Below are 72,089 nucleotides of genomic sequence, written 5' to 3'. Positions count from 1 at the left end.
AAGTTAGAGTGTCCAATCCACCTACTGCATGTCTTTGGGAGAAAACCGGAGCAACCGGAGGAAACCCACGCGACCACAGGGAGGACATACAGACTCCGCACAGAAGGCACCCTAGCCGAGAATTGAACCAGAGAACCTCTTGCTGTGAGGCAGCAATGCTAACCGCAGCACCACCGTGGCCGCCCTAGACCCAAATTGGCGAATAGCACAAATTGCACTTGGTGGGCATGTTAAACAATTGACAGGGGTTATATATATATTCCTACACCCTCATCTATTACATTTTATTTATTTGCCATTTGTTAACTGGGTTAGTCCAACTGAGCCATTGGCCCATTCTCAGTGGAGACCCAAGGAGAAAAGCTCCAGAAATACATTTAAGATTAAAGCACATTAAGTATATAAGAACTTAACATTGTGCAAAAGAGGGAAAAGAAAAAAAATTGTAAAATTGAGATATATTAGCATATTATAATATACAGTATAGTATACAGTAAAGGTACAGATAAAACCAGGTGTATGCTAAAATGCAGTTTAACAGATTTGTTCAAGTATCCTGTGCAGTCATGAAATCTTGTACATAACCAAATATCAATCCTTGTTCTAAAACTCTTGGTTCACTATTGGTTATTGCATTAGTGGTGGCAGATAAATTCAGAGTGAATGTACAGTCGGGTTCAACAGCTACTTTGACTGACTTGTTTTTCTCAGAGATCATTGTTTATAGGTAAAATGTTGTGAGAAAACTTTAAGATTTTCACAGGATGAAAGACGGATTTGGTAGAAGTTGTGGCAGGAAGTACGTTTGAGTTCAAGGGGGATTATGGCAAGGACAGGTTTTGGAGTTTAGGAGGTGTTTTTTAACTTCAGATTTGAAACAAGTGTAACTTGTGATGTTGCCTGTATAAAAGGGTAGGCTATTCCAGATGTGGGAGACAGAGTGTTTATAGAGGAGTTTGCCAATATTTTTGTGAGGTTTGTATATGTGTAGTAGGTTCTGGTCTGAGCTACGAAGTGGGCGAATGGGTATATGGTGAGATACTAATGATGAGGGTGACGGGCAGGCTAAGGGTTTATTTAGCAGGGAGTGAGTAAGCTGTAGCTGTGTCGGGTATATGGTGAGATACTAATGATGAGGGTGATGGACAGGCTAAGGGTTTATTTAGCAGGGAGTGAGTAAGCTGTAGCTGTGTCGGGTATATGGTGAGATACTAATGATGAGGGTGACGGGCAGGCTAAGGGTTTATTTAGCAGGGAGTGAGTAAGCTGTAGCTGTGTCGGGTATATGGTGAGATACTAATGATGAGGGTGACGGGCAGGCTAAGGGTTTATTTAGCAGGGAGTGAGTAAGCTGTAGCTGTGATGGGTGTATAGTGAGATACTAATGATGAGGGTGATGGGCAGGCTAAGGGTTTATTTAGCAGGGAGTGAGTAAGCTGTAGCTGTGACGGGTGTATAGTGAGATACTAATGATGAGGGCGATGGGCGGGCTTAGGGTTTATTTAGCTGGGAGTGAGTAAGCTGTAGCTGTAACTGGTGTATAGTGAGATACTAATGATGAGAGCGACGGGCAGGCTACGGGTTTATTTAGCAGGGAGTGAGTAAGCTGTAGCAGTGATGGGTGTATAGTGAGATACTAATGATGAGGGTGATGGGCAGGCTAAGGGTTTATTTAGCAAGGAGTGAGTAAACTGTAGCTGTGATGGGTGTATAGTGAGATACTAATGATGAGAGTGATGGGCAGGCTAAGGGTTTATTTAGCAGGGAGTGAGTAAGCTGTAGCTGTGACGGGTGTATAGTGAGTAACTAATGATCAGGGTGATGGGCAGGCTAAGGGTTTATTTAGCAGGGAGTGAGTAAGCTGTGGCTGTGATGGGTGTATACTGAGATACTAATGATGAGAGTGATGGGCAGGCTAAGGGTTTATTTAGCAGGGAGTGAGTAAGCTGTAGCTGTGACGGGTGTATAGTGAGTAACTAATGATCAGGGTGATGGGCAGGCTAAGGGTTTATTTAGCAGGGAGTGAGTAAGCTGTAGCTGTGATGGGTGTATAGTGAGATACTAATGATGAAGGCGATGGGCAGGCTAAGGGCTTATTTAGCAGGGAGTGAGTAAGCTGTAGCTGTAACGGGTGTAAAGTGAGATACTAATGATGAGGGTGATGGGCAGGCTAAGGGTTTATTTAGCAGGGAGTGAGTAAGCTGTAGTTGTGATGGGTGTATAGTGAGATACTAAAGATGAGGGTGACGGGCAGGCTAAGGGTTTATTTAGCAGGGAGTGAGTAAGCTGTAGCTGTGATGGGTGTATAGGGAGATACTAATGATCAGGGTGACGGGCAGGCTAAGGTTTTATTTAGCAGGGAGTGAGTAAGCTGTAGCTGTGACGGGTGTATAGTGAGATACTAATGATGAACGTGATGGACAGGCTAAGGGTTTGTTTAGCATGGAGTGAGTAAGCTGTAGCTGTGATGGGTGTATAGTAAGATACTAATGATCAGGGCGATGGGCAGGCTAAGGGTTTATTTAGCAGGGAGTGAGTAAGCTGTAGCTGTGACGGGTGTATAGTGAGATACTAATAATGAGAGCGATGGGCAGGCTAAGGGTTTATTTAGCAGGGAGTGAGTAAGCTGTAGCTGTGATGGGTGTATAGTGAGATACTAACGATGAGGGCGACGGGCAGGCTAAGAGTTTATTTAGCAGGGAGTGAGTAAGCTGTAGCTGTGATGGGTGTATAGTGAGATACTAAAGATGAGGGCGACAGGCAGGCTAAGTGTTTATTTAGCAGGGAGTGAGTAAGCTGTAGCTGTGACAGGTGTATAGTGAGGTACTAATGATGAGGGTGATGGGCAGGCTAAGGATTTATTTAGCAGGGAGTGAGTAAGTTGTAGCTGTGATGGGTGTAGAGTGAGATACTAATGATGAGAACAATGGGCAGGTTAAGGGTTTATTTAGCAGGGAGTGAGTAAGCTGTAGCTGTGATGGGTGTATAGTGAGATACTAATGATGAGGGCGACGGGCGGGCTAAGGGTTTATTTAGCAGTGAGTGAGTAAGCTGTAGCTGCAACGGGTGTATAGTTATATACTAATGATGAGGGTGACGGGCAGGCTAAGGGTTTATTTAGCAGGGAGTGAGTAAGCTGTAGCTGTGATGGATGTATAGTGAGATACTAATGATGAGGGCGACAGACAGGCTAAGGTTTATTTAGCAGGGAGTGAGTAAGCTGTAGCTGTGACGGGTGTAAAGTGAGATACTAATGATGAGGGCGACGGGCGGGCTAAGGGTTTATTTAGCAGGGAGTGAGTAAGCTGTAGCTGTGGCGGGTGTATAGTGAGATACTAATGATGAGGGCGACAGGCAGGCTAAGGGTTTATTTAGCAGGGAGTGAGTAAGCTGTAGTTGTGATGGGTGTATAGTGAGATACTAATGATGAGGGCGATGGGCAGGCTAAGGGTTTATTTAGCAGGGAGTGAGTAATCTGTAGCTGTGACGGGTGTATATTGAGATACTAATGATCAGTGCGACGAGAAGGCTAAGGGTTTATTTAGCAGGGAGTGAGTAAGCTGTAGCTGTGACAGGTGTATAGTGAGATACTAATGATGAGGGTGATGGGCAGGCTAAGGGTTTATTTAGCAGGGAGTGAGTAAGTTGTAGCTGTGATGGGTGTATAGTGAGATACTAATGATGAGAGCGATGGGCAGGCTAAGGGTTTATTTAGCAGGGAGTGAGTAAGCTGTAGCTGTGACGGGTGCATAGTGAGATACTAATGATGAGAGCAACGGGCAGGCTAAGGGTTTATTTAGCAGGGAGTGAGTAAGCTGTAGCTGTAACGGGTGTATAGTGAGATACTAATGATGAGGGCGATGGGCAGGCTAAGGGTTTATTTAGCAGGGAGTGAGTAAGCTGTAGCTTTGAAGGGTGTATAGTGAGATACTAATGATGAGAGCGACGGGCAGGCTAAGGGTTTATTTAGCAGGGAGTGAGTAAGCTGTAGCTGTGATGGGTGTATAGTGAGATACTAATGATGAGGGTGATGGGCAGGCTAAGGGTTTATTTAGCAGGGAGTGAGTAAGCTGTAGCTGTGATGGGTGTATAGTGAGATACTAATGATGAGGGTGATGGGCAGGCTAAGGGTTTATTTAGCAGGGAGTGAGTAAGCTGTAACTGTGATGGGTGTATAGTGAGATACTAATGATGAGAGCGATGGGCAGGCTAAGGGTTCATTTAGCAGGGAGTGAGTAAGCTGTAGCTGTGACGGGTGTATAGTGAGATACTAATGATGAGGGTGATGGGCAGGCTAAGGGTTTATTTAGCAGGGAGTGAGTAAGCTGTAGTTGTAACGGGTGTATAGTGAGATACTAATGATGAGAACAATGGGCATGCTAAGGGTTTATTTAGCAGGGAGTGAGTAAGCTGTAGCTGTGATGGGTGTATAGTGAGATACTAATGATCAGGGCGACGGGCAGGCTAAGGATTTATTTAGCAGGGAGTGAGTAAGCTGTAGCTGTGATGGGTGTATAGTGAGATACTAATGATGAGGGCGATGGGCAGGCTAAGGTTTTATTTAGCAGGGAGTGAGTAAGCTGTAGCTGTGATGGGTGTATAGTGAGATACTAATGATGAGGGTGACGGGCAGGCTACGGGTTTATTTAGCAGGGAGTGAGTAAGCTGTAGCTGTGACGGGTGTATAGTGAGATACTAATGATGAGGGCGATGGGCAGGCTAAGGGCTTATTTAGCAGGGAGTGAGTAAGCTGTAGCTGTGACGGGTGTATAGTGAGATACTTATGATGAGAGCTATGGGCAGGCTAAGGGTTTATTTAGCAGGGAGTGAGTAAGCTGTAGCTGTGATGGGTGTATAGTGAGATACTAATGATGAGGGTGACGGGCAGGCTAAGGGTTTATTTAGCAGGGAATGAGTAAGCTATAGCTGTGATGGGTGTATAGTGAGATACTAATGATGAGGGTGACGGGCAGGCTACGGGTTTATTTAGCAGGGAGTGAGTAAGCTGTAGCTGTGATGGGTGTATAGTGAGATACTAATGATGAGGGCGATGGGCAGGCTAAGGGCTTATTTAGCAGGGAGTGAGTAAGCTGTAGCTGTGACGGGTGTATAGTGAGATACTTATGATGAGAGCTATGGGCAGGCTAAGGGTTTATTTAGCAGGGAGTGAGTAAGCTGTAGCTGTGATGGGTGTATAGTGAGATACTAATGATGAGGGTGACGGGCAGGCTAAGGGTTTATTTAGCAGGGAATGAGTAAGCTATAGCTGTGATGGGTGTATAGTGAGATACTAATGATGAAGGCGATGGGCAGGCTAAGGATTTATTTAGCAGGGAGTGAGTAAGCTGTAGCTGTGATGAGTGTATAGTGAGATACTAATGATCAGGGCGACAGGCAGGCTAAGGGTTTATTTAGCAGTGAGTGAGTAAGCTGTAGCTGTGACGGGTGTATAGTGAGATACTAATGATGACAGCGACGGGCAGGTTAAGGGTTTATTTAGCAGGGAGTGAGTAATCTGCAGCTGTGACTGGTGTATAGTGAGATACTAAGGATGAGGGTGACTGGCAGGCTAATGGTTTATTTAGCAGGGAGTGAGTAAGCTGTAGCTGTGATGGGTGTATAGTGAGATACTAATGATGAGGGAGACGTGTAGGCTAAGGGTTTATTTAGCAGGGAGTGAGTAAGCTGTAGCTGTGACGGATGTATAGTGAGATACTAATGATCAGGACAACAGGGGCTAAGGGTTTATTTAGCAGGGAGTGAGTAAGCTGTAGCTGTGATGGGTGTATAGTGAGATACTAATGATGAGGGCGATGGGCAGGCTAAGGGTTTATTTAGCAGGGAGTGCGTAAGCTGTAGCTGTAACGGGTGTAAAGTGAGATACTAATGATGAGGGCGATGGGCAGGCTAAGGGTTTATTTAGCAGGGAGTGAGTAAGCTGTAGCTGTGACGGGTGTATAGTGAGATACTAATGATGAGGGCAATGGGCAGGCTAAGGGTTTATTTAGCAGGGAGTGAGTAAGCTGTAGCTGTGATGGGTGTATAGTGAGATACTAATGATGAGAGCGATGGGCAGGCTTAGGGTTTATTTAGCAGGGAGTGAGTAAGCTGTAGCTGTGACGGGTGTATAGTGAGATACTAATGATGAAGGAGATGGGCAGGCTAAGGGTTTATTTAGCAGAGAGTGAGTAAGCTGTGGCTGTGACGGGTGTATAGTGAGATACTAATGATGAGAGTGACGGGCAGGCTAAGGGTTTATTTAGCAGGGAGTGAGTAAGCTGTTACTGTAACAGGTGTATAGTGAGATACTAATAATGAGGGCAATGGGCAGGCTAAGGGTTTATTTAGCAGGGAGTGAGTAAGCTGTAGCTGTGATGGGTGTATAGTGAGATACTAATAATGAGGGCGATGGGCAGGCTAAGGGTTTATTTAGCAGGGAGTGAGTAAGCTGTAGCTGTGACGGGTGTATAGTGAGATACTAATGATGAGGGCGATGGGCAGGCTAAGGGTTTATTTAGCAGGGAGTGAGTAAGCTGTAGCTGTGATGGGTGTATAGTGAGATACTAATGATGAGGGTGATGGGCAGGCTAAGGGTTTATTTAGCAGGGAGTGAGTAAGCTGTAGCTGTGATGGGTGTATAGTGAGATACTAATGATGAGGGTGACGGGCAGGCTAAGGGTTTATTTAGCAGGGAGTGAGTAAGCTGTAGCTGTGATGGGTGTATAGTGAGATACTAATGATCAGGGCGATGGGCAGGCTAAGGGTTTATTTAGCAGGGAGTGAGTAAGCTGTAGCTGTGACGGGTGTATAGTGAGATACTAATGATGAAGGCGATGGGCAGGCTAAGGGTTTATTTAGCAGGGAGTGAGTAAGCTGTAGCTGTGATGGGTGTATAGTGAGATACTAATGATGAAGGCGATGGGCAGGCTAAGGGTTTATTTAGCAGAGAGTGTGTAAGCTGTAGCTGTGATGGGTGTATAGTGAGATACTAATGATGAGAGTGACGGGCAGGCTAAGGGTTTATTTAGCAGGGAGTGAGTAAGCTGTTGCTGTAACAGGTGTATAGTGAGATACTAATAATGAGGGTGATGGGCAGGCTAAGGGTTTATTTAGCAGGGAGTGAGTAAGCTGTAGCTGTGACGGGTGTATAATGAGATACTAATAATGAGGGCGATGGGCAGGCTAAGGGTTTATTTAGCAGGGAGTGAGTAAGCTGTAGCTGTGATGGGTGTATAGTGAGATACTAATGATGAGGGCGATGGGCAGGCTAAGGGCTTATTTAGCAGGGAGTGAGTAAGCTGTATCTGTAACGGGTGTAAAGTGAGATACTAATGATGAGGGCGATGGGCAGGCTAAGGGTTTATTTAGCAGGGAGTGAGTAAGCTGTAGCTGTGATGGGTGTATAGGGAGATACTAATGATCAGGGTGACGGGCAGGCTAAGGTTTTATTTAGCAGGGAGTGAGTAAGCTGTAGCTGTGACGGGTGTATAGTGAGATACTAATGATGAACGTGATGGACAGGCTAAGGGTTTGTTTAGCAGGGAGTGAGTAAGCTGTAGCTGTGATGGGTGTATAGTAAGATACTAATGATCAGGGCGATGGGCAGGCTAAGGGTTTATTTAGCAGGGAGTGAGTAAGCTGTAGCTGTGATGGGTGTATAGTGAGATACTAATGATGAGGGTGACGGGCAGGCTAATGGTTTATTTAGCAGGGAGTGAGTAAGCTGTAGCTGTGACGGGTGTATAGTGCGATCCTAATGATGAGGGTGACGGGCAAGCTAAGGGTTTATTTAGCAGGGAGTGAGTAAGCTGTAGCTGTGACGGGTGTATAATGAGATACTAATGATGAGGGCAATGGGCAGGCTAAGGGTTTATTTAGCAGGGAGTGAGTAAGCTGTAGCTGTGACAGGTGTATAGTGAGATACTAGTGATGAGGGTGGCAGGCAGGCTAAGGTTTATTTAGCAGGGAGTGAGTAAGCTGTAGCTGTGACAGGTGTATAGTGAGATACTAATGATGAAGGTGATGGCCAGGCTAAGGTTTATTTAGCAGGGAGTGAGTAATCTGTAGCTGTGACGGGTGTATAGTGAGATACTAATGATGACAGCGATGGGCAGGCTAAGGGTTTATTTAGCAGGGAGTGAGTAAGCTGTAGCTGTGATGGGTGTATAGTGAGATACTAATGATCAGGGCGACGAGCAGGCTAAGGGTTTATTTAGCAGGGAGTGAGTAAGCTGTAGCTGTGATGGGTGTATATTGAGATACTAATGATGAGGGCGATGGGCAGGCTAAGGTTTTATTTAGCAGGGAGTGAGTAAGCTGTAGTTGTGATGGGTTTATAGTGAGATACTAACGATGAGGGCGATGGGCAGGCTAAGGGTTTATTTAGCAGGGAGTGAGTAAGCTGTAGTTGTGATGGGTGTATAGTGAGATACTAATGATGAGGGTGATGGGCAGGCTAAGGGTTTATTTAGCAGTGAGTGAGTAAGCTGTAGCTGTGACGGGTGTATAGTGAGATACTAATGATGAGGGCGACAGGCAGGCTAAGGGTTTATTTAGCAGGGAGTGAGTAAGCTGTAGCTGTGATGGGTGTATAGTGAGATACTAATGATCAGGGTGACGGGCAGGCTAAGGGTTTATTTAGCAGGGAGTGAGTAAGCTGTAGCTGTGATGGGTGTATAGTGAGATACTAATGATGAGGGTGACAGGCAGGCTAAGGGTTTATTTAGCAGGGAGTGAGTAAGCTGTAGCTGTGATGGGTGTATAGTGAGATACTAATGATGAAGGCGATGGGCAGGCTAAGGGTTTATTTAGCAGGGAGTGAGTGAGCTGTAGCTGTGATGGGTGTATAGTGAGATACTAATGATGAGGGCAACTGGCAGGCTAAGGGTTTATTTAGCAGGGAGTGAGTAAGCTGTAGCTGTGATGGGTGTATAGTGAGATACTAATGATGAAGGCGATGGGCAGGCTAAGGGTTTATTTAGCAGGGAGTGAGTAAGCTGTAGCTGTGACGGGTGTATAGTGAGATACTAATGATGAGGGTGACAGGCAGGCTAAGGGTTTATTTAGCAGGGAGTGAGTAAGCTGTAGCTGTGATGGGTGTATAGTGAGATACTAATGATCAGGGCAACGGGCAGGCTAAGGATTTATTTAGCAGGGAGTGAGTAAGCTGCAGCTATGATGGGTGTTTAGTGAGATACTAATGAGGGGAGATAATATACTAGACCTGATCATCACAAACATGGGGACAAAATGCTCCACACCGGAAGTATACCCCTCACTAGTGAGATCTGACCACAAACTAATCACCTTGGATATACATATCCCACCTCCACCCCCAGCACAAAAGACCACAGTGAAAAACTTCTCAAAAGCAGACTTCACTCTTCTTAAGACTGAGATGGTATCCTTTAAGCCCACTGGGCCAGTGGATACCACATCCCACAATGCCGAATCCTTCACAAATGCTTTCTATGGACATCTCCAAGAATGCATGGATCATGCAATCCCAAATAAATCCAAGTCCCTCTCCACCAAAGGCAAGTGTCCTAACTGGTGGACCTCAGCCATTAACAAATTGTATAACAAAAGAAGGAAGCTACTGCACGACAGAGCAAAATCCCATAAAGGGAAGACATCTCTGATCAACATTAGCAGAAAACTACATTCTCTCATAAAAACATCCAAGGCCAACGTTGAGAGAAAAATCGCTAAGGACACTAAAGATAACCACAAAGCCTTCTTCAGCTATGTTAGAAACCTGGGCGGAAACCCTTAGATATGCTCAGAGTTAGTTCACAACAACAAAAAATACACTGAACCCACAGATATTGCCAACATTCTGGCTGACAGGTTCAGTGCAAATTTCTCCCCTCCCTCACCCCCAAAAGAAGAAATACTTATCCCAGCTGAATGTAATCCCCCTGTCATCTCAGATGTCCAAGTGAGAACCGCCCTCAACAAAGCTAAAAACACAGCATCAATGGGACCTGACGGTATCCCAGGTTGCGTGCTACGTGAACTCCAAGAGGAGCTAAACCCGCACATAAAAATGCTTTTTAACCTTAGCCTTACTACAGGATATGTACCTGAACACTGGCATACAGCAACAGTGGTCCCACTCCATAAAGGGGGTACCTCTACAGACCCTGGGAACTACCGCCCCATAAGCTTAACCAGCCTGGTCTGCAAAGCTATGGAAAGAATCATTATGGAACTCATAAACAGAGACATAGGAGACCTACAGACACTTGACCCCACCCAGTTCGGCTTTGTTAAGGGCAGATCCTGCCTTTTGAACCTGGTTGACTTTTTCGAAACAGTCACTAGAGCCATTGATGAAGGCAAAGCAGTCGATACAGCCTACCTGGACTTGGCTAAGGCCTTTGACACAATACCCCACTCATGCATCATAGATAAGCTCAACAGCTTAAACGTAAACCCTTATGTCACTAGATGGGTTGCAAACTGGCTAAAGGACAGAACCCATAAAGTTAAAATTGCTGGAGCAATGTCAGACTCAAAGCCAGTCACAAGTGGTGTCCCACAGGGATCTGTCTTGGGACCCCTCTTGTTCGGCATTTATTTCTCAGATGTTAAAGCAAACATGGGAGGGTTGTGGCTGACAAAGTTCGCAGATGACTGCAAACTAGGCGCCATAGTCGATACACCAGCGGACACATATATCCTACAAAAAGGCCTCATAGAAACGGACAACTGGTGCCGGAGTCACGGCCTTAAACTAAATGCCAAAAAATGTATAGTCATCCCTTTTGGGAAAAACAAAGTACCCACAAATTATCACATAGACAGCAACCCACTGAGTACGGAAAAAGTAATCAGAGACCTAGGGACCCAAGTCGACAGCGACCTCTGATTTGACACCCACATTGCCAAAGTGGTTAGAAAAACATTCTACCTTGCACACCTCATCATGAAGGGATTCACATCCAGATCCAAGGATGTCATTGTACCCCTATACTCCTCCCTCATCAGACCCATGATTGAGTACAATGCCCCATTTGGTATGTACCTCACCTGGCATTTGCAACAGCTGGAGAGACCACAAAAGTACCTCACCAAGAGGATCATGGGTCTCCAACATATGTATTATTCTGCCAGACTAAAGAAACTTCTGCTCTACTCAGTAGCATACCACCTGCTCAGAGGTGATCTCTGCCTGATGTACAAGGCCATGTCCAATCAGGATCTGATGGACATGCTCCACCTCAAAAAATCCAAATCCATCAGGACCACGAGTGCTAAAGACTTAAACCTCGGCACAAGTATGAATAGGACATGCTGGAGGGATAGATTCATAACCCAGAGGCTTCCCATGCTTTGGAACAAGATCCCAGTTCATGTTAGGCAGAGCCCCTCACTGACGCTCTTCAAGAGAAATTTTGATGAGTGGATGGGAGATCGTAGGTTTACCCCAGGGGTCACATCTGTGTCACTGCTAGACAGGGGCACAGTAAAATAATTCTATTATATAAGGGGACCATCATTGTGTCACTACTAGACAGAGGCACAGTATTCTAAATCTATTCTGTGCATTTTTGTACCATTTCATGGGGTTGCGAAAGCCACATCACTATGGCTAGGCTTACAAATGCCCCAGGGCAGATAGCCTAGTACTAAACTATGAAACTATGAAACTATTAGGGCGACGGGCAGGCTAAGGGTTTATTCAGCAGGGAGTGAGTAAGCTGTAGCTGTAACGGGTGTATAGTGAGATACTAATGATGAGGGCGATGGGCAGGCTAAGGGTTTATTTAGCAGGGAGTGAGCAAGCTGTAGCTGTGACGGGTGTATATGTATAGTGAGATACCAATGATGAGAGCGACTGGCAGGCTAAGGGTTTATTTAGCAGGGAGTGAGTAAGCTGTAGCTGTGATGGGTGTATAGTGAGATACTAATGATGAGGGCGATGGGCAGGCTAATGGTTTATTTAGCAGGGAGTGAGTAAGCTGTAGCTGTGACGGGTGTATAGTGAGATACTAATGATGAGGGCGATGGGCAGGCTAATGGTTTATTTAGCAGGGAGTGAGTAAGCTGTAGCTGTGACGGGTGTATAGTGAGATACTAATGATAAGGGTGATGGACAGGCTAAGGGTTTATTTAGCAGGGAGTGAGTAAGCTGTAGCTGTGTCAGGTGTATAGTGAGATACTAATGATGAGGGTGACGGGCAGGCTAAGGGTTTATTTAGCAGGGAGTGAGTAAGCTGTAGCTGTAACGGGTGTAAAGTGAGATACTAATGATGAGGGCGATGGGCAGGCTAAGGGTTTATTTAGCAGGGAGTGAGTAAGCTGTAGCTGTGATGGGTGTATAGTGAGATACTAATGATGAAGGCAATGGGCAGGCTAAGGGTTTATTTAGCAGGGAGTGAGTAAGCTGTAGCTGTGACGGGTGTATAGTGAGATACTAATGATGAAGGAGATGGGTGGGCTAAGGGTTTATTTAGCAGGGAGTGAGTAAGCTGTAGCTGTGACGGGTGTATAGTGAGATACTAATGATGAGGGCGACGGGCAGGCTAAGGGTTTATTTAGCAGGGAGTGAGTAGGCTGCAGCTGTGATGGGTGTATAGTGAGATACTAATGATGAGGGTGACGGGCAGGCTAAGGGTTTATTTAGCAGGGAGTGAGTAAGCTGTAGCTGTAATGGGTGTATAGTGAGATACTAATGATGAGGGCGACGGGCAGACTAAGGGTTTATTTAGCAGGGAGTGAGTAAGCTGTAGCTGTGACGGGTGTATAGTGAGATACTTATGATGAGAGCGATGGGCAGGCTAAGGGTTTATTTAGCAGGGAGTGAGTAAGCTGTAGCTGCGACGGGTGTATAGTGAGATACTAATGATGACGGTGATGGGCAGGCTAAGGGTTTATTTAGCAGGGAGTGAGTAAGCTGTAGCTGTGTCGGGTGTATAGTGAGATACTAATGATGAGGGTGACGGGCAGGCTAAGGGTTTATTTAGCAGGGAGTGAGTAAGCTGTAGCTGTGATGGGTGTATAGTGAGATACTAATGATGAGGGTGATGGGCAGGCTAAGGGTTTATTTAGCAGAGAGTGAGTAAGCTATAGTTGTGATGGGTGTATAGTGAGATACTAATGATCAGGGCGATGAGTAGGCTAAGGGTTTATTTAGCAGGGAGTGAGTAATCTGTAGCTGTGACGGGTATATAGTGAGATACTAATGATGAGGGCGACGGGCAGGCTAAGGGTTTATTTAGCAGGGAATGAGTAAGCTGTAGCTGTGATGGGTGTATAGTGAGATACTAATGATGAGTGCAATGGGCGGGCAGGCTAAGGGTTTATTTAGCAGGGAGTGAGTAAGCTGTAGCTGTGACGGGTGTTTAGTGAGATACTAATGATGAGGGAAATGGGCAGGCTAAGGGTTTATTTAGCAGGGAGTGAGTAAGCTGTAGCTGTGACGGGTGTATAGTGAGATACTAATGATGAGTGCGATGGGCAGGCTAAGGGTTTATTTAGCAGGGAGTGAGTAAGTTGTAGCTGTGACGGGTGTAAAGTGAGATACTAATGATGAGGGCGATGGGCAGGCTAAGGGTTTATTTAGCAGGGAGTGAGTAAGCTGTAGCTGTGATGGGTGTATAGTGAGATAATAATGATGAACGTGATGGACAGGCTAAGGGTTTGTTTAGCATGGAGTGAGTAAGCTGTAGCTGTGAGGGGTGTATAGTGAGATACTAGTGATGAGGGTGACAGGCAGGCTAAGGTTTATTTAGCAGGGAGTGAGTAAGCTGTAGCTGTGATGGGTGTATAGTGAGATACTAATGATGAGGGCGGTGGGCAGGCTAAGGGTTTATTTAGCAGGGAGTGAGTAATCTGTAGCTGTGACAGGTGTATAGTGAGATACTAATGATGAGGGTGACGGGCAGGCTAAGGGTTTATTTAGCAGGGAGTGAGTAAGCTGTAGCTGTGACAGGCGTATAGTGAGATACTAATGATGAAGGCGATGGGCAGGCTAAGGGTTTATTTAGCATGGAGTGAGTAATCTGTAGCTGTGGCAGGTGTATAGTGAGATACTAATGATGAGGGTGACGGGCAGGCTAAGGGTTTATTTAACAGGGAGTGAGTAAGTGTAACTGTGACAGGTGTATAGTAAGATACTAGTGATGAGGGTGGCAGGCAGGCTAAGGTTTATTTAGCAGGGAGTGAGTAAGCTGTAGTTGTGATGGGTGTATAGTGAGATACTAATGATGAGGGTGATGGGCAGGCTAAGGGTTTATTTAGCAGGGAGTGAGTAAGCTGTAGCTGTGATGGGTGTATAGTGAGATACTAATGATGAGGGTGATGGGCAGGCTAAGGGTTTATTTAGCAGGGAGTGAGTAAGCTGTAGCTGTGACGGGTGTATAGTGAGATACTAATGATGAGGGGGGTGGGCAGGCTAAGGGTTTATTTAGCAGGGAGTGAGTAAGCGTAACTGTGACAGGTGTATAGTAAGATACTACTGATGAGGGTGGCAGGCAGGCTAAGGTTTATTTAGCAGGGAGTGAGTAAGCTGTAGCTGTGATGGGTGTATAGTGAGATACTAATGATGAGGGCGGTGGGCAGGCTAAGGGTTTATTTAGCAGGGAGTGAGTAAGCTGTAGCTGTAACGGGTGTATAGTTATATACTAATGATGAGGGTGACGGGCAGGCTAAAGGATTATTTAGCAGGGAGTGAGTAAGCTGTAGCTGTGAGAGGAGTAGGAACTGGGGGAATTCAAGCCATTGGAGTTGGTTCAGGGCAAGGCAATGATAAGATTTGTATGGCAGGTTACTTGCGAATCTGGCTATGCTGTTATAGGCCTGTTCGAGTTTGCACAGGAGTGATGACTGGGGGGTGGGTTAGGATTGGAGATGCATAGAGAGAGGAAGGGAGGAGAAAGGCTTGAGCAAGAGGTGGCCTGGATTTGGGATTTAGGAATGTTTTATTTCTGTAGAGGAGGCCTAGTTTTTGGTTTGTTTTTGCTGGAAACTACACTAAGGACAATCTTTCTGCACAGTAAGAAGAAACACTTGTTGGGAATCTTAACATTTACTGGCTTATCTCCTTTAAACCACATCTCAGCAGAATTTCCACATCACATAACGTCAAACAAATTGCATCTACTACAACCCTGATCACAAATGGACCACTGTTTTTTTATCTCTTCAGCATCTCCCGATCATACTCCCTAACACCTTGCACCTAGGATAGTAGCCCCCTTTGCCACACTCCAGGTACATGTCTCCTCTGAACTTCAAATTCACACTTTACAATGTCGTACTAACATTCATGACGTTGACCCATTACATGTTTTTCGTAACTCCTATACTAACCACTGTCCCATTTCTATTGTCTCATCCTTCAAAGTTAAGAATTTCCCACACATCATATCTTTCAAAGAAGAACTGTCCAGGCAACTCTGTAGAGACTCCTGTTGCTGAACTAAGTAACATTAACTGGTCTGAATTGTACAAATGACCCAATTTCTGCACTCTCTACACTCTGTAACTAACTTCTTATTCAAGAATGACTATGCCCCCTTAAAAACTTATAAGATGTTTCACTCTCCCTCTCTCATCCTAAATAACTAACCAAAACTTTGAAATGAATCCTGGTCAGACTGGAAAAGTAACTCCTCCAACTTGGATCAGTAAAATAATTACTTCAAACTCAGAAAAAGCATAGAAGACAAGCAACCTAACACGCCAAAGCAGATTACTATACACTGCATCAAAGTTAGCACCTCGGCTATGCAAAGAAATTCTGGAAAGAAAAAAAAATCTTATTTTCCCCACTAGCTTTCAGAGTTCAAATTCAATTTTTAATCCACCTTTATCACTCATCATAGACCTAAAACATAGTATCTACAATTCTCTTGTGTAAAAAAACAATTTACTAACACCCTTTATTCTCCTCTGTGATACCTGTGCACTGGCCCAGCAATCAAGGAGCCTCAAACCTCACCACTAACACCAGTGAGGGACGTCCATATAGGGAAAGGATAATAAATACACACACAGTGAAGTACAATTTCCCTTAAGAGCACACAGAGATCACAGTCAGTCTGGGGCTGGTTTCTCACTTTCTCTCCAGGTCCCCAATATGACTCCCCAATGGCACAGCTATAGGGTCCAGATCTCAGCTTAGTGGGAAAGCTAAAACCTCCAGCACCCTCCAGCCAGTGCTTTGTCCCCCTGCCCAAGTAGCTGACACACACACACACTCACGCACACATGCACACATACATGCACACAAACACACACACATATACACACACACACACACACACACACACACACACACACACACACACACACAATTTGAGATAAGAGTTATATACAACCACACAGACACTCCTGGGGAAGGCTGGCACAGGTTCTTCAACTGTGCCCCTTTTACCCAGACTATACGGTAGTGCCACAACCCACTAATATTTATCAGCTACCAAAATGCCCCTAAGAAAGGGTGTCCAATTACACAGTGCAATATTATTATCCAAATGGTAAGTGTGGCTAAACAGCAAGGCTATTGGAGTGGCTTTGTACAATATCACTAAATGCATGCAATGTACTCTTAGAGCTTAAATGATCTCTACACAAAACAGCCACGGTTGAAAAGTTTAAAAATATGTAATAATAAATAATAAAAACACAAGACAATACTTCTTACAGTGCTAGTCAAGAGTTCAAGATCACAGAGAAATACTTAAAATACTACAGTAGAAAGGTTCTGACATCAATACAGAAAAAAGACTCATCTAATCTTCCTATTTCCTAGCTATATCTAAGAGAAAACAGTTATAAAATAAACTTACATATCAAGCAAGACAGTGCTGCTGATGTTGGATGTTTTCAAAACAAATGCTAAAATGCCCTCATTCTTTCTGTCCTTAAATTGATAACACGGTACCACTGATTCATTTCAGATTACATCATTTCTTTCTGGTTCCCAGGCTAACAGAAACACGGAGGGTTATAGATCTTTTGATGTTGGAGCTGATCAGGAAGCCAGAGCAATAAAAGAAATTATACATGTAAAGTCTAGCCATCAACTCTGGCCTCAAAACAATAGGCAGAATGCCTCCATCTAGACATGTTGGGCCCGAGTTTTAGACCAAAGAATTTTCACAATGCTTAACTTAACAGCTTTCTTACAGCAGAGTGCACTGTTACATTTTTTTCAGTTCAATATCCAATACAGTCTTTTCACATTTCAGAGAACAAGCCTGTGGCTTACATTAATATTTACAATAAATATTGCATGACACCTACTTTGTTTGTTCGTAAGAATGTATATGTTTTAAGTATCTGTATATTGTATTTAAGTCCGACTAGGACATAGCCTATTTTCAACGGAGGCCTTGTGAGAAATCCTCCAGATACAGCTCTTTGGAATGTGGGAGGAAACCGATGCAAACACAGGGGAGACATGCAGACTCCACACAGAAAGCACCCCAGCCAAGATTTGAACTGGAGTACCTCTTGCTGTGAAGTGACAATGTTAGCCACTGCACCACTGTGCTGACCATGTTATGGCTGAAAAGGGTCCTTTGACCAGCTCACTTACCTGGTTAATGCATAGAAAATAAAGACAAAGCCACTGCATGAATATTTCTCAGCATTTACAAAGGAGAAGAACTGAAATTTATAAAATCCAGATAGCTTATTCAACTAGGAAACTAAATAAAGTTGGTCTGGTGATCTAATGGTTTTCGTTTGGAAGGGTTTGGCTGGACAGCAGATTGATGGGTTCATCGAACACACCTTAGAGTAGCTTAACTGATGTAATTCCATGCTGATATTTTTGTTTGTCATATACATGTTAGAATTATTCTGGACATAACACACATTTATTTATTTACATAGCTCTATTGTTGTCATAGGAGACCAAACTAGTCATACTGCAAAGGAACAAAGCCTGAAAGGACTGGTACAGAAAATGAACATAGCTTTTAGTTGTTGAGACATATCAAAAACTTCACTAAGGAATATGTCAGAACAGGCAAGAAAACTTATTACACCAGCCTCCAACAAAAGTAGCAAATTAAATTCTAAACTTTTCTAGGCATCGATTAAAGAGCTACTGACCCAGGTCATACTATCACTCCTTCCCCTTTCACCACTAGAATCCAATGCCACACATTTTAACTCACACTTCATCAAGACTGCTGTATGCCTGATTGATGGCCACCCACCTTTCTCCCTGCCTTGTCCCACCATACTTAAAAACCACTGATACATATTTACCCCTACTCCTGATATTAGTATAAGAAAATTACTGAGCACATTAAAACCAACAACTCCAGCTGCTGCCAACCTTCCCATCGATTGTCTAAACATTACTGCAGATGTATTAACCTCTCTCTCTCCATTCTGATCAACCAATCTAACTAAACACTATTTCCTTTCTATATGAAAAATGTCCTTTAAAATCCCACTTCATAAAGGCAGTACATCAAATGAGTTTACTAACTACAAATCCATCACAATCCTAAATCACCTCTGTTGATACTAGAGAAATGCATTACTGCTCAGTTCATGTAGTTTTTAACTAGCAGCAATCTCCTCTCCAAAACCCAGCAAGACTTCAGACACAACCACAACACTGCAACTACTTTTCTTAATTTCACTCACAGTAACTCAAAAAGAAATGAAAGCAACTTAGTTTCCTCACTTTTCCTTCACTTATCCAGTGTTTGACACAGTGGGCCATGAAAAACCTTTTCCTGAATTTGTCTCCCTCATCTTTTCTCTTTTCTGGTTCCACAGGTATCTTTCCAATCAGCAACAAGCAGTCACATGGCAACGAGATCTCTCACCATTCCAAAACGTCTCTATTTGCATTCCTCAAGGCTTTATAATCGGTCCCCTTCTATATAACATTTTTACAAATTTACTTCGCACCACCACCAGACTTGCCACTTATGTACAATATACTAACACAGTGAAACTTAAAAAATATTTCAGACTGTGTAAAAATATTCAGCAAAGCTTTCAAGACAAACTTTTTCAGTGCTTTTAAAGACTACAGGAAACACAATCACTTCTTAAACATCACAAATAAAAGTAAACTAATCAGAACATAGCTAAAATAAATCAACAAAACAATTAACTAATAAAATAATTCAATATGTAAAGATGTTTTCTTTAAAACAGTTTTAATATTAATAGTCTCATTTAACCCTGGATGAGCATCTGTATGGAAATAATGAATCCACTCCTATTCAACACACTCAGTGTCTAATACCACATCACCTACCCTATTATTTTTGTTAATAACATTAATAACTCTAAAAGAACATCTCTGGGACTCATGCATATCCATAATATACTTTGCTAAGATTACTCTCAATTTTCCTAAGTATATCTGAAAGATGTCCTGATATAAGTTCCTTTAACGTCGTATTAGTCTTACAACATTCACGAGTCAAGTTGCAGAACAACGAAAGTGAAAAACTTTTTTAGTAACTGGATGTTGAAATTCATTACTCTTATTAATATAACTACAGAATCGGCAATTATAACATGGAACAGTAGCCTTTATTAGAACATTAATATAAGATGGTGAACTAAAATCTTTAAAACAAAGTTGCGGTCTTAAATTTCTTTCTTTCTTGTATACAAAATTAGAATTTTGACCAATTTTTTTAATAGTAGTAGAGGAACATAAAACAGGCCGATCATCTTTAATAATATTCTTAATTTTTTTGATATGTATATTATATTTAATGTGATATCTAAGTTGGGGGTTAGAATTGGCATGTTGTCTAGATTGAATACTTCCCTGCTCTTAAGAAAAATAGGGTCTAGCTAAAGTATTTCTTTCATGCAATACCCTCTTCTTGATATCATCTAAAAGTTCTATCTTATAACCTCTGTTATGGAGCTCAGAATACATTTCGGTAAGCTGTAAAGAGCAGTCATCATTGCTATTAAGACTACTGGCTCTCATAAATTGACTATACACTATACCATTACAGATATGACTTGGATGCATACTATGAGTGTGCAAATAGCAACACATTTCCACATTTTTTTCTAAAGATTCTAGCACATATTTCACCATCCCACCAGCCCACTCCACTTATCTAGACTTACTTGACTCCATCGAGATTCAACCATCTTCCCTGATCCTGGGTGGCTAACTACCCAGCCATAGAGTGGAAGACCTATTCTTTATTTTATTTTATTTCATTTTTTTTTTTTACATTTGTTAACCGGGTTAGTCTGCCTGGGTTCTTAGAAGCCCTTTTTCAGCAGAGACCCGAGGAGAAAAGCTCCCAAAAAAAAAAAAGTTTAAGTAAACAAATAGTAAGAACAAAGATAAACACAGATCACATTTTAAGTATACATACTTCTGAAGTTATTACATAACATGCAATAAAGGAATATACAGAATGGATGGAAATACAATACAATACATATATGGAAATGTTCACATAGTATAGGAAGAAACTAAGCAGAAATATAGTAAGACTAAGGTCAATACATTGCTGAACCAAGGTACTAGGCATGAAGTAAGTAAATATACAGATAAAGTTGTGTGAACTTTGAAAGTTAATAAATAAATTACAGTAATAAGGGATTATGGGAATTCAGTGTAACATGAGCTACCTAGTATGGAATATGACGGAAAAAAATGTATAGGTAGTAGTAAGAAAGAGAGCTACAAGTGATACAGTTGATTAAGTTTTTAAGTAGTCCAAGGGCTAAAGGGAGTGTGTTCCAATTTTTTTTTGCAACTGAGTGACAATAGAGTATTTTCCCAAAGGTTTTGTTTGGCTTATGAACTTCAAGAAAGTATTGATTAATACTTCTTAGTGGGTGTTGAGGAGTATAAAGTGTCAGAGAATTTGCAAGGGATGGGCAGGATTTAGGATTGTTTAGTATACTGTGGGCTATAAGGAGTTGGGATTGAGGCAGTAAGTTTGAATATTCAGGCTAGTGTAAAGCCTTTAATGAGAGACAGTGATGGGATTTGTAAGGTTGATTTGCAGCAAATCTGGCTACTTTGTTCTATGTGGTTTCTAGTTTGGATATCAGGTTACTCTGTAGATGGTAAGAATAGGTGAAGCATAGAGTAGGGATGGTAGAAGCAGGGATTGGACAAGGGATGGCCTGGATGCACAGGGAAGAAAGTTTTTGTGACAGTAAAGCAGACCTAGTTTTTGGTGTTTTTTATTGAGCTATGAATGTGATGGTTGAATTTAAGTTCATCATCAATTATTGCTCCAAGGAGTTTTGTTTGGGTGTTAACAGAAATTTTAGTTCCATTAAGGAATGTTACAGAAAAGTTCTGTTTTGCATGTTCCAGATTTTTAGGTAGGAAAAGTAGTAGCTTAGTTTTGCTCGCATTTAGCAGGAGTTGGTTGGAGTGCAGCCAGTTTTCAACTGAGTGAAGTGAGTTTTGTGTAAGGGATTGAAGGTTTTCTATGTTGTCAGCAGAGTTGATGATGGTCGAGCCATCAGCATACTGAATAAGACTGGATTGGGGGCAGGATGAGAAAAGGTCATTGGTAAATACATTGAGGAGGAGAGGGCCCAGTACTGATCCTTGTGTGGGACCCTGTCCTAACTGCTAGAAAGGGGGAGTAGGAAGAGTTCCATCTAATGGCCTGGTGTCTATTAGTGAGGTAATCACAGAACCAGGAGGTGGTGGAGTTTGAGAAGCCTAGGTTGGAGAGTTTATGGTGAAGTATGGTATGAAATACAGTGTTGAATGTTTTTGACAGGTCCAGAAAGAGGGCTGATGCTATTTTGCTATTATCCCTGACTTGAGCAATGTTGTTAGTAAAGGATACAAGAGCAGTAGCTGTGCTACTTGTGGGGCAGAAGCCATGTTGAGCTGGTGTGAGTAGGTTTTCTTGTAGCAGATGATTAAATACTTGCTTATGGATACACTTTTCCAGTATTTTGGAGAGAGGAGACAGTATGGCAATTGGTCTGAAATTGGTTGGCTCAGTGGAGTTTCCTCCTTTATGAAGAGGTGCTACATAAAATTTCTTCCACATTTCAGGGACTTTGCCTTCTTTTATGGATCTATTAATCAGGATAGATACGGGGTAAGCTAGAGATGTAGTTGCATGTTTAAGGAGTAATGGAGGAAAATTATCAGCTGAGGGTGAACCAGGTTTTAGTTTAGTTAAGAGTCACTTGATATAAGAGGTGGGAACAGGTGATAGTGAGAATGAGAGTGAGGGTGAGACAGGTGAATCAGAGGTGAAAATATCCTGTACCTGGTACTAACCAACATGAGTAGCCACTGTAGTACCCCTGCAGTGACATCCTCCTTGGTAAGATCTGACCATAAAGTGATCACTTTCGAAATCTCAACCCCCCCCACCCCCCAATCAGGGTAAAACAAAAATACTTTTCCAAAGCTGACTAAAATCTGCTGAGAGCAAGTATAAGCAGCTACACAGCCATCATTCCTTCAGTTGGACCTAGCACTAATGTCCAATCCTACACCAAAAAACTATATGAGCACCTACACAGCTGTATGGACTCAGCAATACCTGACAGAACCAAATCATCTTCCTCAAAGAAGAGTAAACCTGTCTGGTGGACAGCAGCAATAAACAAACTCTATAATAAAAGGAAAAAAATGCTGTCCAGGACAAAGGAGGAGCAGGTGTCAAGTTAACACTTATTTTATTGAATCGATATCCAAACTATTTAGCACCAAACTCTCTAACACTAGTACTACTAACCTTCCTGAACCTTCTTCAACTACAAACTCTGAAAACTCCTTCAGTCTTAAGCCTGTTCCCACTCACTATATCAAAACTCTACTCTCTAAACTAAAACCATGCTCTGTATCTGTCAACGATATCCCTTCTTATTTTCTCCATATTGCAGCTCAATCCCTTGCGCTGCCTGTATCTATCCTAATAAATTGTTCTCTCTCTGAATCCAAAGTTCCATCAATCTGGAAACAATTCTACACTCTTCCCTTTCATAAAGGAGGTAACTCCTCAGAAATCTCTAATTTCAGACCCATTGCTATCCTCTTCCCTGTCTCCAAAGTTCTCGAGAAAATCTTATTCAGGAAAAACAGCTCACTCCCACTCAAAATGGCCTCCGACCCAAGCATAGTCCCACCACAGCTCTAGTTTCCTTTCTCAACACTATTTCCCTTGCCATAGATGATCACAAACTCATATCATGTCTATCCCTTGACCTGTCTAAGGCTTCTGATATGGTCTATCACCCTATGCTACTAAACAAACTAACAGACCTCAACTTCTCCCCTAATACAGTTGCATGGTTCTCTAGCTACCTCACTGACAGACTGCAGTCAGTGAGATGGCACTCTGCACTATCAACTCCCCTTCCAGTAAAAGTGGGTGTCCCCCAAGTATCCATTCTTGGGCCATTACTTTTTAATATCTTCACCAACTTACTCCACTCCTCCTGTCCTCTGTATGCAGATGACTCTATTGTCGTCACTATTGCCAACTCACCCTCAGAACTCCTGTCTTCTACCCAGTCATCCTTTAACTCTGTAGAGACGTGACTCACAAATAACCAGCTCATCCTGAACCCAAAACAACAAAACTCCAACTCTTCTTAAAACCGTTAACCACGTCGAATCCTCCTTCTCCATAACATCACTAAACAATACTCCCATTGAAGTCGAATCGAGCACCAAACTACTTGGTATCACCATCAATGAGCAACTAAAATTTGATCTATATATAAATAACTGCATCAGAAAGAAACTTCAGAATCTAGGACTCCTGTACAGAAATAAAAAATTCCTCACCACTGAAGCTAGAGGCATTCTTACGCATGCTTACCTTCTACCTTGCTTAACATACTGTTCCCACATATTCACAAATTTTAACTCCTCCCGATTTACCAAGCTAGAGACAACCTATCATAAGATAGCTAGATTCGCAGCTCAACAAACCTATAAATCACACCACTGTCTCTCCCTAAAATACCGAACTGGCTAGAGCTACCTCATCTGCTTCTCCAATCTCAGCTCCAAATCATACACTCCATTCTATATCTGCTATCTTTCTGTCCAACTCTATCATCCCTCATCTCCTATTACTCCCCTACAAGACATCTCCGAAGCTCATCCTAAGATCTACTAAATGTTTACAAACCCAAGTCAAAGACTGGCTGTAACTTGTATAGTTACCACCACTCTATTGTATGGAACAATCTCCCACTACAAATTAGGACCCTCACACACACCAAACAATTTAAGTCACCCACCAAAGAATACTTTAATCAGCATAAAACATGCCTCTGTACTCACCCTCCCTGACCACAGCCATCTTACATAACAACCATCTCCCTTCATTCCTCCTTACTATCCTTCCCACAATCATCCTGTCTCTGCAGACCTAACTACACTATTGCTTTTCCCCTAACTACCTCTAATTTAATTTCTTATTTCCATATCCATAAATATCACTGAAGTTACTCTAATTTACTTTCTTATTTCCATACCTATAAATACCTCTGATGTTACTGTAACACTTATGTAATGTATAATATATAGTATATACAGATTACTCCCTATGCTCTTGATGCAAGTTAATAAGCCTTTGTTACCAGCTAATTTCTCTTAGATTTGTAAAATCATTTTATTACCTCACGTTACTTGCTATGCTTAGTTGTTATCTGTCTTTCGTTTTTATATTTCTAAATTTTTGTAACTGTAAGTGATTTTAAATTACCATGAGATTTCTATGCTATTTTAAACTGGTTTGTACTACTTGGAGCTTTTCTCCCTGGGCCTCCGGTGAAAAAGGGCATTAGCTCAGTCGGACATTCCCGGTCAACAAAATGTAAAATAAAATAAAATAAAGTTGGAAGCAATCTCTCCTTTGTCTGAACAAGCAAATAAGGTCACTGGTGAAATCCTCTAAGGCTAACTTAAAGTCCAAATTTGCCACATCCACGAAAGACAGTCACAAGGCCTTCTTCACATACATCTGCAGTCTGAAAGGTAACACCTAAATATGCTCTGAACTGGTGGTCAAGAACACCACATGCACAAATGTCATAGATATAGCCAACCTGCTGGCAGCCAGATTCAGTGAAAACTTCACCCCTCTGCCCCCCCCCATCAGTAAACCATGATATCCCAGCACCTGCCCCCTCCCCTCATCACCAGGAAGCAGGTCTTTAATGCCCTCTCAAAGGAAAAAAATACTGTGACCTGACAACATCCCTGGTTGCATCCTACATGAATTCAGGCATGAGCTCTCAGCAACATTAGGCACCCTATTCACCAAAGCCTGAGCACCGGCTTCATCCCAGCTGAATGGAGGACAGACACGGTCATCCCGCTACACACAGGTGGAGCATCCACTGACCTAGGCAATTATAGGCCCATCAGCCTAACTAGCCTGATCTGCAAGGTCATGGAACACATTACCATGGACCTTATAAAGTAGGACATTGGCAACCTCCAAATGCTTGACCCCACACAATTTTGTTTTGTCAAAGGGAGATCATGCCCGATAAACTTGGTTAACGTCTTTGAAACAGTCACCAAAGCCATGCACAAGGGGAAGATGGTACACACCACCTACCTTGACCTAGCCAAAGCCTTCGACACTATTCCCCATGCAGGTATAATAGATAAAAACTCCCAGCTAGGCATCAACCCGTATGTCACCAGATGTGTAGCTAACTGGCTCACTGATAGAACCTATTCAGTCAAAATAGGGGAATCCACTTCTATTAGTAGATCTGTAATGAGCGGTGTACCCTAAGGATCAGTCTTGGAGCTCTCTACTGTTTGGGGTATAGTTTTCTGGGATGCAAGCCAAAACCAGTGATCTGTGGTGGACCAAGTTTGCAGATGACTGCAAGCTGGGTGCTGTCTTAAATTCTCCTAGTGATGTGAACATCCTCCAAGAGGGCCTTACCCAAACTAATGACTGGTGCCAGAAGCCATCACCTCAAAATGAATGCCAAAAAGTAATCATTATCCCCTTTGGGGAAAATGGCACTCCCACTAATTATCACATTAATAACATATTAAGCCCACAATCAGTCGTGATGGACTTGGGCACCCAGAATGATAGCAACATGACTTTTGACCACCATGTTGCCTCCATTGTACGGAAGGCTTTCTACATGGCCCACCTCATAAGTAAGGGTATTTCATCCAGGAACAAAGAGGTCATAATACCCCTGTTACTCCTTCCTTATCAAACCCATTATCGAGCACAATTCCCCCTTCAGTATGTACCTTGTCAAGCACATACAGCAGCTGGAGAGACCACAGAGGTTCCTGACCAGAAAAATCCAGGGTCTCAAACACCTATCCCATACGGATAGGCTAAAAACTCTGCCCCTCTACTGAGTCTCATACAGACTGCTCAGCGGTGACCTGTGTCTGGCATACAAGGCCATCTCAGACCCAACCTTGTTGGAGTTGCTGCATATCCGTAAGTCAAACTCCACTCATGCAACCCACACGCAAGGCCTCAACCTGGACTGTGACATTAACAGGACTTGTTGTCGGGATAGATTTGTGTCCCAAAGACTCCATCTGTGGGATAAACTCCCTCTCCATGTCAAGCAGAGTACCTCACTAGCCCTCTAAGAGGAACCTCAATGACCAGATGGGAAACAGAAAATACACACCTGGGATCCCACCTGTGTCCCTGCTGGGCAGGGGAAACAGGTACTGACTTTGGGGGAACATGGGCAGAATTCTTGGCTAGGTTTACAAGGGCCTCCTGGCCAATAGCCTAGTATCATTGTATGAACCTATGAACCTATCCTGTATAGATATAGTGCATAGATTTAATGATGTCAGCACAGGTAAAGCATTAGCCACATAACTGATTACTCAAAGATGCAGCAGGACAAATAATGCAAAGATTCCGACCAGCACTGCTACACAACATATAGCAGAGCTCTGTGTCTCTACATCATAAACAGGAAACCAGAATATCAAATGTTGGGGGTTGACATAATGGTTAAGGTGTTTGTTCCTGGGACACAAGGTATAGGGTTTGATTCCTATTATTGATTACTGTCTTCTTCTTAACTAGGTGTGCTCTTTCCCTAACCCAATTCAAGTGTAATTTGGATAAATGGATGAGAAACAGAACATTCATCCTTGGTTTGGCACATATGTCTCTAATGGATACAGACAGACTATAAATGGTTCATCTCCCAAGCCCCTGCTTACCCTAACAAGGGTACCACTACTTGTCAGAGATTTGGGATGCATAGCTATGCTTAAAAAGGCCCCAGTGGTCATTAGCCTAGTACATATCTATTAAGCCTTTAAAAAACAAGAGAACACCTTATGCATAAAATAATCTATAGATGCTATGTAATTAATAAGCTAGGACATTGCAACTTTAGGAAAGTGGCAATGAAGCATACCCTTACAATACAATTGTATGAGAGAAACTCATGTCTCTTCTAGAAAAAAAAGGAGGTCATTGTTCCTCTCTACTCATCCCTCATCAGACCCATTATAGAGTACAATGTCCCATTTGGCGTGTATCATACAAGATACCTACAACAACTGGAAAGGCCACAGAAATCCCTCACTAAAGAGGATTACCGGCCTCAGATGCCATATGCAGACAGTCTAAAAAAATTCCAGCTTTACTCCATCGCATATCGCCTACTTAGGGGCAATCTCTGCCTAACATACAAAGGCATGTCAAACCCAGAGCTGTTGGACCTGCTACACTTAAGGAAATCCCAATCTCTCTGAACCACATGCTCCAGGAACCTAAACCTTGTCACCACAATAAACAGAATATGCTGGAGGGATAGATTCCTGCCCCAGAGACTTCCCATACTCTGGAACAAGCTACCCATTCATGTCAAGCAAAGCTCTTTATTGGCCCTCTTTAAGAAAAATCTTGATGACTGGATGGGAAATAGAAAATTCACCCTGGGGATCACTTCTGCAACGCTGCTTGACAGGGGCACAGGAAAATAATTTTCTTGGGTGGCGAAAGCCAGGGAACCTTTTTGGCTAGGCTTATATAGGCCTCAGGGCCGATAGCCTAGTACCTACCTATGAACATACACCTAAACTATGTTATTATTCCCCAAGCTTTGTGATTCTAACTCAACAATTAGGAAGCTAAAGAAAACTGAACAAAAAAAAAGGAAGGGAATTACTAGAGTGAATGATCCAGCAAATAAATGCAAGCCTGATCACAGAGGGATTTAATCCATTCAAACTGCAGTAACTGTTCAAAACACTGAGGCTGAAGGGTCGAAAAATCAGACTTACATGGTACCAAGTCTGAGAGGGCCATTTCCCAGAATATTCCCTTTTCTCTGAGGTATGGTGATCTTGGATTTGGTGTATATAAACTCTATGGGGGAGGTTTGTACCTCAAATTGAGTGATGCAGGGGAGCTTGCCCTCTGCAAAAAAAAAAAGAAAAGAAAATTAAAGAAGAAGTCTAATATTAAAGGTTCACTGATTTCACGTTCTTTTTTTTTTTTTTTAGCTTGTCAGCACTTGACATTAAGCTTGCTGACAGGTCGATAGAGAGTTATTAGCTGCACTTCTATTATTTATTTTTATTACTAATTACTGTATTGTAACACCCTGACAAACTGCTGAAAATAAGAAAAGATGGGCTCTTGACATGAAATTCCCTGTGACCTCCAGAGTACAGCATCCATTTATCTCTTCCACACTATTGCTGTGCATTTTGTCTGCTCTTCTCCCAAAGAAATTAATGAGTCAAACCTCTGTTAGCTAAACCACCCTCACAACTAATCAGGATATTTTGCATTCATTCATTCAGGAGACTATTTATAGTTTTTTATTGTTAACTAATCAGGACACTTACTGAAACAAAAAGAGGTATTAGAAGGATTTAACACTACAGCAGACGCATAATACAGTTTTGAATAGAGCTGTTACATTATGAGGCCAAGGTGCCTCAGAAAATTGAAAGCTACTTTTATCACTTTGAATAGCAGCCAGCAACAGAGAGCATAAGAAACCTAAGAAAAGTAGGATTTTTTTTTAGTATTTTTGCTACCCCCTTCTCCTTCTTGTTATGTGTAAGCTATAGTGTACAAAGCAGATGTTTGCCAATGTCCTTACCCTTGGTAATCAGTCTGGCTAGATAAAATTAGTCCATAATGACAATAGAGACACAGTGGTCAAAGGATAGTTCATTTTCAATGAAAGTGCCCAGGTCTCTAATAACTGTGTTAGTTTTGAAAAGGCTGTCATCTATATGGCAAGCATACAGGCACCAATGTTTGCTAAAGAACACTATTTCTTGTCATTTTGCATAAGGCTACAATCCTGGCATGGCACCATTTATTTCTATGCCTTAGACTATCCTTGAGAATCTGGCAGTCAGATGGAGAGTTTATGATAGCTCCAAGTTTGAAATTATATGCAAACTGGTTCAGCCACAGATTCTTAACATTGGTCTTGATATGAGTGAAGTGAATACCAAAGAGAAGACCTATTTCTGAAGGACACCGCTGGAAAGAACTTGTTTTGATGACAGCATGCCCCTGTACTAATATAGTCAGTGCTGTCAGTGATTCAATTTACTATCCATTGGGCTACATAGGGGTTTACACTTAGTTTGATTAGCTTACCTGTAATGCCAGAATGTGGGATGTTGTCAAATGCCTTCGCTGGTTCAGGTAAGCAGTGTGAACCAATTTGCCTACATCCAATGCATCAGTGACTCATTGAAGGCAATCCTCTAAGTTTAGGATTCAGGATGTACCTTTACTGAACTCAGGTTGGTTTGAGTCAAGGGATTGTGGACTAATGATGTCTTTGTTAATAAGGTCTATAATGATGTTCTCCATTGCCTTACAGATGAGGCTGGTTAGGCAATAGAAGAGGCATGACTACAACAGTTCTCCACACCTCAGGCATGAATCCAGTGGAGATGGTGAAAGTGAATTGGTTTAGCAGTGTCTATAAGGCTACGCTTGATATTGACAAGAAAACAATGCGACACATTGTCGGGAGTCATGCAGCTAGTGTTTTTGGCCTTGTGGAATGTCCTCACTTGCTCTGAGGTGAGCTGGGGGAGTGAACATATTAATATGCAGGGTAAAGGTAAGGTGAGATAGAACTGTAGAGTCAGAGCTAAATGTATCAGCTAATATGACTCTTTGTATCTGTAACAACGTTTTTAACTAAGTTTAATGTAACAGTTTTTGTATGTATGTGTGGAGCTTTTCTCCCTGGGCCTCCGCTGAAAATGGACATGTATCCAGTCGGACTATCCCGGTCAACAAATGTAAAATAAATAAATAAAATACGTTGGCAATATCCTCTGGGGATGCATATGTGGTTTTATATATTCATTTTACAATTGGATAACCATGTAGGTGAGGTGAGCTACCCTATTTACCCTTTTTGAGTTGTTATGTATTATCTCAGTGCAGTGTTGGGTATTGCTTCTAATGTTTCTGACCCAGTTATAAAAGGATTTGTTGTTGTCCTTTACATAGATGATAATTTTCAGTTCATGTTTAACTTTAGAAGGCTTGATTTTGCTTCAGATAGACATGTGTCATCAGGATTGAGCCCAAAAACTCTATAAGGGAATGTCATGTCTTCTGCTAATTGCATCTGTGATCTCATCCTTCCGGTCGATACCTAAAACTTGTAACAGTACGTGAGGTGAGGATAGGGTCATAAAATCCGCAGCAAACTGACAGCTTGAGCCATTGACTCAGTTACTGCTTCACCATCAAAGTCCAGTATAACACCAGTATTGTTACCTACAGCCAACCGCAGGTTTGTCCTCATTATCCTCTCAACCTTCACTCATCAAGACCCCAAGATACTCAAACTCATGTGTCTGAGATGGTTGATCCCCCTCTTACCTGCTGAAAGTAATTCATTTTCTTCTGTGACAGAAAAATGACCCTAGCATTGAAGGGTATGAGTGTTAGGATTTTCATTACAGCCACTGAGCAGTAACCTGAACCAGTGCATTCCAGAGATCAGAGTCAGTTGAGGCCAAGAGGATATCGTCTGCAAACAGAGATGTGTTCTCCCATCTCCAGATGCCCATGCAAATCATGAACATGGCAGACGCTGACTAGACACACCCTTGGTGGAGTCCTATAACCCTCCAGGCCCCGCATGTATTTGATTTAGCACTGAGAATACAGGCACATCTCTTGCTACACAAATACAGGGGCTGAGTGTCAGAGTTGTGCTCGTAGGACCCTCTTTTATTGTATCACTCCTCTTAAGACATCCCAGGATATGTAGTGATATATTTTATCTGGACCCTCTTTTGCTGTATCACCCCCCTTAAGACATCCCAGGATATGCAGTGATATGTTTTTTCCAAGTCTGCAAACATATTCAGGCAGAACTAGCAAACTCTTACAATCCCTTCAATGCAACTACAAAGACAACTGCTGCTGTTCCATGACCAAGATGGAATCTGACTTGTTTTGGAATAAGACTATGAACTATCAGGCATCTCCTTTCCAGCACTGGCTTTCTCTGAAGGCCTGTGGAGGACAATCCCACTAATTGGGAGACACTCTCCTAACCCTGCTTTTGAAAATGGAAACACTACCCCTGTTTTGTTTAAATATGACACCCCAAAATATACACAGCCTTCAGCATTTTCACCCAGATCTCATCTGGTCACTGCCTTACCACTTTTTGACTGTTTAACTGCCACATGATTTTATCTCTAGAAAGGGACCCAGTCCAATCTTGTAGCCCAAGTCCCTTAAAGCATGGCATGCTTATTGGGTCCAGGAGTAACTCAAAATGTTCCTTTCACCTATCAGTAGTATTCCCATGCAAGGCAAGCACTTCTCTACCCTTGCTGAGAAAAGCCTTGAAAATGCAACCCCCTTGGTCCCCCCAACACACTAAAGAACAAGATGGTTTGCCAGAATCTCTTTGAAGCCATACAAAAGTCATTCTCACACACCGTGCCTTAATTTCAGTGAAAACTGCACTTGCTGTCTTCCTGCCCTAGGAGTAGCTATTGGACAAATGTGGTGTAGCCCCCCCCCCCAACTAACACTGCAAATAACCATTTTTTTAAACTGTAGCCTACATTGTGGTTGAAATGGTACATTATGGATCAATTCACTTATTCAGTAAGTAAATTAAATCAAATGAAATTTTTTTTTATTCATCAAGCCCTTTCTTTCTCCGTTATAGCCTGCACCTTGTAAAAAGCAATGAGAATCATTCTTCTTCTTCTTCTTTCGGCTTTTCCCAGATAGGGGTTGTCACAGTGGATCACCTGTCCACTCATGATTGGCAGTGGAGTTTTATGGTATCGAGTTGCCAGCCCAGCTCCCAACCTTCCACAGAAGGCACATACATGCACGCACTCACACCTAGGGCCAATTTAGAGTGTCCAATCCACCTACAGCATGTCTTTGGGATGTGGGAGGAAACCAAAGTACCCGGAGGAACCCCATGCGACCACAGGGAGGACATGTAGACTCCGCACAGAAGGCACCCCAGCCGAGGATCGAATCAGAGAACCTCCTGCTGTGAGGTGGCAACGCTAACCGCTGCACCACTGTGGCCACCCTGAATCCTACACAGTATAAATGAACAGAAAGCATACATGGTGCACTAATTAAATCCAGAGCATAATCTATGCAATTTTATTTACGTCTTATACCTCTCAACCTCTTAGTGCAAGAATTCTAGACCATGTCAGAAACAATATGGGGTGGGGGGCAAATGTCCAAAATCAGGGATATATTTTAAATATTGCTTTTAGAAAGTTGGTAGAGTAACAGGATTTGTATTGGCATGCCTTTTCTGATGGATATGAAATCTGAAGCTCAAAAATGTGTCATTATTTAGTGACTTCAATCCTCAATATGAGGCCACTCTGAAACATTATCAGCAGTTTTTTTAGAGTTATGCTTCTGACTGGACCATACCTCTCAACCTCTTAGCACAATAAATCTGGACAAAGCCAAAAACAATGAGGGGATAAAGCAACAAAAATAGGAACAACTTTCAAATATTGCTCTCATAAACCTAGACTAAAAGATCTAGTGTTACCATGCAATGTTCGAATGATATGAAGTCTGACACTCAAATACCTGTCATTACTTAGTGAATTCAGTCCTCGCTGACTTACCAAAAAATCCAGTAAATCACAAATTTTATAAGGAATCGACCAAAAATATGAGGCAAAAATCTGACAGTTGAGATGTATGGAATGGACTCGTACTGGACTGGATCATCAGTGAGCCCTTTTCTGACATGAACCTCCAATTTTTGCTGTGTCAAAATAGCAAAACAGGACCGTATTGCAATTAAGATGTAACTGCACAGAAGCAGCATCCCAAATGAGATTTAGTTGGGCAGTTAGCTCAATTTCCGAGGGCACAAGAAGTTATTACCCTCAGACCTTTGTAAGTGTGAGAGTGTGTGCATGCGTAGGGTAAAGTAATATGAAAATCAGTTAGTTCCCCAACTTTACTTCCCCCTTTTTACACTTCTGTTTGCTTCTTTGTTACTGCTTTAGTAAAGTTCATTATCCACCCTTGTTTGCATACCCTAAATTCAGGTAAACTGGACTACAGATTGCCTGTTACTCCTTGCATCACTTTTCTACAAAAAACAGTATGAACAGTATGCCTTTCTCTGCTTTTGCTATATTTGAAAGTGTTCCTTAGAGATGAGGTCACTTGTAATTACCAAGTAAAATAAATATTATGCAATAAGATATGATTAGTAACGTAATAAATGGTATTATTAAACCAAGCAACAGAATGTATGCATTTTTACACAACTAAGGCAAGTTACCTAGACAGCTGTTGAAAAGGGAGAATTTGTTTCTGCAATAAGTATATATTTATTTATTTGGCAACCAGTTGTAAGGACCAGTTTACTGCTATTTTCAGGCAGTCACTAAGGCCATTGATGAGGGTAAGGCAGTTCACACAGCCTACCTTGACCTAGCAAAAGCATTCGACACAATACCCCACTCGGGCATCATAGAAAAGCTCACCAGCTTAGATGTAAACCCATATGTCACAAGATGGGTTGCAAACTGGCTCAAGGACAGAACACACAGGGTTAGAGTTGCTGGTGCCATGTCAGACTCTAAGCCGGTCACGAGCAGTGTCCCACAGGGCTCAGTCCTGGGCCCCCTCTTGTTCGGCATTTATTTTTCTGAAGTGCAGGCAAACATAGGGGGATTGTGGCTGACAAAATTTGCAGATGACTGCAAATTGGGCACCATAATTGACACTCCATCAGACACAGACATCATCCAGAGAGGTCTCATAGAAATGGATAACTGGTGCCAGAGCCATGGCCTTAAGCTAAATGCCAAAAAATGTATAGTCATACCCTTTGGGAAAAACAAGGTAACCCCTAATTACCACATAGGTGGCAATCCATTAAACACGGAAGAAGTTATCAGGGACCTGGGGACCCAAGTTGACAGTAACCTCTCTTTTGACACTCACATTGCCAAAGTGGTTAGGAAGACCTTCTACATTGCCCACCTGATCATGAAGGGATTCACATCCAGATCAGGAGAGGTCATTGTACCCCTGTACTCTTCACTTATCAGACCAATGATTGAGTACAACGCCCCATTCGGAATGTACCTTACCCGACACCTGCAGCAGTTGGAAAGACCCCAAAAGTTCCTCACCAAAAGGATAAAGAGACTCAAACATATGTCATACGATGCCCGACTGAAGAAACTCCAGCTCTATTCAGTCTCATACCGTCTGCTCAGAGGTGATCTGTGCCTGACATACAAGGCCATGTCCAACCCGGAATTAATGGACATGCTCCACCTCAAAAAATCCAAATCCACCAGAGCCACAAGAGCAAGAGACTTAAACCTCAACACGGATATAAATAGGACGTGCTGGAGGGACAGATTCATCACCCAGAGACTCCCTACACTATGGAACAGAATCCTAGTCCATGTGAGGCAGAGCCCCTCACTGACTCTGTTCAAGAGAAATCTTGACGAGTGGATGGGAGATCGTAGGTTTACCCCGGGAATCATCTCTGTGTCACTGCTGGACAGAGGCACAACAACTAATGGGTATAGTATTCTCATCCTAAGGGGTGGTGAAAGCAACACACACTCTGGCTAGGCTTATAAATGCCCTAGGGCAGATAGCCTAGTATGAACCTATGAACCTAAGAGTTGGACCACCACACATGTACAACAAATAAACATATTTACACCTGTCAGAAATGCAGTGCAAGTGTGTTTACATAAATACAGGCCTGTTTATATGAAACTCATATAACAACGCATGTGCGATGCAGTTGTGCTGCTCTGTTCTTTTATTACATGTTAAGTAACTTTTAGTAAAGAGACTCGATGCTGTGGGCTGGATTTGCAGGCAGGAGTTGATTCATGTGGAATGGTTAAAGCATTTTCATTATATGGTGTTGAAGGGGCTACAATTTAGTGATGGTCTACAGTGGTGTATACGTCTAGGTAGATATTTAAATAAATGCCCACTGAGGTAGATGTACATACCTCTTAGTTTAAATAAATCCTTACTTTTTTTTCTAATCAGGCCATGCTTGTAGCTTCACTAGAAACTACAGTTTGAGTTTCTGCTGGCTTGGGGAGGGGAAAAATTACCCTAGGTTCTTTTGTTTCATTGAATGAGTTTCACCTGGAGGGGGTGGGGTGGGGGAAGTGATGTCAGGGACAATTTGATGATCACTATAAGTGCCCCAGAGTGAATTGTCCTAGCTAATAGTTAACCTAATCTGTAAGGGAAACACTTCTCTGATTATAGCCTGTGGTTTTTCCCTCCCTCCTTTCTTTGCTGGTGGAGTTTATTCTAGACTTGTCTTTTTTTCTTCAATTAAGCAGGTGAGTTTTTATTTAATTAGAAAGTGTACTATTTTTTGTATTTATTAAAATAATGTATGAAAGTCTAATATTGGCTCAGTGACTGAGACTAGTTTAAGCTTATGTATGCCTGTTGTTTTCAATAGAGTGGAAGCTGGCTCCAAGTTAAAGTTTTAGGAAGCTTTAGGCTCTTGTCTGTTTTCTGGGCTTGATCTTACAGATGTATGAAAGGTTTAATGTGATCTTGTAGATTCTAAATGTATTCTGTTTTTAACTTTGTATTGTTAGTAGCTCTGCAACAGCAGCTGCTAAGACCTAAAGAAGCCAGCATCTTCATGTTGCTGCCTAAATCCATTGGGTTGATTATGACTTGCTTTAATTTGGGGGTGTGTGGCTTGAGCAGTTTTGAATCGCACATGTTGATGGTCACCTAGTTCTGTATTCCTCCAACTTATTGTAGGTAGTTGGTTTTGAATATTGTAGCTTTACATCCCACTATCCCCTCCCAGCATGTGCTGACTAGTGATTCTTTACTGGTGTAATGTGAAGTTAATAAAATCCAAACTGCTCCCTGTGTAGTTTCCCTAGCTGTATAGTTTTTAGCTATTTAGTGGTGGCAGCATTTTGTAGATGCAATGCTTCCCCGGGGGTAGGGGGGGGGGCTACTATGGTGGGTGGGACCTCCTTTTATTTGGTCAGTATGGCTTCAGAAGTCTGATATGATTACATGGAATGTGCTGCAAATGAGGCCCACCTCCTACAGGAAGCTCTTTTGTTTGTAAGCCCTATTACCTTGGCTTTTGTTGTGTGGCATTAACATTTTAAATACCACTTGGTTACTGTCCTGGAACACCTGCTGAGTCACTGATCACCAAGTACAGGAATGCATACTCTCCACCCTCCCCCGCTACTTCATAAGGTTGTTAAATACAAAGAATAATGGGGGATTACAAACACTTTTTGCTGCTGTTGCAGACCCCCAGCATTTGCAAATATGTAATATTGTAAAAAGCTGTCCTTTAGCATGTTTGCATCTTAGCTTTGTGGTTAAGCTGAGGTAAGAAGGCTAATTCCACAGGAATAGTCTCTAGTTTTAAAAGCTACAGACAATGGAGTAAACCTGTGCACAGTTAGAACTGCTGTTTGTAAACTGTTGTAAATGGCCTCAAAGGCTGTCTCCAAGATGGGACTATCCCATTGGAGTTGGAAGTTGCCCTAAGAAGTATTTTAAAAACTACACAAATGAAATGGCAGATCCCATTGGAGTTGGAAGTTGCCCTAAAGTATTCTAAAAACTACACAAATGAAATGGCAGATTGTATGGAAATAAGTTTGGTAGCCACTTGTATCTCTTGCCAGATATAATGGTGGGGAGGGGGTGCACATGCAGGCTTCTTATCAGCACCACTTATCCAAGCTTCTTTCTCAAGTAGCCCCCCCACCACCACATGGCTCATGTATAATCTAAAGTGAGGGATGTCACCTCTCAAGTGCCTTTTGGAATAACCAGCCTTGTTTGTGTGGATGTGGGGTTTTGATCTGTATAATGTTGGGTCTCTTGTTGAAATGAGATGTACAGGGTCTGTGTACAAAATCTAGTTGCACAACGTTTAGTGACAATGTCCTTTTGGACCTGGCTCAACTGTTAATGCTGTTGCTGCTGCTGTATTCTATGGTCCAGGGTTTGATTCTATTCATGTCTGCTGTGATTCTATGCAAGCTGCTTAACTACTGCTAGTGTGTGGTGTATATGCATATTTTGGGAATTGTGCAACTAAGCATGTTGGATTGCAGGCATTTTGTCATGCATAGTAGTTGCCTTGTCTCCTGAGAAGCTGTTGTCCTAGTCTTGCATGTCGTATAACTAAGGAACAGTTGTGGCATCTTGTGCCCCTGTAAGCTGGCTGTTTGGTCACTTCATGCTGACTGGCCAGTTTTACTCAATATAGGCCATGGTAATTGCTGGATATAGAGCATAGTGATTGCTGAAGGGTGGTGTAGATGAGAATTTTGTACAAAAGCTCAGTGAACCCTGAACACCTTTATTGTATGTGGCAGACTTGGGACTTGACCACTCCATAGCATAACTGACATGATGAAACTAATGCTGTGAAATAGGGGGGTGTCATAAAAAGCTGTTTAAAAGCTCCTTGGCTCCCTTGCATCAACTCTGATCTCTTCCAAGAGTGGGGAGACAAACCACCTTGCAGCATAAGTGGTTCCCCTCTAGTGTGGGTGCCCTAAAGCTAAATAGAACCATTATGAAGTGGTGGCAAGAAATGAATTGTCTAAAGGGAATGTGCCCCAAACATTTTAGATGTTAAGCTCCTTAGTGTTGTAGACTTAGGGTGTATTGTAACTTGGTACCCCAAGCCATTGCCTCCCATTTGAGGCTTTTGGAAGACTGGGATACATTGGCATGGCAAATGGTCCCAAGTTTGGTGTGGCTGGGAATTAGGGGTGTTGGGGGGGGGGGGGGGTTGTATTAAGGTTTTTTGCACATATTCATTCCTCTGCAGTATTGCTAATTAAAAATTGTACTAATTGCAAGTCCCCTCTTGTGGGATAAGGTGGGTAATGCAAGTCAACCTATTTGTTGGCAAGGGAATGGCTGCCTTGACTGGATCTGCATGTGGCCACTGTATAGTTTCTGAAAGTAAATGGTATTTTGAATATGGCTGTTGAGAGTGAGACATTGTGCATGGTATTAAGGGAGTGAGACACTGCATGGTATGGGGAAAGGCTTGTCATTTGACTACTTTGTGCTACACAACACACTGGTGTAACTTCTTCTCGTAATGGTTTGCACTTTCCTGCCTTAATGGGCTTTACTCAATTGATGAATGCAAGTAGTGGTGTTTACATGTTGCCATAGCTGGAAGCATGAGCCATTGGCACCAGCAGTAAGTTGGTAGCACTGTTGTATTGGTACCTAGGTGAAATGATTGCCACTTCTGGCATGGAGGACTTGCACTGATTATTCGAGGTTACTTCTGCCATAGCTAATGTCTCTAAATCTTAGAGTAGTGTAAGTAAACATGCAGGAACTTCATGTTTTTTGTCTGCCTTGCATGCTTTATGCTGGGGGAAAGTGGGGTTAACCCAGCTCTCCTATTGGAATAAGCAAGCCTGCAGTACACATTAAACCTAGAGTACTTCTTGCTCACAAACACTGGCTAAATCTATTAATTACCTTTATTTTTAAATGTATTCTCTCCACTGTAACTGTGCTGCATACCACTGTAAGAACATGTCTATTATAATTTGTGTGTATTGACCATATCTATATGTATCTAACTTTTCTATGTGGATCTTTTCTCCCCAGACCTCTGAAAAAGGGCCTTTTCAGCTCTTGGTACCACTGGTTAACAAATGTAAAATCACAATCTGGGGTTGTGAATGAAACTTCCTCTGCATATCATAAGCACACAGTAGTCAGATCAGTGGCCTAGCACATATGAGGTGGTCAGTCACTATATAAAAATGAACAACTTTATACATTTGAATTTCATAATTTTGTGTTTGAGAAGGCCTAACAATGCCAGGCCTGTTCTAGCAAGGTTAGATGCAAACAAATGTGGCAGCAACTTTTTACATCTTTCATATGAATGTGTCCTTGCTTTCCTGTAGCTGACTTTTGTAAACCATGTGCCTACAACCACCCCAGAGAATTCTCTATCCCTGCTTGGTTAACATCCTCCCAATTATGTGCTACACAGTAGTGAAGTGTTGCAAGGGAGTGGTCTGCAAGCTGTTTGGTTTTTATTCCATGTTTTGATCTGTGTTTTCCCTCAAGGCCCTTGACTCCCACTCCCCCCTCTCTCCCAACCAAGTCTGCTTTACTCTTTTTTTTTTTTTTTTTTTTTTTTACATCTTTTCTATAATGCCTTGGCTTCTGTATGAATCTGCCTGCCACATGAGGTAATGCTTATTCTCACTTTTGTATTAACTACTGCTGTGTTTGTGTAGGTTACTGTATTAACTTTGTACTCCTTGCTGATATTTTTGTAGGTGTAGACTTTCTCCCTGCCCTTCCATTGAAAAAGGGCTCATCTTGGCCCAATTGACCAAAACTTCACCTTATTACCAATTACCCACTTCTCTAAACCAAATGTAGCAAGCCACTTGGAACAGCACTTTTTTTTTATTTATTTATTTTTTTTAATCCTAGGTTACAACTTTGTCTAATCCACAAAGATTTACAAGGAAGTTGCACAAGGAGCACACTTAAAAGCCCTCTGAAGTTTGGAAAGAGCAGTGATTGCTCTAGTGGCTTAGAAATTAAGCAGTGCCTGCCAGCCACTAAATCACTTTTTTTGAAGTTACTGAGCCTTGTAAGAGAAGGGTAACTGGGGGTAATTGAAAAGTTGTAAAAGCTCATGCAGTGTACTAATGTGTCTTTTTTTTCTTTGTCTAGGTTTGCCAAAGCTGAAGAGATGGCATCTACAGGCCTGCAGATTCTTGGGATGACACTGTCCCTCATTGGCTGGGTTGGCTGCATCATCACATGTGCCCTGCCAATGTGGAGAGTCACTGCCTTCATTGGTCAGAACATTGTGACAGCACAGGTCATATGGGAGGGTCTCTGGATGAGCTGCATTGTGCAGAGCACTGGACAGATGCAATGCAAGGTCTACGACTCCATGCTGGCACTGGCTCAGGATTTGCAGGCAGCTAGGGCTTTGACTGTCATTGGCATTCTTGTGGCTGTTATGGCTATCCTTATTGGCATCGTGGGAGCTAAGTGCACAAACTGTGTGGAGGAAGCATCCACCAAGGCTCGCATCACTCTGGTGTCTGGAGTAATATTTATAATTTCTGGCGTTCTGACCTTCATTCCAGTCTGCTGGACTGCAAACACTATAGTTAGAGATTTCTACAATCCCCTAGTGACAGAAGCACAGAAGCGTGAACTGGGGGCCTCCCTCTACATTGGTTGGGCAGGAGCAGGATTGCTGTTACTGGGGGGTGCCTTACTGTGTTGCACCTGCCCTTCAAAGAGAAATGAGTATTCTGCAAGGTACACTGCAGGCCAACCACAAAGTAACTACACCACCAAGAACTATGTTTAGATAACTAGCAGCATGAACTCTGCAAAAGATGACACTGATAGTAATGTTCTTTATGCTAAACTTTTTTACTTGTATTTACCTGAATTTGAGTACTTGTTTTTTTAAGGATGAAATAAAGAATTTCTTTTACTAACTTTTGAGTAAAGGTGGTAAACTTTGTTGGTCTCACTTGTGCATCTCAAGTGAAGCAGCTATCTTAGTAGGAGCAAATGAACTTGGTGAGGTCGTCAGCTTATCCAGCTGTTTGTAGCAAGCTGTCAGTTTATTTTGTTTACTGTTGACAGTTCTAAGTGGCTAAAGTAGGTAATTTAGCATATCTAAACTTATGGGTCTTGTTACTGTCCCAGTCCACTTGGTGTCTTGCTCTGTGGTAAAGCAGGAGTTTGAGCCTGCATATGTCTGAAATGAGCTATTGTCCAGTATAGCTTATCCAATGCACTTTTTGCTCTGCCCAACAAATTGCATAATGCCTAGGCTACAGACGGGGATTCTAGCCTGATTTGTTGGAGCAGACTTTTAAATGGGAGTGCTACCACCCAGCATTCAGTCCCACGAAGCAGCAGTCATGCCTGCTTAGTGCAAGAAAAGGCTTGTTATGGTGCTTGTGCATGTAAATGCCACAAAGGGTTGAGTAACTTGGATATCCCTTCATGGGGGTGGGGGGAATAAGCCACAAGGTCATGGTTGGAAGACTCTCCCATGGATTAGTATTTGCAAGATACTAAGGCAGCTTCTAGTGAGTCTATTTGATGCAAAGTCATGCATCCTCTGTTCTGCTACCTCCAGCTATGGACATCTGTTTCTATATGCTATCACCCTGTGAGTCTGTACAGGTTTATTGATATGAGAATCTGTATATATCTGCATATGACCATTCTATAAAAGAATAATTTACAGAAATGTTTGCAAAATATTACTGTTCCTATAGGATTTTTTCAGTCTCTTCTGCAGAAAATGCTATAGTGATGCATAATTACCAATTGCATAACTACTGTAACTGCAAACTTTCTTGTGCAGTTAAGGAGCAGCCCTTGATGAAGGGTAACGTATGTTCTTTTGGTTGCTTTTGTGACTAGTACAGCCACTAAATGGGGCTCATCCAAAGGGGGGCTACCCTAATCTCCTGTGATCCCAAGTTCATTTGAATGAGGAGGTGCAGGTCACATCTCCACCCTTCTTTGTGACTAATGTGAAAAAAAAAATGCATTTAACAATGGGCTCTGTTGCTGGAGGACACCTGCAAATAACTTGCAGGCTTGAGGACTAGTCTTCCCCCCTGCTCATGAGCACCACCCTGTTCAGGTTTTTCAAGATGTTGGACTTGGTGTCATACCAGCAGTTGATGTGGGCAAATTCCCTCCCACTTGCCAGTTATGCACTGCATGGGTACCAGGTCATCAACAGTCTTGGAGGAGGGGATTCTGTTTGTCACCCCAACTCCCTTTCAACAGACACTGTAGTTTGCAGTCAAATGGCAGGTGAATTTCCTACCTGTACTAATGTAGGTGGCAAATTCTTGCTCTTGTCCACCTTCTATATCCTAGATAGAATCCAATTTCTGCACCCTGTATTGGTGTAAGTAGCAGAATCCATTAACAGGAGGGAAAGAGTTGAGCTTGTATCCCTAATGTGGGTGGTTCATGGGGGGGGGGGGTAGACCCTATTAATACAGACTTAAAGCTACTGCATGGGGGGGGCTCAACTAACAATGGAACAAGTACCAGGTTGCTTTCATATCACAATGTGACCCTCTGTATAATTTACAGCAGTTAGAGAAGCAGTGAGCAACTATGCATTCATCCAGGTGGACAAGGACTAAGATGGGGGGGGGGGGGGTGCAAGAAACAAAGTCTAATCAAAACAACATTAAAATCGTTGCATTTTCTAATGCAGTATGTGCAGCTATAAAAGTTAGGCAGGGTAGGCAATTTTTCAGGAACGGATGGCTATAAAAACTGCCGTATATGGTTGAAAGTGGTGGTGCAATTAAAATTGTACACGTAATAGTACAAAATGGAATCCTTTTGTCGTGTGATCTTAAAGGTGTTAAAGTTCTGGTGTATCTTGAATTTGCTGGCTTCATTCACTCTAGCAGCTCTGAAAAAGCTGCCTGCTTACTTCCACCATAGGAACAGTGCAGCCTGAGCTTTCTTTTAGAAAATCCATACCATACAGAACCATTTTTTTTATAAGCTAGACTAACCCTGGCCTTTCCCAACAGTGTAAAGGTTGATAGTGTGAATCAGTCATTATTAAATATTTGACAAGGAATGCTGAGTGCATATTTACCTTGGGCAAAGCACAATATCTTGGTCACTTTACCATGTAGAACCCATACAATTTTTTTATTAAATTCTTATTTAAGATCCATTACTCTATGCTCCTTCATGGAGATATTCACAGAAATGTGATACAATTATTCAGAGAAACATAATACCTAATCACCTGTAACAGGCTACATATAGGTGTAGGAGATTTCTCAATGTCCCTACACTGATCTGCTCCCTTGGGTTACAAGTCCAAAACTTTATCTGGACACGTGTACAATGTCTTTACCATGTAAGGACCAACTGTATTTGTACTTTGCACAATTAATGCTCATATTAAACCTTAATACCTACCCATCAACCAATCAGGGACAGACAGAAAATCAGGGACACTTTGTTTTTTAAATATTTGTGCCATTAACTTGACATTCACAGAATCACAGCATATGAATAATGTACAGTTTGTGATGTAAAAAATCTACAACTCTTGATTATTGCCATTCATTAAGGTTAATTCACAAACTTTCCTCCCTCACCAGTTATACGAGGGATTAAGAGGGACAGAGCTAAACTGACTAAAATTTGAGTCCGAATAAAGTCCTAAAACTGACATACAGCCCATGGGCACAGTTCTGTTGCCACTGCCATCCAGGATGATGTAAGAGGGTGTCTGGTAAAGGGGGTACATAACAAAAGGGATGTTATACTCTTGACTACTGTGGTGGTGTGATATCAAATACTGTCCACCTGTGTCCCAAGGTCTCATCACACAAGTATACTACAGCTTATGTTCATGGGTACAGAGTTTTTACCAAAGGGGATGACTCTGCACTTTTTGGATTGAGCTTGAGGCCATGGCTTTGACACCAGGTATCTGCCTCAGTGAGGCCCTTTGGATGTCCAGATTATTAGTTTCAATTGTGGCTCCTAGTTGGTCATCTGCAAACTGTTGGCCAAACACTTTTCTGTTAGCCTGTACTTCAGAGAAGTAGATAACAAACAAATGTGTATACACACTAGCGACTGATTCAGGAAACTACTCTGCAATATTCAATTGCAGTAGTTCACAAAATATGAAACATATAACCACAATGAGGACTTTACTGTACCAAACAAATTGGGGGTGGGAGGGGTGGCTTTAAATGGGGTATAGTTAAATAGCTCAGTGTATGGGTGTGCTACAGGCTGACAAGATTATGCCTAACCTACAAATCCTACCAGTTGAATGTCACTAGGACAAATGGAGAATCGGGTCTTGTAATAAACTTACCCCCAACATACATGCTTGAACAGGCATGTGTCTCAGGTGGAACAGACTTCTGAGTTACTACACTGAAATCTGCCAAGATCAGAGCTGGTTAATGTCACCCCTCGCTGACATTGCATTATATGGACCTATACTAGAGCAGAAAAAACTGAACGCCACACAGACACGCTGGTAACTGGTGAAAAGCTTCTTCTTTATTGCACTCTGGTACCTCGGCCTTCGCCTTCTCAAGGAATACATTTAACTTGTTTCACCACACCTTATATGTCATTAACTTAATACATTAGTGCCAATCAAAACACTCCATCATACACTTGAACAATCAATCAATCAACCAACCCATTCCATTTCTTTTTACAAAATAAGAAACTTGAACCTTACAACAAAGTAATGAAACTATGGAATATTATGACTAACTCGGGAGGAGTGGTGTATATTATTGGTTGTGGGTGTCACAAATGGTATGTGGGGCAAACTTCCAGAAAAGTCAAGTTAAGAATAATGGAACATCTAGGAGATATTCAACACAGTAGACAGGATAGCCCAGTGGCTAAACATTTCGCAGATTTCCATAATGGGACAGCGGAAGGATTTATATTTTGTGTATTAGGAAGGCCAATTAGCACAGAAGGGGATACTGCATTCAATAAGAAATTATTAGAAATGGAGTCCAAGTTCATTTTGAATTTTAAAACTCTTGCTCCTAATGGTATGAATTTAGATATGTAAATTTTGTTAAGTTAATAATGATGGATATGTAATACAGTTCTCATTTAACAAAGCAAATATATTAGCATATTTTGATCAACACAAATTATTTGTATAAGGTATATATTTTTGTATATTTGCATTCATGCAATTATGAGGAAAGATGTTGCCAATTTGCACATAATGCAATATGCATTTATGAAAATTATTTGAAAAATTTTTTTTGCGTAGGGGGATATATTGCAAAAACCTGATTTATGCCATTCATGATATATTCAATAAGTGACATAACTAAAAGAAAAAAGAATATCCTATCCTGCACAGTTATCTGTTTTCAAGTGACATGAGCTGCATCAAGTATAAATGAAATGATGTTATTCAATACAAAATAGTAAGGAGAAAGAATATGCTTTTTATGCATTTTATACACTTTCGATATACATACATCTTCATGCCATTCATAGTTTCATTACTTTGTTGTAAGGTTCAAGTTTCTTATTTTGTAAAAAGAAATGGAATGGGTTGGTTGATTGTTCAAGTGTATGATGGAGTGTTTTGATTGGCACTAATGTATTAAGTTAATGACATATAAGGTGTGGTGAAACACAAGTTAAATGTATTCCTTGAGAAGGTGAAGGCCGAGGTACCAGAGTGCAATAAAGAAGAAGCTTTTCACCAGTTACCAGCGTGTCTGTGTGGCGTTCTCAGTTTTTTCTACTCATCTTGCCAGTGTTTTTTTACCTATACTAGAGCAGTCTACTTCATATACTTTCACATTTTTCTTATGTATGCAACAGTGGAGGAAAGGAGAGTTCCTTTACTACAGAGGCTGCTGTGGAAGTATTTTCTGAGCTTACTATGTGGCTTCCATTGACCCAAGTTCCTAGGTGTGTGTATGTAGTATGCTAGGAAATGGGGGCCATTGTAAGACTAGCAATGCTCGACAGTGCCACAGGAAAATTTTCTTGCGTGGCAAAAGCCAGGGTACCTTTTTGGCTGGGCTTGTATAGGGCCAATAGCATTGTACCTATGAGTGTATGAAGTTGTTTTGGTGTCCTATTTTAATGGGTGTATATAGGCTAAGGCTTGGCTGGTCATGCATTTACATGCAATCTGCCCATTAGCAACATGGGTGCCAGACCAGGTGAGACTTCCATCCACTTGTCCAAGTTGTGCTTTAACTGGGTTAAGGAAAAGCTCTGCTAATGTGGATGAGACCCCTGTTCTAGAGAATGGGTAGCCCGAGAATGGGTAGCCTGTGACTTTACCTCCTATTTGTCTTGAGCAAGGTTAAGCCCCTAAATTGTTCATGGGTTGATACTAGGCTATCTGCCCTAGGGCACTTATAAGCCTAGCCAGAGTGGGTTTAGCTTTTGCCACCCTTTTAGATTGTGTGCCACTGTATAGCAGGGACACAAGATCCCAGGGGTAAACCTATGATCTCCCATCCACTTCTCGAAGTCGTTGATGGGCTCTGCCTAACATGGATTGGGATTTTGTTTCAGAGTGAGGAGCCTCTGGGATATGAATCTGTCCCTTCAGCATGTCTTAATTCTGTGCTGAGGTAGTCCCTGGAGTGTAGCTCTATGGGATTTGGATTTGCTTAGGTGGAGCATGTCCAGTAATTCTGGTTTGGACATGGCTTTGTACGTCAGGTACAGATTGCCTCAGAGTAGGCAGTAAGCAACTGAGTAGAGCTAGAGTTTCTTTAGCCTAACTGCATAGGGCATCTTGAGTACCTTGATCCTCTGAGGTATTTTTGGGGTCTTTCCAGTTGCTGCAGGTGTCTGTTAAGGTACATCCCAAATGGGGCATTGTATTATGTGCCTGATGAGTAGAGGGGCACAATGATCTCTCAATCTAGATGTGAACCCTTTCATGGTAAGGTGGGCTATATAGGTCTTTCTAACCACTTTGGCAACGTGATTGGCAAAGGAGGGATTATCTACTTGGGTCTCAAAATCCCTAATTACTACTTCCATACTTAAATGTGGTAATTTGTGGGCCCTTTGTTTTTTCCTAAAGGGGATGACTATGCACTTTTTGGCATTTAGCTTTAGGCCATGGCTCTGGCACCAGTTATCTGTCAGACCCTTTTGGAGGATGCTTGTCAGGGAGTCTATTATGGCACCCAGTTTGCAGTCATCTGCAAACTTGGCCATAGTCCTGTGTTGGCCTGTACCTCAAATGTATACTGAACAAGATGGGTCCCACGACTGAGCTTTGTGGGATGCCACTTGTAACTAGTTTAGTCTGACATGGCACCTGCAATTCTGACCATGTGGGTTCTACCCCTGAGCCAGTTTGCAACCCATCTTGTGACATAGGGGTTGCTATTTAAGCTGGTGAGCTGCTTTATGATGCCTGAGTGGGGTGTTGTGTCGAAGGCTTTGGCAAGGTCCAGGTAGGCTGTGTGGACTACCTTCCCTTAATCTATGGCCTTGGTGACTTTCAGAAGTCCACCAGGTTCAAGAGGCAAGATTTGCCCAACAAAGATAAATTGGGTAGGATCCAGTGTTTGGAGGTTCCCAATGTCTGAGTTCCATGATGCATGCTCCATAGCTTTGCAGACCAGGCTAGTCTGGCTTAGTGATGGTTTCCGGTGTCTGTTGATGCTGTGTTTTTTGCTTTGGAGGGCAGCTCTCGCCTGTGCATCTGATGTCAGGGAGGCTAGACTCTGTTGGGATAGATATTTGCTCTTTGGGGGGGGGGTTTGCACTGAACCTGTCTGCCAGGATGTTGGCAATGTCTATGGGTTTACTGTATTTTTGTCATTTTACAGTAACTCTGAGCATATCTGGGAGTTGCCATCCAGGTTCCTGACATAACTAAAGCAGGCCTTGTGATATCTTTAGCGTCTTGTGCAGTTTTTCTTTTGAAGCTGGCCTTAGATGATTTTGAGGTAGTATAGTTTCTTGCTAGTACTGATCAGAGATGCCTTCCCCTTTTTGGGATTTTGCTCTTGTGTAGTAGCTTCCTCCTGTTGTATAGCTTATTTATGGCTGGGGTCCACCAGATAGGTCTCCTGCCTTTGGAGGAGTGAGTCTTGGTTTTATTTGGGATAGCACAATCCATGCATTCCTGTAGGTGTCCATAGAATGCATTTGTAAAGGATTCTGTGGTTTGGGCAGTATTTTCCACTGGTCTGGGGGCTTTGAAGGATTCTACCTCTGTTTTGAGAAATTCTTCACTGTTTCCTTGGCTGAGGTTGGGGATGGGATATGGATGTCCAGTGAGATTAATTTATGGTCAGATCTTACCAATGAGGGGTATACCTCTGGTATGGAACAGTCCCCATGTTGGTGATCAGGTCCAATGTTTTCCCCTCTTGTGGGAGTGGTGACCAGTTCATAGCATTTGTTTAAATTCTAGGAACTGTTGGACGAGGGTGTTGGGGCTTTAGTAGTGCTCCAAGTCTGTTTGGGTGTCACCCAATATGATGTTTGGAGAGCTTTCTCAGGAAAGCTGAGTGGGGTTAGTTTGGGAGGGTGGTCTGTAGCAGGCTACAAACAGACAGTTTTGCCCACTGTTAGTTGCACATGGATGGTCTCCAATGCTTCATGCAGTGCCACTAACCTGGAGGTGTGGGTATCTTTGAATATGGATACTCCCCCTCCCTTCGGTCTTGAGTTTTGGGGCCAAAAAGCATGGTATGAGGTATAACCTGGTAGTGCTGGGATGCTCTCGGGAGCCTTGAACCAGGTTTCTGTTACTGCACAGATATCTATATTCTCCATACTGAGGAGAGCCTCAAGTGCATACATTTTGAGGTTTAGACTTCTGGCATTGAGCAGCATTACCCTTAGTTTCTTTTTCATTGTGTTGTCTATGGAGGTGGGTTTGTCTTTTGAGCCTTGCCTAAAAAGGAATTATGGGGGTGGCAAGAGCCTTTGCCAATATTTGAAAGCCCAGGGGTGACTGGTGCAAGCTGTCCCTAGCGAAGCAATGTGGCTTATTGAGCATGTCGTCCCAGGCTGACAGACACTGGATCCCCTTTTGAATGACACCAATACTTTAGCCAATTGTTAAAATTGATCATTTTGTGCCTCTACTGTGGCATTCTTCTTGGTGTGGGTAAGATGCTACTCAAGGTCAGGGTCATACCGGCCTGGGCTACATGATCAGAGCTCCTCTAGGTCTCCATGTAGTCCAGGGAGGTACATCTCAGGTCATTCCCACCAGCATGGACAATGACTGAGTCATATTTGTACTTGCTTTGGAGTGAGCAGAGTGCTTATGTGGCAGATCCTGGCACCCCGACAGGCTGCTTACAGTGATCTTCAGCCTGGTGAGTGGGATGTCAGTGTGTGACAATAGTCACCTATTACAAGTGTATTGGGTGTGTTTAGCTTTAAGGGCTGTGACTGTGTGGCACACTGACTTTGTGAACTATGATACATGGGTATTGTGTGGTAGCAGTTGCTTGGATGTCTGCTTTGGAGGTCTCTGCTGCTTGGGCAGATTTTTATTTAGAGCCTCCAAGTATATTTTTGTGTGTTGTGTTTGGTTTGCTGTTGCGATAGGTCTGTGAGACTGGATTTGTGGTTACCTTCTCCTCCTGACTTACTGTGCCAGTACTGGGTTGAGAGAGCTCAGCCTCCAGTATGGCTATATAGTTGCATCTCTCTCCTATATTTGAGCTTGTTGGGAGGAGAGGGTGGTCTGTGTACATAAGGCAGTTGTAACATTGCCTCACTTCCCAGATTCACCAGCTGGACTGGAGAGTAAACCCAAAACTGACTTTTAGATATGCCAGAATAGTATAAGGAACTACTTTTTGACTGATCAGAAAGGACCAATAGGGAGCCAAGTGCTTAAAGGGAATATAAGAAGGTCTAGTGCTTTAGTTTAGTGCTTATAAGATTACTTGTATGAGCAACTGCAGGGCTTTAGAATGAAAATAGTGCTTACTTGAGATTTAGAATGGTTCTAAGGGAAAAAGTGAAGAGCAGACTTTGTGGAGCCGGGAATAGTTTAAACCCATTTAAGTGGCGCTGTGCTATGTGCAAAATCATGCAAAACTGCACAAATGTGGGTTTTAAAGCAGGAAAACTAAGATGAATTGACCCAAAACAGCCAATAAGCTACTAGTTTCAGGGCTGAGACCACTCCTCCAGGGACAGGCTGCTCAAAGTTCCCCACTCACTGGTGAACAGAGAAGCTTCCTCCTATCCAAGTAAGGATATGGGCAACACAGGAAACTATGCCACAGTCTGGAATTCAGCAAAACCTGAAATCTGGGCTAATCTAGTTCAGCAAAGGTAGGAAAAGAGAATATTTTTGTTTTTCAGGAAACCGCAGAAAAACACAAAACTGTAAATGCCAAACAGGCTAGTGCACTTTAGTGTGTAGCCTACAACAGTTATACAATACAAAAACTACTTAAATTGATATAAAACAAGTGCAAAAACTGTAAAAAGCAGAAGGCAAATGCAATTTAAACCTTTTAAAGCACAGATCAGTTTGCCTTCCTTTTTAGAAAGGAAAAGGCAGTCTGAGCAAAAAATCTGAAAGTCTATTGGGTGTCTCTGGTGCCTGTATCACTCTGCAGGACACCACGAGGAGCTGTGCGGAGTAGTATACAATAACAAGACTCTTTAAAATACAGATTCGCTAAACAAACTGGTGTTTTAGGCGGAATTAGTTGACAGCAAGAAAAGCAGAAAAGTGATACTTAATCACTCCAAAGGTCACTCTCTCTGCTGCTGTAGACTCTGCAGAACACCTGGAAGGCACTTGCTGAGTGGAATACAAGCGTAAAAACTGTGCAAATGAGGTTTTTATAGCAGGGAAGTGAAAGAGAAATTAGCCCAAAATGGCCAATAAACTAACTTCTGTTCTGAAACCACTCCTCCAGGGACAGATAGCCTGCTCAAAGCTCCCCTCTCACAGGTGAACAGAGAAACTTCCTTCTATCCAAGTAAGGTATGGAAACACAGAAACTTGCAACACAGCTCTGGATTCAGCAATAACACGAAAACTGGACTATACTAGTTCAGAACGGCGAGAAACAAGTATATATATTTTTCCAGAAAATAGCAGATAGAATCAAAACTTTACCCAATTAAAAAGCTTAAAACTGAGCCCTGTTCCAGCAGTCTTCAATCACACAAGTTCTAACTGCACAGTCCTGCCACTAGGGTACGGAGAAACCTTCTCCAAAAAAGACTGCCTGTATCAGTGCACAAGTTATAAGCTAGATCCAGCTGGCCTGAATCTAGTCTATGCTACAGCAAACAAGGCGTACCGATTTCAGAAAGAAACTGTTCAAGTAAGCATGCGCAATAAGCCTTTAACTAGAAATTCCCAGCTCAGAAGGGCAGAATTTAGCCTCTCCTCTCAAGAATGCAGACCACAAACCTTAATGTAAAATAACTGGCCTGAAGCCCAAGTTCTTAACCCAGAACTAATACACTTTTAGAATAACAGACACAGCCTTCAATCAGCAGTTCCCAACTTGGAAGGATGTACGCTACATGTCCTGCCACAACAGTGCAGACCACAAACTTTAATGTAAAACAACTGGTTTGAAGCCCAAGTGCTTAAACCGAGGGCCTTAGAATAACAGTTACAATTTAATCAGGCTACTAACAAGCAGTAATAAAGGCAGCAGAATAAATTTGAGTACTTTTTTAAGAGGCAAAAGCAAAATAAGGTAAAGTAGGAAGAAACACAAATACAGTAAAAGCAGATAAAGTGCAATTTTTTTTTTTTTTGAGATGGAGGAAATGGAGCAAATTAAGATACTATGGGGGGAATGCCCTTCCCAAGTGTTCTCTCTGTACACCGCAGAGGAGATGGGACTGGTAGGAGTATCCAAAATAAAAATATGGTCTCCCTGTACTCTGAGTGAGCAAATGAGATGGGTCCAGGAGGAGTGTGCAAAAAGAGATTTTACAGCAGGGGCAGGCAATTCCAAAGCCACCAAGGTTAACACCACAACTAGAAACAGGGAGAGGGGGGTTGGGGAACTAACTGCTGAGAGACAGAGGCACAATATTTAGTGAATCAGACATATTTACTGACTCAAATCTTAAATGTGCAGAAAAAATAGACTTAAATCGGCTTGTGTCCAGTTGATACATGCAGACAAGTCTCAGTAGCCAGCAACTCAATTTATGTAATTCTGACTTGTTTTGTGGATGTATAGAAGGTTCATCAGAGAAGGATGCAGTATATGCAAGGCACAGATCACCCCTCAAGTCTGTAGACGGAGTACAGGCATAGACTTTGAGATTGCTATGTTTAAACCCTGTATTTTTTTTGTAGAACCTCTGTGGGACATTCCAGTTATTGTGCCTGGTTAGGTACATACTGAAGGGGCATTATACTCTGGGATGAATACAGTGGAATGATTTTCTAGGATCTATTGCCATACCCTTGCTTTTAAATTGTGGAAGATAACCATTTCCTTATAGACAAATGGTCACTGTCTACATGTGTCTTCAAATCCCTAACTTCTGGGACTACTCTTGGGGGTGGACTATTTTCCCAAAGGATAATAATATGCATTTCTTGGCAGTCTGGCTCTGGTGCTAGTTTCAGACATTTTTTGAAGGTGTTAATGTGTTGGGGGGGGGGGGGTAACTGCACTCAATTTGTCGATTTGTAGTCCTCTGCAAACTTGGTCAGCCAGAGGTCCTTTACTTCAGTGAAGTTGATACCAAAAAGGAGCAGAATTCTTAAGGGACACCTTTAGGGAGATGGACTCCCCTATCCCATTTCGGTCCCATCAGAGAGCTAGCAGGCTATGCAATGAGTGGGTTTGTACAATTTGCTAAGATTGTCAACAATGAGTGGAGTATTGTATCAAATCCCTTGGTCAAGTCGCAGTAGGCAGTATGCACCATTTTGCTCCAGTCCATTGTTTTGATACCCTTCTCAAAGTAGTACATCTGACTGAGTAGGCATAATATGCCTTTGATGAAACCATAATGAACCAAAAGATAAACTAATAAACCAAATATAGAAATGCTATACCATTGTTGGGTTAAATGTTAATTCACTTTAATGGTACCAAAGATGAGCACTTTCACCTCTAAATTTTAAGACTTCCTCAGATAAACCATGTAGTTAACACCCTCCTTTTAAAAGTTTGATTCATGTCACATGATAAAAAGTAACTACTTAAGACATCAAGTCATACTGAAATGTGCGAGTTATGAATTATTGCAACTCTGAAACAATTTTAAAAACAAATGCCTTTTTATATATATAACCTAGATGAGTTTTAAAATACAAGACTTTAGGAAGTTGATTACATTGAACTTTTAAAAGGAGGGTCTTTTCTCCATGACGTCTCTTAAATTTGGAGATGAAAGTGGTCATCTGGTATCAGTGAATTGGCATTTAACCAATGGTGGTGCAAACTTTCTATTTTTGGTTTATTAACTTGAAACCATGCTAGGTTGAATCCAGTGTCCTTGGCCTGGAAGGCTAGCTCCCCCCTTCAAATCTGGCTATGGTACACTTGATTTGCTCTTGTTTAGATAAGAGTTTTTATCATGCTGGGTGTTGCGCTTCCTAATTTTTGCCATCCATTTCTTTGTTATACTTATTGATGCTGAGATTCCACCAGGGTGGCTTGTTTGTACTTATTCCTGATGGGCGCAGCTGATAAACATGATTGTAAAGGGTGTGAATTCCACATAGGTAGCAGAGTTTTCAGGGTTGGGGGGGGGCTTGAAATTTTGCCAGATTCTCTCAATCGTAAGTTTGCCTAGTTCTTAAATGTTCCAGTACTAGCCAGGATCCCAGGTTTTATTTTTTTTTATTTTAAAGGAAATGTTTTATAGTCCAATCTCGCCAGAGAAGATATTACACTGTGGGGGGGGGGGCAGCATTTTCTAGGTTAGTGAGGACCAGATCCAGTACATTTGCACTCCTAGTGGGTATAGTGTTTTTGGTTTGTTTACAAAATGTAGGAATCTGGAAGTTTAGAATAGTGTATGATTTCTAGTTTGTAATGGAGTACTTTTGTCACCTACGAATATTGTATTGGGTTGAATGATGAGTGTCCAATAAGTTTAAATGTGTAATTGGTTTCCTGGGTCTGATCTACTTCAGTTGCCCTAACTTTGACACCCATTTGCCTGAAAATTCTTTTGACTGACCAGTATTATTGGCAAGTAAATGGAATATGCCCCCTTCCTCACTGTAGTGTGACCCTGGAGTTAGAATATATAGTTAGGGGGGGGCACAGCCCCCCACTTTTGTTTTGCTAAGCAGTATTAAATGAAAACTAAACAATATAATATGAAATTAAGTAGGGGGCTTCACCCCCCAACTCCAGAGTTGTACTACAGTGGGGAAGGGGGCATATCCCATTTACTTGCCAATAATTCTTGTCGGTCAAATTAAATTTTGGTCATTTGGTGTTGGGCAAATGGGTGTCAGTCAATTGGAAGTTAGGGCAAATTAAGTAGACCCCCTGGGTCAGAGGATGACCTATATCTTGCAACAATATGGTATGGGGCTTTGCCTATGGTACTTTGGACATTGAGTATGTGATGTAAATCAAGACACCTCTACCTTTAGGCCTTGCCTGTGCAGATCTTAGTCTAAATGTGTGGAAGGCATTGCAGCCTTGCCACATACCTGGGTGCTCTCCAGAGCTTTAAACCAGGTCTCTGACTGCACAAACATCTGTATTCTCCAGGGTGATGAAAGCTTGGAAGGTGTGGAGTTTTTTGTTTAGACTCCTTGCATTAAGCAGTAACACCTTTATATTTTCTTGGGTTGAATTTGTCATGTTTGTCAGTTTGACATGCCTTAAAACAACATTATGGAGAGACAATGTTTTCAGATGGTGTTCAAAGCTCTAGAGTGGACAGCTGCAGACCATCCCTAGCATGGCAGTGTGGTCTGATTCTCCTTCCTTGCGGACAAATATTGCACCCCTTGGACAGAGACAAAAACTAAGCCAATTAAAATCCATCTTCTGATCATTGTGGTATCGCCCTTGGAAAAGGCAGAATGCTCTATGCTAGGCTCTTACCAGCCTGGAACACAATCTAAGAGCTCCCTCATGTCTCGTCATATAGTGCAGGCAGGTAGTGTTAGTGACGCAACAGGTAGCACACTCACCTTTGGTGCAGGAAGTCGTATAACCATATCAAGTCGAATAGCTGATGCTGCAGAGCTCAAAAGGTGGTTGCTGCACTCTAATGTCTCATCCCTCAGATGAGATGTTAAATTAAAATCCCATCTGCGTGAGTTGGTGGGAGTCCGGTTGGATGTAAAGCTTCCTAGAGTATCTACCAAAAAGAATAGGGGTCCTTTATATACAAAAGAACTCTATTTACAACATATTAATAAATATTTACAAATGTACAAACATATATATACAAATCCATTTGCACACTTCCTTTGCAAGCATGCTAAAATGTCATCACTATTCGACCCATGATCCCTTTTCCATAACCACCATATGCATTTACTTAATATTGTTGCTAAAATCCATTTACCATTAAACATGGTTTAATCTTTAATTCCATATAACACCTATGACAAACTTTTTTTATCCATACTTTTAACATTCTTTGCTTCTGTTATAATATCCATATTTTATCCATTTTATAGCTTTGAAAAAAAATCTTTAGTTTTCGACGCAACTCTTTTTTACTCTTTTACATTTCAAAAACGTTATGAAGCTTCTTGACAATGTAAACCTATCTAGCACTTTTCTTTTTATATGGCATGCTTCCTTTTCCTGGCAATTTATTTACTACCAGACTCCACAAAAAATAACGTTCTACTTTCTGATTATACCATTTGTTTCTTATTTTTATAGATTTAATTTTTCTTGTTAGATTTTGCCATGGTTTTACACATTGTTTTATTATGACATGCTTGTACCATACTTTTCTTTTTCTTTATCACCAATTTTTATTTTCCACAAAATTTTTAATATTTTATTTCTACATTGATACACTTTTTTCTTTTACCATACCCCAACATTTATCATACTTCATAATTTTACTACTAATCTCTCATTTTCTTTAGATGTCCATTTTAACACTTGTATGAAGCAGCATATATGGCTGAGTTGGTTAACCCTAAACCTCAATTTTCTTTGCATATAAAATTCCTCTTTACTGGGTTTAATCATAACCCTCCATATAAATGTAAATATCTGCAATGATCCCTTTTCTAATACTGCTGGCAACATAAACACACTTGCTAAGTATGCTATTTTCCCATCAGTACTGAATTTATCAACTAAGCCTTTTTCTGAATAACAATTCATTTGTTCTCCAGAAAAGACAGATTTGTTTTATTTCTTTTGTTTTTTTCCCCCCATTAATTTCTACTTGCATCTTTATTCCTAAATTTTGTACCTAATGCAGAAATTTTATTCATTGTAAAATATATACTCCCTGTCATTACATCACCTAAACCTTTACTTTTCTCTAGTTAAAAACCATCCTATCTTGACCTCGCCAAGGTTTTCGACACCATCTCCCATTCTGGAATTATAGCTAAACTCACTAAACTAGATTTAAATCCCTACATCACACGATGGGTTGTCAACTGGCTCACTGACAGAACCCACACTGTGAAAGTTGCAGACTCCAAATCCGACCTCAAAGCAGTGACAAGTGGAGTACCACAGGGTTCTGTCCTGGGACCTCTCCTGTTTGGTATCTATTTCTCTCAAGTACAGGCTAAAACAGAAGGCCTCTGGCTAACTATGTTCACAGATGACTGCAAACTAGGAGCCATAGTCAAGTCCCCAAACGATGTGGACATGCTACAGAAGGGCCTCGCTGAGACAGATGCTTGGTGTCAGAGCCATGGCCTCAAGCTCAATGCCAAAAAGTGCAGTGTCATCCCCTTTGGTAAAAACTCTGTACCCATGAACTACCACACAGGCAGCAATCTACTTAACACCGAATGTGTGATGAGACCTTGGGACCCAGGTGGACAGTAATCTCTCCTTTGATAGTCACATCACCACAGTAGTCAGGAAGTCCTTCTACATGGCGCACCATCATAAAAAGGTTCTCATCCAGGAAAAAAAGAGGTCATTGTTCCTCTCTGCTCGACACTCATTAGACCCATTATAGAGTACAATGCTCCTTTTGGAATGTACCTCACAAGACATTTGCCACAGCCAGAAAAGTCACAGAAGTACCTCACAAAGAGGATTACTGGCCTCAAACAAATGCCCTACACTGACCGCCTCAAAAAAACTCCGTAGCATATCACCTACTCCGAGGTGATCTCTGCCTAACATATAAAGCTATGTCAAACCCAGAGCTGTTGGACATGCTACACCTAAAGAAATCACAATCCCTCCGAGCTACACGCACTAGGGACCTAAACCTTGTCACCACAATAAACAGGACATGCTGGAGGGATAGATTCCTGTCCCAAAGACTTCCCATACTCTGGAACAGGCTATCCATCTATGTCAAGCAAAGTTCTTCATTAGCACTCTTCAAGAAAAATCTTGAATGGACGGGAAATAGGAAATACGCCCCGGGGATCACTTCTGTGTCTCTGCTCGACAATGGCACAGGAAAATAACTTTCTTGGGTGGAGTAAGCCAGGGAACCTTGTTGGCTAGGCATACGTAGGCCCTTGGGCAGATAGCCTAGTACCTACCTATGAACCTATAATCCCCATCTCCTCTAGACTCTCATTTGTGTAAATTATTTATTTTATCCAAATTTTGTTTTTAGCAATTGTCATCTGCATATGTTAATAGAACTGGAATTGTTAACCCTTCAGGTGTTATATACCCCACCTCTTCCATTTTGTAATTTAGTTCACATACTAACACATTCATAACTAAGAGTATAATTCATTGGAAATTACACCGCTCTTCATATGTTTCTCTTGGCTTAACTAGCCATTTATTTAAATATTTTTAATTTATTACTGCTATATGCTGACATACATATTTTTTCACTTATATTCTTTCATTGTTATCCATAAGATTTCATGTCAAATTATATCAACTTTATTTATTTGCCCTTTGTTAACTGGGTTAGTCCACTGGGCTGATGGCCCATTTTCAGTGGAGACCTGAGGAGAAAAGCTGCAACATCAAAAATTAACCAATAGCAAGAGTTTACATTACAAGTAATGTGAGTTTGTATACATGACTACATGTATTCATGCTATAAATGAATGTAGGTACATAGCAACATACATTCACATGGTAGTGGAAAATTTAACAGAGCATACAATTCAGCAAAAACAATAGTTAAAAAGTAGAAGTGGTGGAGACCTTTAGTAAAAATGAAGAATTACAATTTGGGCATCAGAAAAAAGCTATTAAACATCTTTAATAACTAAAACAAGTTGGTAGGGAGAAAAAAAATAGAGTTATAAAAAGAAGGGTAAAAGGAGAGGGGAAGAACATTTAGGGGATTCAAGAGTGAACAAAAGGCGGGCATGAGAAGAGAGGGGGGTGGAATTATAGTAGGTAAGAAAGAGAAGGTGAGATTAAAATATAGTATTGTTCAGTGGCAGAGCTGAGGGACTACAGTACAAGTATTCATGAAAGTTATATTAAAGTAAGGAGAGGAAATGTTATGGTCAAACAATTGGGTGGGTGTGTGTTAGGTAGGGTGGTGACAGATGCAGGAGGGAGAGTTAGCAAGGTAGTTCAGTTCTGTTTTAAAATTAAATGATTGAATAGAATGTATATTGATTGGGAGTTTGTTCCAGGTTTGAGCTATAGAGCATTTATAAAGTAATCTGCCTATTGTTTTTTTTAGGCCTGTAAGTGTCAAGTAGCAGTTGGTCAGCATTACGGAGGGATTGTGAGGGTTTGTAGAGGGATAGGAGGGTGGACAGGGAGGGACAGTTGGCAGGTTTGTACAGTAGAAAATGTGTTGCTAGTAGCTGCAAAAGTTGGAGTAGTTGAGGGAATTCAAGCCATTGTAGTTGATTAAGGGCAATTGAATGATGGGATTTGCAAGGAAAATTACAGGTAAATCTAGCTATCTGGTTGTAGGTTTGTTCAAGTTTGGTTAAAAGATTTGCTTGGAGATAGGTAAATATAGGGGAAGCGTAAGCGTAGAGTAGGCAGGAGATGAGATAGGATAGGTAAATATAGGGGAAGTGTAGAGTAGGCAGAAGAGGAGATGGGCTTGATCTAGTGAAATCCTTAAAGTAATGTATACAATTTTTTTGTTTCTGTACAGTAAACTGAGTTTTTGATGAGTCTTTTTGATGGATTGTTGGATATGATGGACAAATTTCAGTTGATTGCCAATTGTGATTCCTAGAAGTTTGGTATGGGAGTTAGCATGAATGACTGTTGTCTAGGGAAGGGAGACTGAAGGAGGGTTTAAGGCGGGACATAGATTTTGGAAGGAGAAGAAGCAGCTTATTTTTCATTGGGTTAAGGATGAGTTGGTTACTGATTAACTGGTGTTAGAAGAAGTCTTGGTGAGTGAGTGAAGGTCAGTAGGGTTGTCAGAGAGGGAAATAAAAGAATCATCGGTGTACTGGATTAGAGAAGGGGCGGAGCAGAGATTGTTAGTAAAAATATTTTAGAGAAGGGGGCCTCGAATGGACCCTTGGGGTACACCTGTTTGGATAGGTAGGAAAGGAGAGCAGGAGGTCTGCCATCTAACAGACTGGTTTTCTAATTATTTTAACAACAGACAACAGAGGGTAGTTGATGCAGAGAGGTTGAGTTCAGTTACTTTAGTAAGAAGCTTGGAGTGGGAAATGATGTTGAATACCTTGGAGAGGTCAAGGAATAGACATGACACCAGTTTATTGGTTTCTCTTGTCTCTGCTATGGTCTGGGTGAAGGCTAGAAGGGCTTTGGATGTGCTATGGGGGCCTAAATCCTTGTTGAGGGGGGTTGAGGAGATTTTCCTGGAGCAGATATTTAAGATGTTGCCTGTGAATACATTTCTCTAGGATTTTTGAGACAGGGGAGAGGATGACTATAGGACAGAAATTGGAAAGGTCGGTGGAGTTACCTCCTTTGTGAAGTGGAATTGTATAAAAGGATTTCCAAATTTCAGGGACTGAGGATTCTTTAATAGAATGGTTGATGAGGATTGAGAAGGGATATGCTATAGTACTGGCTGCAAGTTTGAGAAATGGGGGGTAGGTTGTCAAAGGAGGGAGAGCAAGGTTTAACTTTTTGCAAAATGGATTTTATACAAGCAGTGGAAACAGGTTGCAGGGAGAAGGATGAGTGAAGGCAGGTGGTGGAGGGTTGTGACTGGTTATTGTCGGGGGGGAGTAGTTTGAGTTTAGAGTCTAGTTGTTTAGTAGGGTGGTGGTTTCCAGAGATAATTTATTGGGGAAGGGGTGGAAGGTTTCCCTGGATGGAAAATATTATTCATGGTGTACCAGAATTTTGGAGGGTTTGAGGTGTGAATAGACAGAGCTTCTTGATGATATTTTTCTTGTCTCTGATAGCTTTTTTAGCAAGGTTTCTTAGTTCTTTGAATTTAAGGAGGAGAGTTGATGTTGACTTTGTCCATTGTTTACAAGTAATGTCTAGGTTTAATGGTGGAAAGGGTATCTTTAGAGAGCCAGAGTGTGAGATCAGATTTGATTCTAATTTTTCTGATGGGTGCTAGGGTGTTTAGGCAAATATTATTAAACTCAAGAACAGCATCATTTAGAGGAAGATACAGGTTAGACCAACTGACAAGAGACAGTTGGTTGTTAAAAGTTTCTGTGTTGAAATTGGTCAGGTTATGGCAGTCTCTATAAAGGTGGGTTTTTGGGGTTTGAGAAGGTAGCCTTATTATTGAGATGGGGAGGTGATCGCTTAAGGAGTCTGTAAAGTGGTGGGATTATGGTACTGATTAGTGTTGGAAGTTAAGATCCAATCAAGAATGGAGCTGGAGTTTTTATTGCCACTGGTGGGAGTAGGAATAAGTTGACTGAAATCAAAAAGGTTAATACTAAGGCTAGGGAAGTGGGGGCAGAGTTTATTCCAATCAATATTAATGTCACCTAGTATGATTGCCTCATATGATAGATGTTGGGAGATCCGGGATAAAATAGATTCAAGAAATGGAATATTGTTACCAGGGGTATATAGACAGATGCTATAGCAAATTTATTGTGTGGGTTAAGGTGGCAGTTGAGAAAGATAAAGTCTGCAGGGGAAAAGTCAGGGAGGGGTAGGGGAGAGGTTAAGCTGTTCTGAGTGCATGATGGCAACACCCCCCCCTTTTTTTTTTTTTAGAAAGTCTGTCTTACTGGAATATATTATAGCCATGGGGTAGAATTTCTGAGTTTGTGATATGAGGTTTGAGCTGGGTTTCCCAAAGAGTTAAGATGTGGTTGGAGTGGTGGGCAACCCAAGCATGTAATTCTGTTATTTTGCCTTAAGGTCTCCTTTCCTCTTTTCCATTCATAATATCATCCACAATTTCTCAAAGTATTACTAATAATTCTTGGCAACCGGTCCCCTTTATATTATATATGCTATCTTCCATAATATTTCCACTTAGTTTCAGGTCTCTTTTGTATTATTTTCATAAAGATTGTTCTTATTCATACTGTTGGTCTCCAGTTTTGAGATTGTCTTCTGTCTTCCTTCCTGCATATGAATTTAAGTATTCCACTACATAAACCTTTATACATAAAACCTTCATTTAACCATTCACTCAAAATGTTTAAAAATATTTTGTTTGCCAGTTCCTTAAATATTTATACATTTCATACCCTATTCCATCTGGTGCTACAGCTGAATATATATTCACTTGCCCTAATACTTTATCGAGCTCATTTAAAGAAATCGTTCCTAACTTCTTCTTCTCTTTTTCTAACTTTTTTACTTTCCATGTTTTTTTCACTACCTTCGTTTTTTCTTTAAACATTTCTTATACATATTGTACCACACTATTCATAACCTTTTCCTGAGTGCTTTCTGTTTCTGCTTTTATAATTTGTATTTCTCTCGTTACACTACCATTTCCTTATCTACTTAAGTAACTCCATACTACTATCCTTTTTCCTTGTAAAAAAATATCTTTGTTAATATAACAATTCCTGTATTTTTTCTTGAGTTCTTTCACACAATTCTTTTACTTTGTCAGAGCACTTTCTATCATTATGTTCTTAATCTTTCAATGCATCACTATTTTATATTTTTCTTTCTCTATTTCCTTGCACCATATCGCCACTGTAAAAAACATTTTTATATTTTCCTTAAATATCATCCCCCATTCAGACCAATTCTTATAAAATTTTCTCACAGTAATATGATCCTTCCATAACTGTATTACTAGTCTGTTTCTTTCTTCATTCCATGCTTTTACATTTAATCGTTTATTCCTTTGCCTATTTTTATAAGGTCTTTCTTTTCGTTTATCTCTAGTCATATTGCAAGATGATCAGAAAATCCAGTTTCAAACTACCTCCCCTTTTCCTACAACCAGACCTTCTAATACTATAACATAATCAGTTTCGGTTCTATACATTCCCCTTTTGTAGCTCCATGATTCTTTGTCCCAGAGTTTTAACTTGCCACATCTTATAACATCTAACATTTGTCTTATATCATTTCCTTTCTTTTTATACTTGCCTCTTAAGTCATAATTAAAGTCTCCTGTTATTACTTTATTCATATTTATGAATACATAGACTGAAATCTGATTAAAAGAGCTTGCTCTTTCTTTACAGTCACTTCATAATGTTATAGTTCTATATACTCATTCCTTGTTTTTTCCATTTTAAGTCTGCAGTGCTTAATCTCCCCAGTCTTGCTGAACATCTGCTACCTTTACTGTATTCCTACACAACAAAGCTTTTCCACAATGTCTCTCATTTACAAATTCCAATTATCTTTCCTCCCCATAGTTTTTCTGTTGCATCAAATGTATGCATGGGTTCTCTGATGCCCCTTCGCATCAACGATGAATAGGGGAAGTTCTCTGATGCCCCCTCGCATCAACGATGAATAGGGGAAGTTCTCTGATGCCCCCTCGCATCAACAATGAGAAGGGGAAGTTCTCTGATGCCCCCTCGCATCAACAATGAGTAGGGGAAGTTCTCTGATGCCCCCTCACATCATCAATGAGTAGGGGAAGTTCTCTGATGCCCCCTCACATCAACAATCAGTAGGGGAAGTTCTCTGATGCCCCCTCACATCAACAATGAGAAGGAGAAGTTCTCTGATGCCCCCTCGCATCAACAAGGAGTAGTAGGGGAAGTTCTTTGATGCCCCCTCCCATCAACAATGAGTAGGGGAAGTTCTCTGATGCCCCCTCATATCAACAATCAGTAGGGGAAGTTCTCTGATGCCCCCTCGCATAAACAATGAGTAGGGGAAGTTCTCTGATGCCCCCTCACATCAACAATGAGTAGGGGAAGTTCTCTGATGCCCCCTCACATCAACAATGAGTAGGGGAAGTTCTCTGATGCCCCCTCACATCAACAATGAGTAGGGGAAGTTCTCTGATGCCCCCTCACATCAACAATGAGAAGGAGAAGTTCTCTAATGCCCCCTCACATCAACAATGAGTAGGGGAAGTTCTTTGATGCCCCCTCCCATCAACAATGAGTAGGGGAAGTTCTCTGATGCCCCCTCACATCAACAATGAGTAGGGGAAGTTTTCTGATGCCCCCTCGCATCAACAATGAGTAGGGGAAGTTTTCTGATGCCCACTCGCATCAACAATGAGTAGGGGAAGTTCTCTGATGCCCCCTCGCATCAACAATGAGTAGGGGAAGTTATCTGATGCCCCCTCCCATCACCAATGAGTAGGGGAAGTTCTCTGATGCCCCTCACATCAGCAATGAGTAGGGGAAGTTCTCTGATGCCCCCTCACATCAACAATGAGTAGGGGAAGTTCCCTGATGCCTCCTCACATCAACAATGAGAAGGAGAAGTTCTCTGATGCCCCCTCGCATCAACAATGAGTAGGGGAAGTTCTTTGATGCCCCCTCCCATCAACAATGAGTAGGGGAAGTTCTCTGATTCCCCCTCACATCAACAATCAGTAGGGGAAGTTCTCTGATGCCCCCTCGCATAAACAATGAGTAGGGGAAGTTTTCTGATGCCCCCTCGCATCAACAATGAGTAGGGGAAGTTCTCTGATGCCCCCTCGCATCAACAATGAGTAGGGGAAGTTCTCTGATGCCCCCTCGCATCAATCATGAGTAGGGGAAGTTCTCTGATGCCCCCTCACATCAACAATGAGTAGGGGAAGATCTCTGATTCCTCCTCACATCAACAATCAGTAGGGGAAGTTCTCTGATGCCCCTCGCATCAAAAATGAGTAGGGGAAGTTCTCTGATGCCCCCTCGCATCAACAATGAGTAGGGGAAGTTCTCTGATGCCCCCTCGCATCAATCATGAGTAGGGGAAGTTCTCTGATGCCCCCTCACATCAACAATGAGTAGGGGAAGATCTCTGATTCCTCCTCACATCAACAATCAGTAGGGGAAGTTCTCTGATGCCCCCTCGCATCAACAATGAGTAGTAGGGGAAGTTCTTTGATGCCCCCTCCCATCAACAATGAGTAGGGGAAGTTCTCTGATGCCCCCTCATATCAACAATCAGTAGGGGAAGTTCTCTGATGCCCCCTCGCATAAACAATGAGTAGGGGAAGTTCTCTGATGCCCCCTCACATCAACAATGAGTAGGGGAAGTTCTCTGATGCCCCCTCACATCAACAATGAGTAGGGGAAGTTCTCTGATGCCCCCTCACATCAACAATGAGTAGGGGAAGTTCTCTGATGCCCCCTCACATCAACAATGAGAAGGAGAAGTTCTCTAATGCCCCCTCACATCAACAATGAGTAGGGGAAGTTCTTTGATGCCCCCTCCCATCAACAATGAGTAGGGGAAGTTCTCTGATGCCCCCTCACATCAACAATGAGTAGGGGAAGTTTTCTGATGCCCCCTCGCATCAACAATGAGTAGGGGAAGTTTTCTGATGCCCACTCGCATCAACAATGAGTAGGGGAAGTTCTCTGATGCCCCCTCGCATCAACAATGAGTAGGGGAAGTTATCTGATGCCCCCTCCCATCACCAATGAGTAGGGGAAGTTCTCTGATGCCCCCTCACATCAGCAATGAGTAGGGGAAGTTCTCTGATGCCCCCTCACATCAACAATGAGTAGGGGAAGTTCTCTGATGCCTCCTCACATCAACAATGAGAAGGAGAAGTTCTCTGATGCCCCCTCGCATCAACAATGAGTAGGGGAAGTTCTTTGATGCCCCCTCCCATCAACAATGAGTAGGGGAAGTTCTCTGATTCCCCCTCACATCAACAATCAGTAGGGGAAGTTCTCTGATGCCCCCTCGCATAAACAATGAGTAGGGGAAGTTTTCTGATGCCCCCTCGCATCAACAATGAGTAGGGGAAGTTCTCTGATGCCCCCTCGCATCAACAATGAGTAGGGGAAGTTCTCTGATGCCCCCTCGCATCAATCATGAGTAGGGGAAGTTCTCTGATGCCCCCTCACATCAACAATGAGTAGGGGAAGATCTCTGATTCCTCCTCACATCAACAATCAGTAGGGGAAGTTCTCTGATGCCCCTCGCATCAAAAATGAGTAGGGGAAGTTCTCTGATGCCCCCTCGCATCAACAATGAGTAGGGGAAGTTCTCTGATGCCCCCTCGCATCAATCATGAGTAGGGGAAGTTCTCTGATGCCCCCTCACATCAACAATGAGTAGGGGAAGATCTCTGATTCCTCCTCACATCAACAATCAGTAGGGGAAGTTCTCTGATGCCCCCTCGCATCAACAATGAGTAGGGGAAATTCTTTGATGCCCCCTCGCATCAACAATTAGTAGGGGAAGTTCTCTGATGCCCCCTTGCATCAACAATGAGTAGGGGAAGTTCTGTGATGCCCCCTCGCATCAACAATGAGTAGGGGAAGTTCTCTGATGCCCCCTCACATCATCAATGAGTAGGGGAAGTTCTCTGATGCCCCTCACATCAACAATGAGTAGGGGAAGTTCTCTGATGCCCCCTCACATCAACAATGAGTAGGGGAAGTTCTCTGATGCCCCTCACATCAACAATGAGTAGGGGAAGATCTCTGATGCCCCCCCTCACATCAACAATGAGTAGGGGAAGTTCTCTGATGCCTTGGCTAAATTTCCCCCATTAGTATGAACACCACTTCGGGTCTCCCCTGAAAAAAGACTACTAGCCTAATGTGATTAAACCTGTCATCAAAATATAAATAAAGGTATGTCTCAGGTCATTTACACTGACATGGACTATGTCTCTGGTCATTTTCACCTACATGGGCTATAACAGAGTTGGAATCTTATCAACTTGCCGAAGGTTGTTTCGATGGTAAAACATCTGAAAACTTCTAGCCAAGACTACTTTCAACAGACACAACATAACTTTTTTTAAAGAGGAACAAGCCTCCCTCCATGTACCCAAACTTGTATATACCAAATCTAAGGTTAGGCAACAATAAAGGAAAGAGACCATCTTTACTGATGGTGAAGTTAGTTTTGGTGAACAGCATTCAAACATTTTCCATTTGAGTATTTATGTGCTAATGGGTGAAGCAAGACATATCTATTATTAAAGTCACCTGACAAAGGCTATATTATTTATTTACATTTGTTGACCGGGAAAGCCCGACTGGACGCAGGTCCATTTTCAGCGGAGGCCCGGGGAGAAAAGCTCCACAAATTAAAATATAACAGACATAGTTACAGATGAAGAACATAGTACATTCAGTAGATAACTAGCATCTGTTCTATCCACAAAGTCATAGAAGATATTAACAATTGTTACAATAAGAAGTTACTGCCATATAATAACTAAATAGGCATGGAAGAATCAGAGCTTGCTATAATCAGAGGTAGTTAGTGGGGTAGAAGAGAGGTAGAGGGTAGATGGAGTGGGAGAAGTTAGAGGGGAGAGTTACAAGGGCATAGCCAGCATGTTTTTAGGTGCACTTTAAGTAAAGCTTTGAAGTGGGTGCATGATGGTACAGAGGTTATTGTGGGGGGGGGGGGTTGTTCCATAATTTGGCTATAGTACTGGAGAATAGTGTTTCTCCAGCAGTGTTATTGGCTCTAGTAATCTGTAATTGATTTTTGTTGCTGGATCGTAGTGGTCTGGTGATGAGATAGGGTTGGAGTAGATACTTGAGGGATGGGACCTTTAGAGGATGATTAACCAGTTTGTGGGCGAGTGCGAGTTGATACCACTGAAGGAGGTGAGGGAGTTCTAGCCAGCCTAGTTCAGTAAGTGAGAGACAGTGGTGACTGTGGTAGGATGCCTCGGTGGCGAATTTGGTGATTTTGTTTTAGCAGGTCTCGAGTTTATTTAGATCGCATTGCCTTAGGTTGGTATATATTGGACAGGCATAAAGTAGGGTGGAGATAAGGTGTGAATTTGCAACTGAAATCCTAGCTGCTTTGGTGAGGAGTTGCTTATTTCTGTATAAGACTCCTAGTTTTTGGTGGACTTTGTTTATGGTCATGGATATGTGAATGTCAAATTTAAGATTGCTGTCTATTTCAACTCCTAGCAATTTGGTGTGATCTGTTGGGTGGATAGTGGTGGTGTCTTTTGCTGTGATGTTAAAGTGAGAGTTGTTCTGAGTATGTTTGGTGGGTTTGAAGATGAGGAGTTTAGTTTTTGTTTGGGTTGGGTGTTAACTGTGCATCGGATAGCCAAGTTTCAACAGAGGAAAAGGCATCCTGTGTGACCTTTTGCAGTTCGGGTAGGGACTGGGCTGAGCAGATGATGGTTGAGTCATCTCCATATTGTATGAGTGTGCCATGTCTGGTGGCAGAGGCTAGATTATTGGTGAAGATAGAGAAGAGTAGGGGTCCAAGGATGGATCCTTGGGGAACACCAATAGAGACAGGTAGTTGGGGAGATATGTTATTTTGCCATACAATAGATTGCTGGAGGTCAGACAGGTAACTTTGAAACCAGTTGGTGACTGATTGAGAAAAGGATAGGTTATTGAGTACAGAGAGGAGTTGTTTGTGTGGGACCATGTCAAATGCTTTAGATAGGTCTAAGAAAGTAGCAGAGGAGAGATGGCCATTGTTTTTATGGTGAAAGATAGTGTTAGTAAAAGAGAGTAAGGCAGTGGTGGTGCTATGGTTTGGTCGGAAACCATGTTAAGTATTAGAAAGGAGGTTGTTAGTAAGGAGTTAGTCTGAGATTTGAGAGTGAATGCATCTCTCTAGTATTTTGGAGAGTGGAGATAGAATCGCTATGGGGTGGTAGTTGGTTAGTTCTGTGGAGGGGCCGCCTTTGTGAAGGGGAATGATGTGTGATATTTTCCACAGTGTAGGGACGTAGCATTCTGACAGAGATTGGTTAATCAAGATGGATACTGGGTAGGCTAGGGCGTCAGCTGCAGTTTGAGAGGTTGTCTACTGCTAATTTTGTGGGTTTAAGTTTAGTTAAGAGTTTTCTTATGTTGGAGGTAGGAATGGGAGAAAATGAGAAGAGTGTGGGGGGATTGCTGGGTGAAGGTGTGGGGTGTGGGGGAGGGGGGTTGTGTTGGCTGGGGGGATTACTGGGTGAAGGTGTGGGGGTAGGGAGGGGTTGTGTTGTCTAGCTAGTGATAGTACGGTTTGTGTGATGTGTGTGTTGAATGAGGTAGCAATATTTTCTGAGGAGTGAGGATTGTTAGGTGGAGGGGTATTGATTTTACCTGGGTGGAGGATGGAGTTTATGGAGGTACAGAAATATTTGGGGTTGTGTTGGGAGGAGTTGAGGGCAGACCGGTAGTACTGGATTTTGTCCTCCTTTATTAGCTTTTTGACTCTATTGCATAGTTCTAGGAATTTCTGTCTAGCTGAGTGGGTTTTGGTTTTGCGCCAGTGTTCCCAGGCTTTATCTCGGTTTTTCATTTCTGACCTAATGGTTTTCTGTAGCCATGGGGAGGGTTAGGCTTTGGTTCTGGTAAGTCTTATGGGGGCATGGTTATTTAAGATGTTTAGGAAGGTAGTACTGAAAAATTGGACTGCGTCATCTAGGCTGAGGTAATTTAGACGGTGCCAGTTACATTCTTTGAGGGATGAGATGAATGTGATTGGGTTAAAGTGTAGTTTTTTACATATTTGATGGTAGATAGGTTTAACTTGGTATAGGTGTTTCTTGAGTAGGAATGTTGGAGAATGATCACTGTGGCTATCTGATAGGCAGCCTGCTATATAGGACTGGGGAATCTTGTTGACTAGTATCCAATCCAGCGTAGTGTGCTTGTTGGAGGTTTTATTTATTCTGGTTGGTGACTGGAGTGGTTGGGTGAAGCCATGAATGTTTAGATGCTGGGTTGGATGGTTGCCGCAACAGGATTGCCAATCAGTATTGACGTCACCTAAAATTATGGTCTCTTGAGGAAGATGGTGAGGGTAGTCCAGAGGAGGAGGTTTACTAGTGGAGGGATATTTTGGCCAGGTGGGAAGTAGCATCCTATTATGTTGATGGTTTTATTTTGGTTTATTTTCAGGTTGGTATATATTATTTCTTCATTGGCAATTTGGGGGGCTGATGAGTTTAGAATCTGGATGCTGTTTAAATATTATAGCTATACCACCTCCTTTCTTGTTTAGTCGGTCTAGTCTTAGTATGTTGTAACCATTAGGGAGGATTTGCTCACTGGTAATATGCAGTACAGATTGAATATAATTGAATATAAATCATCATAGGAAGCAAGTGGGTATAAACTGACAAGTGAAATCGTATTCACTTTTTAAATGTGTCATGATTTGGCCACAAATGCAGGATGGAAAATCCATAATCTAGTTACAACGATGGAAAAGGATTTTCACTATGGCAGAATGATAGCAGCTGAGGGTGCTTGTGATATCTTTCACCGCTTTGTCTGTAATAGGTTTGGTGAACTGTAGTAGTTATTTTGGTTGATTTGTTTGAAGATGAGTGTAGAGAGTCTTCATACTGTTTAATGCTATAATGGAAGGGTATTCTATCTACTGGATGCATTATTATGGTGTATTTCTGGAGCATGGTAATTAGCCCACTAAAGAGATGACTGGCTTAGTTGGACATAGCAGTGAGCCGCCAGGCCTAATCAATCCACTGAAGATGAACTTAGGATTAGCTTGGTATCACTAGACATATGAATTTCAGCAGCAGTGCAGATCAGACAGGGTACAGCTGATTGGCTGGACCAATATGCACTACAGTAGTACTGCTGCTTAATTGGTAGATTGTTTAAATGGTGAAAGGACTACAGTGCATTATGGTAGTAATGATGTTTAATTCATGATAGGACCACAGTACGTTATGGTAGTAGTAATGTTTATTTCATGAAAGGATCGCAATGCACTACAGTAGTAATGAAGATTAATTGGTGAAAAGACCACAGTGCACTGTGGTAATGATTATGTTTACTTGGTAAAAGGACCACAGTGCACTATGGTAGTAATATTTAATTGGTGAAAGGACCACAATGCACTACAGTGGCAATGATGCTTAATTGATGAAAGGACCACAGTGCACAGCAATGGTAATGATGTTTAAATGGTGAAAGGACCACAATGCACTGTGGTAGCACTGATGTTTCATTGGTGGAAAGACAACAGTGCACTACAGTAGTAATGATGATTAACTGTTGAAAGGACCACAATGCACTTCAGCAGTGATGATGATTAATTGATGAAAGGAATTGTAAGACTCCTCCTCATTAGCTTTTCATCTGGAAGTGGTCCTTGCAATTATTTATATATTTTTATTTATTGCATTTGTTTACTGGGAAAGCCCACTGGGCCTAAAAGAGTCAATTTTCAGTGGAGGCCTGGGGAGAAAAGCTCTGACAAGAACATAGATGCAGAAAAAAATTAAACAATTGATACAGAAGTAGAAACAGTGTTACACAGTGGTTACAGTAATATATACAGAATATATACATGTCAGGAAGTTAGTTGGTTTGATTACAGTAACATATACAGAATATATACATAAAAGCAGGAATTTAGTTGGTTGCCAGATGACTTCAGAGCAGTAAAAATGGAGATAAAGTAATCAGCATTATTGTACCAGTATCAGCAAATGATGAAAGAAAAAAAATATGGAGAAAGTATCATCAGTCACTAGTAGTAATAAGCATAAGAATTTAGTTGTAATATAAGGAGAAGGAAAAGGTTAGGGTATAGTGCAGGTACAGAGCCATGAAGAGTTGTTATAGAGCAGGTACATAGCCAGGAAGGGTTGCTATAGAGCAGGCACATAGCCAGGAAGAGTTGTTATAGAGCAGGTACATAGTCAGGAAGAGGTGAGATGATTTTTCAGTGTTTGTTTGAAGGTGGTCATGCTGCTCATGTTTCTTATAGGAGGAGGAACAAGTTCAATAATTTGGCGATGGTGAAGGAGTACAGCAGTTGACCAGCTGGTAAGGTGGGCTTTTCTACTTTTAGAAGTAGATGATTTTCAGATCTTAGTTGCCTGCTGGGTTGGTATTTGTCAAGTAGAGTTGAGAGAGCAGAACTGTCTGTGGGTCTGTAGATCATTTTGTGTGCTGTAGTTAGCTGGGTGAATGAGAGATGGTGAGGGAGTTCCAACCAGCCTGATTGTTTAGGTGAGTTACAGTGTTGGGATTAGAATTTGGCCTTGGTGGCAAATTTGGCTATTCTGTTGTAACACATATCACGTTTGGATTTTGTAGAATTTTGGATATTGGTGAGGAGAGGGGCACCATAAATGAGACAGGGTAATAAAAATGTAGTCGCAAGGGTTTGTCTAGTAGAGAGGCTAAGAAACTTTAGGTTTTCATCTATAATAATGCCTGGTAATTTAGTGTGTGGGACAACTTCTATAGTGGTAGTGTCTTGGGCTTGTATACTGAAGAGTTTATCTGGGAGAGTGGTTTTCTTAGCGGGGAAAAATTACTAGTTCAGTTTTTTTTTTGGATTTAGGGCAAGATGATTGTTAAACATCCAAGATTCAGTAGAGGTGAGGGCATTCTGGGTGATCTGCTGGAGTTCAGAGCTGGAATTTGCAGTGCATATTATTGTAGTCATCAGCATACTGAATTACTGAGCATTGTGGGAAAGTGGTGTGAAAGTTGTTAATAATAATGTC

At 41.9% G+C, this 72,089-nt stretch overlaps 1 protein-coding gene across 1 annotated transcript; it reads left to right on the top strand.

Moving 5' to 3' along the window:
• The first annotated feature begins 35,671 nt into the window (after positions 1-35,671).
• LOC122814006 (claudin-6-like) lies at positions 35,672-40,983 on the top strand. Its single transcript, XM_044086589.1, has 2 exons — positions 35,672-35,803; positions 40,200-40,983. The coding sequence occupies exon 2, from the start codon at positions 40,219-40,221 to the stop codon at positions 40,852-40,854; it is 636 nt and encodes a 211-aa protein (XP_043942524.1). The 5' UTR covers positions 35,672-35,803; positions 40,200-40,218; the 3' UTR covers positions 40,855-40,983.
• The last annotated feature ends 31,106 nt before the right edge of the window (positions 40,984-72,089 follow it).

This window comes from Protopterus annectens, chromosome 10.part0, assembly GCF_019279795.1.
Source record: "Protopterus annectens isolate FY-2018-M chromosome 10.part0, PAN1.0, whole genome shotgun sequence".
Lineage (NCBI taxonomy): Eukaryota > Metazoa > Chordata > Ceratodontiformes > Protopteridae > Protopterus > Protopterus annectens.
Note: the sequence above shows the minus strand (reverse complement) of the source record. Positions and strands in the feature narration are given on the sequence as shown.

Bases quoted from the DNA above. Each gene is read 5' to 3' on its own strand.
- LOC122814006 (XM_044086589.1), top strand. From the start codon at position 40,219: ATGGCATCTACAGGCCTGCAGATTCTTGGGATGACACTGTCCCTCATT.